The sequence below is a fragment of the Henckelia pumila genome, unplaced genomic scaffold (assembly GCF_033568475.1).
Source record: "Henckelia pumila isolate YLH828 unplaced genomic scaffold, ASM3356847v2 CTG_466, whole genome shotgun sequence".
Taxonomy (NCBI): domain Eukaryota; kingdom Viridiplantae; phylum Streptophyta; class Magnoliopsida; order Lamiales; family Gesneriaceae; genus Henckelia; species Henckelia pumila.
This window is the reverse complement of record NW_027331833.1, coordinates 6,555,179-6,627,267: the sequence shown is the minus strand read 5'-3', so window position 1 is coordinate 6,627,267 and position 72,089 is coordinate 6,555,179. Positions and strand designations below refer to the sequence as shown.

Here is a 72,089-nt window from a genome sequence, read left to right as displayed (position 1 = left end):
ACCCTCCAAATCCTGACGATAATGCCAACACCGGCGCAGAAGTCAACTGTCGTCGAAGCTCACAAAAATTTTCCTCACACTCGGAGGACCACTCGAAATCAACACCCTTGCGAGTAAGCTACGTCAATGGTCGAGCTAGCTGTGAGAAGTTCAAAATGAAGCGACGATAATATCCTGCTAGACCCAGAAAACTACGGATCTTAGCAACTGTCGTCGGACGCGACCAATTAATCACAGCCTCAATCTTGCTCGGATCAACAGAAATCCCCTTCCTGGATATGATATGGCCAAGAAAGACCACTCGATCCATCCAGAACTCACACTTGCTCAGTTTGGCGTACAACTTCTCATCCCGAAGAGTCTGCAGTACCAACCGCAAGTGAGAAACATGCTCGTCCGCATTACGCAAATACACCAGAATATCGTCAATTAAGACCACGACAAACTTGTACAAGTACTCCCTGAAGACACGGTTCATCAGATCCATAAACATAACCGGCGCAATAGTCAAACCAAATGGCATCACTAGAAACTCGTAATTCCCATAGCGCGTACGAAATGGAGTCTTGGCTACGTCTTGATCTCGGACTCTCATCTGATGATACCCAAACCGCAAGTCGATCTTGGAGTAAATCGAAGTACCCTGTAGTTGATCAAACAAGTCATCGATAGGAGGCAAAGGATACTTGTTCTTCAGAGTAACTCGGTTCAGCTGTCGATAGTCAATGCATAGTCGCATAGACCCATCCTTCTTTTTCACAAAGAGAACAGAAGCTCCCCAAAGGAGATACACTAGGAAGAATGTACCCCTTGTCCAAAAGATCCAGTAACTGATTCTTCAACTCTCGCATCTCTGACGGAGCCAGACGATGTGGTGCTCGAGAAATAGGAGAAGTACCCGTCATCAGTTCTATGCCAAACTCGACCTCCCTAGCAGGAGAAAAACCCGGAATCTCATCTGGAAATACATCTGGGAATTCATTCACAACCGGAATACTCTCTATCCCAACGCTCTCAGTGAACAAATCAACTGCATAGATGAGGTAACCTTCTCCGCCAAACTCTAGAGCTCGACAGGCTCTCAAAGCAGATACCAACGGCATCGGGGGTCGTGCTCCCTCACCATAGAAAAACCAGCTATCACTCCCATACGGATGAAAGCGTACTAATCTCTGATAGCAGTCCACTGAAGCTCGATAGATAGTCAGCATGTCTATCCCCAGAATACAATCGAAGTCATCCATCGCAAGAACCATGAGATTCGCTATCAGAATATCCCCTTCAAATAAAGGGCAACCCATCACTAGACTCTTAGCCAAAGCAGATTGACCCGTCGGAGTAGAAACAGAAACTACTACGTCTAGTGCAATGCATGGTAACTTATGCCTCTTAACAAAACGTGCAGAAATAAATGAATGAGATGCACCAGTGTCAATAAGTACAAAAGCAGGTATTCCATATAACAGAAATGTACCTGCGATGACCTTCTCGTTCTCCTTTACTGCCTGATCATGCCTCAAGGCAAACACCTGACCAAAAGCCCGCGACTTCAAGTGGGAACTCCCAGCAGACTATCCATGCGACCTCTGTTGAACGGTAGCCTGAGAACCTGATCCTGAACATGAACCAGAACCGCCTCCCCCAGCTAGTGGACAATCCCTCCGGAGATAACCGACCTCTCCACAATGGAAACATGCCCCAGAAGCTTTACGGCATCTGTCTGTCGGATGGTTCTTCCCGCAATGGTCGCACTTCTCCTTTTTTCCAAAATGAACAACACCACCGAAACCAGAGGAAGAAGAAGTAGATCCGGAATTCTTAAAAGACTGAGCACAAGGACCCAAGGAACTCGCAGGTCTAGACTGAGAGAAAGACATGTTACACCGAATGCTATCTTTCACCTGGTGACAACGCCTCACCAAACCCTCATAGGTCATATCATCACCGACCGCCACACGGTCATGAATCTCTGAGTTAAGACCCTGAAGGAACAGATTGTACTTTATCTCAAAGCTGTCAGAAATCTCAGGGCAATAGGATAACAGATCGAAGAACTTCATCTGATACTCGTCAATCATCATAGATCTCTGACGCAAACTCAATAACTCACCCGTCTTCGCCTGATGGAGTGCAGGAGGAAATTACAGCTTCTGAAAAGCCGTGTGGAACTCTGCCCAAGGAGCAACTCCTCTCGCCGCAACAAATGGTGCAGAAGTGAACCTCCACCACTTACGGGCTCGCCCATCCAGAAGATAACCAAGAGTCTCCATCTTCTGCTCCTCAGTATAGTGAAATGTTTGAAAACAAGTTTCCATGTGATCTAGACAATTCTCTGCATCCTCCGAAGTCTCGCCTTCAACCAAGGGCTTAGGCCCTATCTGTAAGAATCGGCGCATACGGTTCTCATCATGACGACGATGATGGCGTTCCCGACGATGATCACGATCATCATCTCCCCAGCATTCACCTCCACTACCATGGCTACTCTGGTCATCGTAATTTGTCATCTACAAAATTTACCTCATGGTTATCTTATCCAGAATCTAAATCCCAAGAATACTATGCATGCTCTGATACCATAAATGTAGTGACCCTTACCGAGATCACCTACTAATCAGAACTTAAGAATGCAATTAACTTAATTAAACAGTAAACCAAGAATTAAACTGCGGAAGCAATAAATATATATACAATCCCAAGGAAAGGAATTTGCAAATACCCAAATAGTTATACAACCAAATCGAATACTGTATCAACCCAATATAATAAAATAAAACCCTAGGCGAAGCTCCAGCTGGTCAATCCACTGCCTTGCCCCTCTTGGAACCACCCACCTCATCCAATCGCAAACCTGCCCCATGGAATAGGGTGTCCAGATACACAAAGTACGAGACGTGAGCATAAAATGCTCAGCACGAGAGTATGAGTATACATGAATGCAAGTGTACCGCCTACTGACTAGAGGCCAAGAATTAGATAACAAAGACAGACCGGGCCCTGGTATGTAGCACGTTGTGCCGTCGCTTCAGAAGGTGGCTCACATACCGAAAACCAGTGGATACTCCGGACCCAAATCGATGGAAGTTCATCCACTTACAGGATAGGGTAAAACCCTACTAACAGACATCTCAAAAGAGATAGCTCAAGATGCAAATGTATGCAGCATATAATCATGTCATATAAATTGTGCAGTCATATAATACATGCATACTCAGTCAGGATATCTCGAACAGTACTTTCGTACCTCAATTACTAGGCAAGCTATACCAGCTCTAGGTCCACGCCTATAATCCGCACTACACAGCGAAACAATACTAATATAATTAAAGTGCTCTAAAAGCCTTAACTAAGCTATTGCATACTTCTAAATATTTTAAGAAGCAAAAGCTATACCTACGTCCGTCGTTAGACCGATGCTGTCGATTGCCTCAAAACTAGGCCACAGCTCCGCTACGATGCCTGGATCGCTACGCCACTTCCGGATTCCCAATGGGACGCATAGAATTCCCTAGATATAAGCTAGAAGACTAAGGAATCGATAGAAGAGAGGTGATTGGTGCGTCTGAAAATGAATCTCGGAACCTCTATTTATAAACGGAGTTCGGGCCGTCCAAACCGGCTTTGGAGCGTCCAAACATAATCGGAGCGTCCGATCCGGACTTCAGGTCGTCCAAAGTCCTATCAATGCGCCAGCCATGATGTCACTTTACTGACGCAATCAATGACGTAATACTCGATCCCGATCGGGCCGTCCGAACCCGCCGACGGAGCGTCCGAACACGTTCGGAGCCTCCGATCCTGTCTTCGGATCGTCTGAACTTAGGATTTTTATTTGCGATTATTTTCCTTAATTACTTTACTTGGTTACGGGCTACTACATATGGTATACATTCTTTTACTTTATCTGTGAATTATTGTATCTCATATAGATTCATCCATAATGAATCTTTTGTATCAATACTACCTTGATGTTTTTGGAGGAGATAATCATCTCTAATGGTTTTATTGACCACACCATAAGCTGAGTGTTGGGAACCACATCATTCCAAATTAGTGCTGAAATGATGTTGATTTATACTTGATTTGGTTTACATAATATGAAAATTGTGTACATAATTACCATATTTGGGGACAAAAAAACTAGATGTTTTGGAGGTTTGTTGGCGCATCAATGGAGGCCCCAACCTCAGTACCCAACTTGGAAAATTCTCTGACTTCGTACAAAATTAATATATATTTATACCTAATTTTTGTGTATTGTCTCTAATAAAGTAAGATATACCTTGATCAACTATATAAATCAATATGTTGGGTTTTCTTTGCAATTAACATAATTTCACGATGTACAAACAAATAGACAATTTGGTAAAACCAAAAAAACAAACCAACAACAAGATCTTGTGCACCTTAGTTGTTTGTGTATATCACATCAAGTGATACTACTAAAAATAGTATATATTCTTCTACTCTACTTGTGAAGTGTTGTATCTCATATAGATCCATCTATATTGAAGTTGTCGTGCCAATAATATCTTGATGGTTTTTGAGATAATTATCTCTAATGAATTTATTGACCACACCATAAGATGAGTGTAATTGGGGACCACAACATACCAGCTCGATGCTGAAATGATGCTGATTTATGCTCGAGTTGGTTTACATAATACCAAAATCGTGTACATATATACTATTGTACTCCATCGGGTATTTTATGTACCTTTATATTGCCACACTATAATCTTAGTCAAAAAATTATTAGTATTTTCTGGTAAATGATTATATGACTTAATGTGCATAGTTATCTATTTCATATATATTGTACTCAATGCATGTGTAACGTGTGCTCGATTAGTAAACTATTTTACTCGATCAAGTATTTTATGTACCTCGATATTGCCACACTATAACCTCATCCAAAAAATTACAAGTGTTTCTTAGCATGAGTATATGACATATCGTGCATAGTGCTGTTATATTTCAGATATTTTATACTCGGTAGTGTTATAATTGACCTGTAGAAAGTGCTACATTAGTCTATTGATATGTTTCCCAATTTTGTATCTAATATTCTCGATAGTTGATTATTTGTACATAGATCTATTTTTTACATAGATTACTTACCAATTTAACAAAAATTAAGACATAACAACAACCATTTGTTCTTCTTCAATACATAATTTAAACCATAAAAGCGACATAGACTTGCAATATTCAAACTCTAGTACGACTATAACTTCTTAATTAACCATAAGCATAATGAAAATTTATTAATTACTCAAACCTATTTCTCAACAAGCCATTTTCATCGGATAATATTGTAGCTGCCACACGGACTCAATAAGTGTGTTCATCTTGACATCCTGTGCATAGTTCCAGACATCATCAGTGTCACGAGCTGGACACTCCAGTCACATGCATGTATAAACATCACAATCGAGGGTTGCATCTTGTTGATGACGACTTCCTCTTTGTACCAGCTCAATAACTATGTCGAATCCTGATAAGTGACGCATGGAACCAACCAAAAATTTTGTCAAAAAACAAATAATGCTTTCAAAATTAAATATTAAGTGGTATTTAAATATAATATGATCAAACTTACATAGAATTTTGTTGTTCCAACTGAAAATAAATCATGCATGGAGTTCTATAGTTTAAATATCACTTAAGTTCATTTTTAAACGAACAAAACCAATGCCACCTATTATTCATGGGGAAAATGATATATATATGCATCTTCTAAATAAATTTTCACTCAGCCTACAGTCTATCCATCATGAAAGATGTCATGTTTTCAAGAAAATCTCCATAATCATTCTGGCGTACCATCATGTTTCCCATATAGTTTCAATTTCGTAAGCACTTCTTTCGACTTATTTAAGACATCATGTACTTGTGTATCTTTATCCAATAAAACAAAAAAATAAAATAGTTAACGAAAAATTTGAACTGCTATGAGCCTACACAATTGTGTCCAAGCAATGAATTTCATATACTCCAAATTTTGATTTTGCATAACTCTCATGTAAATATCAATTATCTCATACTCAATAGGTTCAAAAAAAAAGAGGACAGGATATCGGTCCAATTAATCTCATACATTGATCTTACCAATCGAGTACAACAATTATCAAAAGTTCATTTCCATTACAAAAATTAGGACACGATATTGCAAAAAAAAAAAATCATGTGAAAGATCATCATACTCCAATTCCTTTCTAGCAAGAAAGTATGTCACCAATTTTCTTCATCAACCGTTTCTTCATGTCCACGGAAATCATATGTGTCTTTGAATTTATCCATGGAGACCTTCGTAGGAGTATTGCATGCCTTCTTATTATCTATAAAATTATATCTCAAAGTGGCAATATATTTACTAATATAACAAAAAATCCAAACATCATTAACAAAAATATAACTAAAAAAACTTTTAAACTTAAAAAATCAATATGAGATTAAAGTACGCTCCATCTACCTATTTGTATCCTTCCTTTTACGTTTTGATGTTGAGCTAGGTGGAGTCACATAAATGGAACATTTTTTTGTAGGGACCCGCTCCAGAATCACCTACTAAATATACTTAAGCATGCAGATAAATCTTAAAGCACAATAATCGATAAAACAGTGGAAAAATCAATTCTTACAATAAACCAGCTGATTAAGTACAACCGGCCCTAAACCAACAGTAAAACATTGTTTATACAACCCCATCAAAATAAAGTACTAAAAATAATATCCTCAAACCGAAAACCTGATACCGAAAGAAATTCCAACCACGAAACTGCCGCACTCTCAGAAACCGCTACCTCTTGGTATGTTCAACCTAAGCCCTGTCCCATGGAATGGGGTGTCCAAGACAAAAATAAGGACGTGAGCGATAACGCCTAGTACAGAAATATGAGTATACACATGTTATGAATGCTAATGTATATGAGCGCATACCGGAAACCTATCACGGTAAAAGCACTTGCTCAATCAAGTGGTGCCATGGTATGTAGCACATGTGTCGTCGCATCAGGAGGTAACTCACACACCAGAAATAAAATTGTGGATATCGATGACCTGATCCCAAAACCAATGAGTCCAACCATCCACTCAAGAACTCGAAGTTGAGCGACCCCACTACGGGATATATCAAAGTACAAGCTCAATATGATAATGTATGCATCATAATAATCGTGACATAATATATGCACATAAAACATGACATATAATCATGCAAACATAGAACATCCATACTCAACTAGGATATCTCGAATAATACGTCCATACCTCTACTCAAGCAACTCAAATCCAAGCCTATAAGAAAGTAATCACCGTATCAGTTGCGTACTAAAAAAGCTTTAACTAGACTAATAGCTAATCCCAAAAGCTAATCAGATTCTAGCATTATAATTGTGTCCGGCGTTAGTCCTTTGATGATGATGGCCCCAAACTCTTGGCACAACTCTGCTACGATCCTGGTTGCACCTCGCTATCGATCGGTCCTCGAATTGACGCCTAAAAACCCTCAAAATCCAACTAGAAATGAGAGAGAGGAAAAGGAAATGAGTATTTGGAAATGAATATCTTGTCCTCTATTTATAGGCATCGATCAAAACTTCCGATCCCTGGTTAGGAACTTTCAAACGCACTTTGGAACTTTCGATCTCTAGCCACCAAACACGTGTCCTGTGATCGGACAACTCATTGTTCTTACAGAGTTCGAACCTTCCGAATTTGGCTTTGGAGCTTCCAAACTCCCTCGAGTCAAATCACCAATCAGAAATCTCATAATTTCTTATCCAAAGGTGATCGGATCTTCCGATTTGCAGTTCAGAACTTTCGAACTGCTCGATACCTCCAATCTTCAACATTGTCATCCGAACCAGTTCAAAGCTTCCGAACTCATCCTTTGAATCCAAACTACAATCTTTCTTCCAAAGGGTTCGAAACCATTGATCCATACACGGTCTTGGTTTGGTTATTCCAAACTACTCAGAGCCCTGGGATATTCCAAACTCATTCTGAATATTTTGAATCCGATTTTCAACTCTTTAATCCCAAATGAAGATTCCTTGACCATATTTTGATCAATTAAACATTTTTAGGAAGTTGACTAACTTAATTAGGAATCGGGATACTGCATTTTCCCCACCTTAAGAGATTTTATCCTCAAAATCTGGACTCGGGAAAACAAATTTGAAATCACTGAAGACAAGATTTTTTACAACATTGTAGTTTACAAAAAAACTGAACTGATCAAAGGAAAATACAATCAAAATATCTCAAGATGCTCAGAACGCATCCGACTCTCCAATTCCCAAGTCTCTTCCTCAGTGCCTTGATGCTTCCATTGAACCATGACTAAGGGAATGCGCTTGTTTCGAAGAACCTTGTCTTTCCTATCAATAATCTTGAGCGGTTTCTACACGTATGACAAGTTGGGCTCTTAACTGAAATTCCATTGGATGTATAACGTGCGGCTCATCTGCCACATATTGATGGAGTAGAGACATGTGGAACGCATTGTGAATGCTGGAGAGATATGGTGTTAATGCCAAACGGTAAGCCACATCTCCAACTTTCTCTAGGATTTCAAACGGAGTAATGAATCTTGACACTAATTTTCCCTTGAGACCATACATCAGCACCTTCCGAAAAGGTGAAAATCACAAGAACACATGCTCTCCTAACTCAAAATGCAGAGGTCTGCGCCTGGTGTTGACATAACTGACCTGACTATCCTGTGCGGCTCTGACTGAGATTCTTGATCAATTCGTCTTTATCAACAATCTTGTGCGCTTGGTATTGCATGCCTTATTGTTATCTATAAATTTATTTTTCAAAGTGGCAATATATTTACTAATATAACAGGAAATCCAAACATCATTAACAATAATATAACTAAAAAACTTTTGAACTTAAAAAAAAAAATCAATACAAGATTGAAGTACGCTCCATTTACTTGTTTCTAACCATCCTCTTACGTTTTGGTGTTGAGCTAGGTAGAGTCACAAAAATGGATCCTTTTTTTTTCTTCACACGATTAGCATTAGTCCTGACATTATCCACAATTGAAGATTGAAAAACAGTATTCTTCTAGATTTCTGAAGTAGCTACAACACTACCACCACTTCTCTCACTACTTGATCTATTTCTGGATTCGCCTCCTGAAATATAATTGTTTTATTCTTTAAAACCATCAACACTATTATAAAACAATACATTATATTCAGTACCAATTTTCATCTCAGTAATTGAAGCAGTCAAAGAATGATATCCCTCTAATTCTTTATTTTCTTTACCCAATTCAGAAATGACATCATGTACCATTACGTCAAAAAAATAATCTAAGTTAGTGATTGCATCATGTACTAACTTGTTAACTGTGTTTCGTATGCATATATTTGGTGTTAGTTTTGCATGCATGCATTCATTTGTTTTTGTTGTTGTTTTATTTAGGTTTAGCATGTTTAATTCATGTATTTGCATAATACTCTTCTTGGTACGTTTTGTAGGGAAACTTGGCAAAATTTTTGTTTTTGGACAAAGCTTCACTCGCTCGAGCGAAGGGTTATTCTCGCTCGAGCGAGATTGAGATATCAAGTTTTTTCCAGAGGACTTCTCGTTCGAGCGAGAGGTGATGCTCGCTCGAGCAAGCTAGACGGGACACAAAATTTATCGAGACAGAAGACTGCTCGCTTGAGCGAGCGAGATGTGGAAATTTATCTTTCGGGCAGAAGATGGCTCGCTCGAGCGAGACCCTATGCTCGCTCGAGCAAGCGATGCGTACAGAGTTTTTTAAAAAGGAAATTCTTGCTCGAGAAGGATACTAACTTTTGAAGACTCTTGGGCATATAAATACCAATCTAATCATCAGAATAAGGGTTACACATCAGATTGGAAGGCAAGAGGCGGCTATCATCATCATCTCACTTCTATTCTTTTTCTATTATTTTTTATTTTCGGATTTTTTTCATGTTTGGAGTTAAAAACTTTTGTTCTTAAATTATGTTGAACCTTGTAGTTTTCTCTTTCGATCAAGGCCACGTGATTGGGCCAGACAATTTATGTATAAAACTTGATTTGTTTATTTGAGATTTTTAGACTTTATTTTATTTTATTGATCGTTGAATTCATATTTGTCTTGTAAATTTTCTGGCCAGTTATTTGCTTGCATGTTAATTGATTTCAATTCGACAGAGGAGGTTTCGATTTTGATCACTTCGATAATCAACATAGTGTAAAACTGACTAGAAATAGAATTCGGTTTCATTATGCGATTTAGGTGTTTACTGAGTTTTAATAGTTATTTATGCATTCAAATTTGATTAGAATTACAAAAGATTAGTTCATAAATATTTGAATAGGTTTGATTGTTCTAGAAATAGTCCTTCGAAAAAGTTAAGAAAATTCCCGTGAATTAAGATTAAGTCTGATGTCTTAGATCGACTGCTTGTTACATGAATTTTCTGGTATCTGCATGAGTCTTTGATCGAGCTTTTTCCAAATTTGATTTAAATCTAAATTTTCCAGCTGCGTTTTATTTAATTTAATTTTAATTGCAACTTTTTATTATTAGTTAAAATCTGAAATCGCTATTTTTTATTAGTCTAGATTAAGTAGAAATAAATATATTCTGGTAGTCATAATTATACAGTCCCAGTGGTTTCGACATTCGAATTTTATTCACTATCTATAATTTGACCTGGTACGCTTGTCAGTTGATTTTTAATCACACCGATTTTGCCGGTCAAGTTTTTGGCACCGTTGCCGGGGACTGTTTGATATCAGAATTTTTATTTCGCTTGAGATTAGACATTATTTATTTTCTTAAATTCTGACTATAATTTCTTGGTGATTTTTAGGTACCTTCTGTTGTGCATGCATAGCACTCGATCAAGGAAATTACTAGCACTTGATTTGGAGATTGAACGCACGCTTAGCAGGATCCGAAAAGCCAAGAAATCTATCAATCTTGAACTAGAGTCAAAATCTGAATCTGAAGTAGAGATGGCAGACAACCGTACTGTTTGGGATATTATCCGTCCGCCAACTGAAGTTTATGGATCTAGCATAGTTTGCCCCGCTGTTGAGGCGAACAATTTTGAGCTGAAATCCTCTACTATTCAGTTGATCCAATTGCAAGCTAGATTTGGGGGCACATCTATTGAAGACCCCTACGCTCATATGGAGCGTTTTCTGTCGATCTGCGACACGTTCAAGGTGAATGGGGTAACATCTGATGCAGTGCGACTACGGTTATTCTCATTCTCTCTACAAGGAGAAGCTGCTGAATGGCTAGATGATCTGTCTGCTGGGTCAATTACTACATGGGATCAACTTGTTCAAACCTTTCTGAATAAATATTTTCCTCCCATGAAGATGGAGAAACTGTTCTCCGATATCATCTCATTCAGGCAGAAGGAAGCTGAATCTTTACATGCTGCTTGGACTCGATTCAAAAAGATGTTGAGGATGTGTCCTCAACATAATCTTACTCAGAGCCAGCAGACTTAGACTTTCTACAATGGGGCTGGTCAATCCGTTCGATCCATGTTGGATGTCGCTGCTAACGGAAGCCTATTCAGGAAAACACCGGCAAATGCATGGGAAATCATTGGAAATATGGCTAAAATCAACATTGGATGGCCAGATGTTAAAAAGGAGAAAAAGGCTGAAGTTCTAGAAGTCGATGCACTAACAGCGCTGAATGCCAAGATCGATGCTCTTACTCATCAGATGGCAGTTATGCAGACATCTTCAGCCAATCAAGTGCAAGTTCAACAGTCTGACGAGCAGCAAGTATTTGAAGTTGATGCTGCGAATTTTTTGGGGAATCAAGGGAGACAACAGTACAATCCCTACAGCAATACTTACAATCCTAGCTGGAAGAACCATCCAAACTTCTCATGGAAAGCTGCAGATCCTACAGCTAATACATCAAAGCCAGTCGAAAAGAAACCCTCCTTTGAAGAAATCATGATGAAATGGCACTGAGACTCACCTACAAAATCAGGAGGCAATGTTTCAGAAGTTAGAAACACATATGAGCCAGATAGCAACGCAGATGTCAACTAGGCCAGCAGGATCGTTGCCTAGCAATACTGAGAGGAATCCAAAAGATGGAAATGTTATTCTGGCGGTGACTCGATTGCAAGCAGATACTGTGGAGAAAAATACTGAGGATGAGGAAGCAAGCGAGCTAAGCAAGGAAAAAGGGCTGGAGGAAGTGCCAAACCAGTCAGACTCGACGCCTACGGGCAAGAAAGGTAAGTCCTCTCACCCAATTATTAATGAGAAGATTGATTTGAGTAAATTTCCCTTCTCCCAAAGAGCAAAGCAACTGCAATTGGATAATCAATTTGCAAAATTCTTAGAGATTTTCAAAAAGCTTCATATTAATATTCCCTTTGCAGACTCTTTGGCTCAAATGCCCAGTTATGCAAAATTTTTGAAAGAGATTTTGTCTAACAAAAGAAAAATTGTGGATTTTGAAACTGTGAAGTTGTCGGAGGAATGTTCTGCTATTTTACAAAATAAACTCCCTTCGAAACTTAAGGATCCCGGTAGCTTTTCAATTTCATGCACTATTGGAAAATCATTTTTTAACAAGGCTTTATGTGATTTAGGTGCAAGTATTAATCTTATGCCTTATTCATGTTTTCAAAAGCTAGGAATTGGTTAAGTTAATCCAACTATAGCTGACAGATCTATAAAATATCCAAGGGGGATTGTAGAGGATGTGTTAGTTAAGGTTGATAAGTTTATATTTCCAGTGGACTTTGTTGTGCTTGATATGGAAAAGTATCGTGAGATCCCTCTTATTTTGGGTAGACCGTTCTTAGCCACTGGAAAAGTATTGATTGATGTGCATAAGGGAGAGTTTATGTTGCGTATGAATGACGAGAAAGTTATATTTAATATTTTTTAGGGCATTCGATATCCTGCAGACAATTCTGATTGTTTCAGAATTGATATTACTGATGATTTGGTTGAGTGTTCTCTGCAGGAACAGTTGTCTGTGGATCCATTAGAAATATGTTTGACAGGTACAACTGATGAAGAGCATGTTAGTAAGGAGGTTCATGAATTAGTACGGTATTTGGATTGGAGTCTACCCTTCGACAGACTCATCAATACCAAGATGGGGGAGCTTAACCATACTCCAAAACCACTAAAGCCATCCACCGAGGAGCCCCCTACTCTTGAACTAAAACCACTCCATTCTCATTTGAAATATTTGTATTTATTAAAGAATGACAAACTTCCAGTAATTTGTTCATCTTCTTTGACAGGTTGTGAGGAAAAAAAACTGTTGCGGGTGATTCGAGAACATATAAGAGCCATCGGATGGAGCTTGGCCGATATAAAGGGGATTAGTCCAACCATGTGCATGCACAAAATATTGATGTAAGCGGAGCACAATACATCTACTCAACCACAGAGGCGACTCTACCCGGCTATGCAAGAGGTAGTGAAAAAGAAGGTGATAAAACTCCTTGATGCAGGTATTATCTATCCTATATCTGATAGTGAATGGGTGAGTCCAATTCAAGTAGTGCCTAAAAAGGGGGGATGACTGTAATTGAAAATGCAAATAATGAATTAATTCCTACTAGAACTGGGTGGCGGGTTTGTATTGATTATAGGAAATTGAATGATGTCACCCGTAAGGATCACTTCCCCCTCCTCTTTATTGACCAGATGGTTGAGAGACTTGCAGGGCATGCGTTTTATTATTTTTTGGATGGTTATTTTGGATATATGCAAATTCCTATAGAACCTGAGGACCAACATAAAACCACTTTTACTTGTCCTTATGGTACTTTTTCGTATAAACGAATGTCGTTTGGTCTTTGTAATGCCCATGCCACTTTTCAGCGGTGTATGATGGCTATTTTTCATGATATGGTTGAAAAGTTTATAGAAGTGTTTATGGATGATCTCTCTGTGGTTGGATCGTTGTTTGATGCATGCTTATTTAATTTGAAAAAATTTTTGCAGAGATGTTAGGAGAGCAATCTTGTGTTGAATTGGGAAAAATGCCACTTCATGGTGAAAGAGGGCATTGTTTTAGGACATAAAGTGTCTGAGGTAGGTGTGGAGGTGGACAGAGCAAAACTTGAAGTAATTGAAAAACTTCCACCTCCCACGAATTTGAAAGGAATTCGGAGTTTTCTTGGGCATGCGGGTTTCTATAAGAGATTTATTAAATATTTTTCTTCTATTGCTAAATCCCTTATTAATTTGTTAATCAAAGAGGTGCCTTTTAATTTTTCTGTTGAGTGCTTGCAGGCCTTTCAGATTTTGAAGCAGAAATTAACAACTGCACCAGTGATAGTAGCGCCTGACTGGAATCTAGCGTTTGAGTTGATGTGTGACGTCAGTGACACTGCGTTGGGAGTCGTGCTTGGACAAAAGAGTGACAAAGTACTTCTTGTGATTTACTATGCCAGTATCACCCTGTCTGCCGACCAACTGAATTATGCAACTACCGAAAAATAATTTCTCGCAGTCGTGTTTGCCTTGGATAAATTTAGGTCTTATTTGGTGGGAAGCAAAGCCATCGTTCACACGGATCATTCGGCGTTGAAGTATTTGATGAGCAAAAATGATGCCAAACCCAGGTTAATTCGTTGGGTTTTATTATTGCAAGAGTTTGATTTAAAAATTATCGACAAAAAGGGCGCGGAGAATCAAGTTGCGGACCACCTTTCTCGTTTGGAATATCAAGGATCTGAAACGCAAGTGATTCATGATGATTTTCCTGATGAACAGCTGTTTGAGGTATCGAATTTACCATGGTATGCAGACATTGTTAACTACCTCTCAAGTAAGTTTCTTCCCTCGCATTTAACTTATCAACAGAAAAAAAAAATTTCTCAGAGTTGAAAATTTTTTTGTGGGAAGATCCTTTTCTATTTAAGATCTGTGCAGATGGTATCATTCGTAGGTGTATTCCAGCGGAAGAGGAAAGATCTATACTCTCACATTATCACACAGGTCTGACTGGAGGTCACTTCGGCGTGGGTCGTACCGCTGCTAAAGTACTTCAGTCGGGATTTTATTGGCCTTCATTGTTTAAGGATGCATTTGCCTATGTGATTACTTGTGATGCTTGTCAAAAAATTGGTAATATTTCTAGGAGACATGAGATGCCCCTCAATAATATTCTTGTTTGTGAAGTTTTTGATGTATGGGGTATAGATTTCATGGGACCGTTTCCTGCGTCTGAAGGGAACAAATATATCTTGGTTGCGGTCTATTATGTGTCTAAGTGAGTTGAAGCACTTGCATGTAGGACAAATGACTCTAGAGTGGTTGTTAAGTTTTTGAAAAAATTCATATTTTCTAGATATGGTACCCGTAGAGCCATAATTAGTGATGGAGGAACCCACTTTTGTAATCAGCAATTTGATACACTTTTGACAAAATATGGGGTCACTCACAAAGTGGCAACACCTTATCATCCCCAAACTAGTGGGCAAGTTGAGATTTTTAATAGGGAGTTGAAAAGAATTTTGGAAAAAACTGTGAATTCAAACAGGAAAGAGTGGTCGAATAAATTGGATGATGCGTTATGGGCATATCATACTGCTTTTAAAACACCTATAGGAACCTCTCCCTTTAGGTTATTATATGGCAAAGTGTGTCATCTTCCTGTTGAACTTGAGCATAAAGCACTATGGGCTACTAAAATTCTGAATTTTGATGTGCAGGATATAGGTGAAGAACGTTTGCTACAGTTGAATGAACTTGAGGAGCTTAGGTTGGATGCCTATGAAAATGCCAGAATTTACAAAGAAAAGACCAAGAAATGACATGATCAGCGCATTGTCTCACGTGAGTTTGAGGTAGGCCAAACTGTTTTATTATATAACTCACGTTTAAAGCTCATGCCAGGAAAGCTACGTTCAAGATGGTCCGGACCGTTTACTATCAAGCAAGTGATGTCGTATGGTACGGTAGAAATTTATAGTCCTGCCACAGGAGCATTCAAAGTTAACGGGAAAAAGATCAAAGTTTATCGAGGTGGTATCGTGGATCAAACACAGACCACCGTCGACTAGCAAGACCCGACAAATTAATAAGGGAGGTACAGTCGGGCTATAGACTATAAATTTAGCGCTGTCTGGGAGGCAACCCAGTATCCTTTTCCCTTTTCTTTTTGGTTTTGGATATTTTTATTGCTTTAAAGTAAATTTTTGAAGTTTTTGCGTTCTTCTCGGAAATTTTTGAAAAATAAAAATAATTTTTTTTCTTCTTTTTCTCGCTCGAGCGAGAGGCTCTCTCTTTAAGATTGTGTTTTTGCTTATTTTGGTCTCGCTCGAGCGAGAACCCTATCTCGCTCGAGCGAGCAACGCTCTGGCCCCAACTTTATTTTGGTCTCGCTCGAGCGAGCGGGTCTTATACGGAATAAGTCGGGCGCCTCTTTCTTCTTTCCCTCACTTCTCCTCTCAATTTCTTAGAACTCTAAAACCCCAAATCTCTCATATTGCGAAAATCTCTCTAATTTGCAGGCTAAGCAATCCCGGGGAATCTAACTACCACCTCCCCACCACACCAGTTCGCCGGAACCCTGCTACACCAGTGTTTCCTCCACGCACTCACAGCCCGTCACCTCTCTACACAGTTCGTCGGAAATCCGTACATCTCCGCCGTCTCTACACCGATCCAGCCGCACGCCTCCACATTCTTCACCGGACTTCATCTACCAATTCCGCCTCTACACCAGTTCTCCTCCACGCCTCCACACAGTCCGCACCTCTCTCCACCGATTCACCGGAAATCCGTTCCCATCACCGCTGACTCTCCAATCTCCTCGTCCTCACCAATTTGCCACACCTGTGGCACATACCTCTCGCCGGAATTTGCCCATTCTACTTTAAATTCGATGGGTCCTAAAAGAGCACGATTGGATGGCGCCTCTACCTCCCAGCGAGCTCCGGCGTCTTCATCTTCCGCGGGCATCGCCGGTAAATTTGTTAATGTCGCTGCAAAAGAAAGGTACGACCGAGCTAAATTGAATCGCACCCCTATTCCTGAGAGGGGGGTCGAATTAACTCATAGGGACAGTGCAGTTGCAATTTTTATTCATCATCGAAAATGGGATTTTTTCTGTCAGCAACCCAAGGCGGCGGTTGTACCGTTAGTTAGAGAGTTTTATGCTAATGTGGCTGAAAGAGAGGATGGTAAAGCCTATGTTAGAGAGAAATTAGTTTCTTTGATGAAAATGCATTGAATGCTTTACTTCAGACTCCTGCTGTTGATGATAGTTTGTATTAGAGTTTGAAGGTCGACCCCGACTATAACGAAATATTGTAGCAATTGTTCTATGAGGGGGCGGCTTGGCATTACCCGATTGCATTTTTACATTTTCCTGAAAAATATATGTTTTAGGATGAGTCCGCTTGGTTCGCATTTTTTGCTAAACTTTTAATGCCTATATCTCATACGAGCAGTGTGAACATGGCAACTGCCATTCTATTGTATGCCTTGAGTTTGGAGTGGCCGATCAATGTCGGCCAGATTATTCATAGTGAAATTCGTCGCTCCATCTATATGTCATCTCCCTTGGGCCTTTTCTTTCCCAGCATTATTCCAGCGTTATGCATTCAGGCTTGGGTCCAGGTTCGAGCCGACGAGGAATGGCAGCAGCCACGACAGCCCATTGATGCCGCACTTGTTGCGAAGAAGAAAGCGAAGAGGAAGAAGGACTTTCCTGGGGCAGGACAAGCGAGTTCTAGTTCTGTTCCTGAACCTCCACCCAAGCATCCCCGTCGTAGTCCATTTCCTGAGGCCATTCATGAGCTCACTGCTTTTGCTCATGTTCAGAATGATTTTATGGCAGCTGCGACCACGAATTTTCAGAGGATAGATGCTCTTCTCTCTGGCATTACTACACATTTGAGGCTCGACACCTCGTCTATTCCTGATGTTGTGCCATACCCGCCTCCGTTCCATTTTCAGTACGCTGCTCCAGCCCCATCATTTCAAGATCCACCATTCCAGCACCCGCCTGCAACTCAGGATGCTTATGTTCCACAGCCTCTTCCAGAACATGAGGAGGATCCCGATGCTTTAGCACCGCAGTAGACAAGGGGAGTTCTTTTTTATGTTTTGTGCATTGTGTTTTCAGTTTTCTACTTTGCATTTCTTTGTATGTTTGTTCTGAGTTTCTGAAGCATTGAGGTCAATGCTTTAGATAAGTATGGGGGTGTTTAGTTATAGGGTTTCGTGTTCATTCTGTTTGCATTCATTTTGTTTGTTAGTTGCATCGAGTATGTATTCATAGCATGTCATTGTGTTGTTTTTGTGTTGAGTCAAGAAAGAATTGGATAGCATGGACAATGATGAGATTTTCTTTGCTTTGTTGTGAAACTGTAATCCATGACCGTCTTCCTGTCTGACCAATTTGAACTGGTGAAACCAATTAGATGAATGATCTCTGATATACTATGTGACTTGTGCTAGAATCTGAGTTTGAAAAATGCAAACATAGAGATGATTGAGGCATTGTTGGAATTTTTGGGCCTAATTTTCTTTGAATTAATTATCTCTAGATGCCTTTTTGAGCCTACACTTATATGAGTACATGAGGTACATTTTCTGAAATTTGTTGATAATCATCATTCACTGTTGATGATTGTTTACTTCTGCACTGGTTGAAATTTGTATGATTTTATGGTGAATTGAAACGTGTCTAGAACTAGTTCGAACACTCTTCGAGGCGCAATACGGGCAAAACTATGATTAAGGATGATTTAGGCAATTTTTCTGTGAATCTTTTGAGCCTTTCAAGCTACCCATTGATACATTCTATCCCTAGTACCTTATTTGAGTTTTAATAAAATCGAATGGCATGCGTGAAAACGCGTGGTAAACCCCCATTCGGCATCTTTTCAAAATCCTACACTCACAACCTAATAATAGCTTAAACACTAATTCCCACCTTAAAAGGAGTAAGTTGAATTTGTGAATTGTATATCCTCCTGAATTTGAATTTGAAGAGTGGAATTGTGTGAAAAAGAAAAAAAAATAGAGAAAAAAGTAGTGGTGAAAAAGAAAAAAATTTGATAGAATGGGTTGAAAAGGAAAATCTAAAAAAAAAAAAAATGTTAATGGTTTGATGAAGTGATTTGGAATGAAACAAGAAGAAGGAGGTGAATAATAATGGTTAGTCATAATTTACTCCTTGCTTTGAACTGTTATCCTTCATTTGTAGCCATAAGACCGGCCTAACATTACAAGCTTATTAAGTCCTATTGACCGATTCACAGTTGCCCAATATACTAGTGAATAAGAGTTGTGAGAATTTAGCATATGGACTGTTGATAGACAATGTTGATGAATATTAATTTTTAATCAAAACACGCACGCACTATTTTTCTTGGTATTAAACTGATTGTGAGTGTGTTGATACCATCTATTTGATCCCTTTGTTACCTTAAAAAGTCCTCATGATATATGAATGTGTGGATTGGATTTGGATGAAGGTACTTTGAAATATGAGTTGAAGAGATTATAAGTTTATGCGGTGAACTAGTTTATTTATAAGCTTTTACGTGTTACACTACAAGAAAAATGGCCTACGACAATGCTTTTTCCGCGTTGTTAATGACCCCAAAAAAGCGTTGTCGTAGCCAGTGTTGTAAAAGACCACGCTCAAAGACAACGCGGAAAAAGCGTTGTGGTTTTCGAAAAACACAACGCTTAAAAAGCGTTGTGGTATTTAGATACAACAACGCTTAAAAAGCGTTGTCATATCTATTAAAAGCGTTGTGTTATTTTGATATTACAACGCTTTAGTACACTGAGGAAGCGTTGTAGTAGCTTCAATCCACAACGCTTTATATGCGTTGTGATTTCTACAAACAACAACGCTTTTGCAGCGTTGTCTTTTATACAATCTACAACGCTTAAAAAGCGTTGTAGATTGTATAAAAGACAACGCTGCAAAAGCGTTGTTGTTTGTAGAAATCACAACGCAGATAAAGCGTTGTGGTTTGAAGCTACGACAATGCTTTCTCCGTGTAAAAAAGCGTTGTGCTTGGCAGATATTGCTTAAAAAATCATTGTGCTACCAATAAAAAACATTTTTCAAATTTAAATTTCTATATAAATAACACTATTAAAATACATGAAATTGCAAATCTGTGGCAAAATATTCTCATAAAAAAGTATAGAGTCATTGTGCTGCAATATATTGAAATTGCAAGGTATCAACAAGCATTTAACGCTAGCTATCTCCACAAAGATGGTGCTGCAATATTGAAAGAAAATTGTTCCTAACAATGCAATTTTTCTGAATGCGACCACAGTTAGCGACGATCTCCGCCACCAGTAAGAACCAGACGATCTCCGCCACCAGTAAGAACCAGACTTCTGAAATACAACATTAGATAACACATGTTAAATATAACATCATATCAAACCATATAAATCTAACCATAAATTTATAAATGACAACACAGTGGAAGCATATCAAACATCATGAAACAGAAAATAGACTAACCACCATTTGACGTTAGATTTCACACCCAATGAGATAACATCGACACAATCGTAAAGTAACCACCGTTTGGCATTATATTTCATTCGATCTTCTGTGTTTGTATAAAGATTAAACTACTGTCGATTGATATTTTTTTCTTCTACCATGGTAAAAGCTTAATGCATTTTGATGATCTTCACCATATATCCTACAAGCAAGAAAGCTCAAAAGGAATTGGCAACAAGAATTGCCTGTCTGCAGCGTGCCTTAGCCTGTTGAATCCTCTCATTCAACATTATTGGACCCTTTAGTCAATCATGAAACAGAAAATAGACTAACAAATGTAAACCTCATAACATGGGCTGCTTTCATTTTTATTATTGGGAATATTATTGGACCCTTTAGTCAATCATGACCAAGAACAAGAAGAAAATCAATGATGATTCAAAAGATAAGATAAGCCTGCTGCAGGCCTCACCTACTGTCTGGAACATTAATTATATCATGCATGCGCAGCAACTAATTATATGAATTTTTACTTAATCGATCAAATGGATAGCAGGGGTTCTTGCTAATAGAACTGTTATGGCATTCAAGCAGTTGGAGGGGATCGAGCAAGGCGAGAAACAGTTCAGAATGGAGGTGGCGACGATCAGTAGCACCCACCAGTTGAATGTGATGAGATTGATAGGATTCTGATCAGAAGGGAGGCATAGGCTATTAGTATATGAGTTTATGAGAAAAAGTTCTTTAGACAAGTTTCTATTCACCTCTGAGGAGCAATCTGGGAAGCATTTGAATTGGGAGTATAGGTATAATATCACACTAGGAACCGCTAAGGGAATCACAGACGCAAAGGAAAAAGAAGCATGAAAATATGTAAACAACACACATTCGAACCAGTTTCAGAAGGCCTCGCCTACTGTCTGCTTGAAAAAAAAATATGGACAGTAGTTGCATGTGCCCAAACCACCAAATTCACGCATGTACTCCATGCACTCGAGGCTTTAATTAATTCAATGCATCCATGCATTATGATAGTTGTTGCATTATTCAAGACACAAAATACATGTGCATACCTATTCATAAACGTATTCTTGTATACATTCTGTCAATTCTGAAAGCACCTCTTTAATTTCTTCTAACGAGTACTCACCTTTTGAGAACTGTCACATATATTATGTTAATAAAAAATCATATAACAATAACTTTGCAAATTTAAAACAATTTAGTTGTAATTATTTGAGTTAAGAAAGATTACTATTGATCGTAGTGAAATGTTCTCGATATTCTCAACTTCTTGAATAATTTTTCTCATATATCTCATCACATAAAGACCACATTGTTTTGCATCTGACTGCCGAGGACCCTATGATAGTAGAGAAAAATTTTTGGTGACAAATTTAGATATTTAAACATAATATATTAAACATAAATTATGCATACATGTACTACTACCCACATAGCATTCTTTCTACCCTTCCTTCCTTTGTTTGAGTTAAACAATCGCAAGGCCCTTCAATATACTTGATATATGAGTTTTTGTATGAGTGAAATAAATATTTGATAAAAATAAATAAATATAAACTCACATATCCACTACATATTTCCAATCATCATCACGAATGCGGTGACTTAAGGAATCCAACACATAAATAACATCCTTGTATGGTTGAATAACAGTGAGAATCCAATGATAGCTACGCAAAAAAAACATAATTAGTGCTTCTAATTCAATAAATAATCGAAATAAAGCAACCAAATTGATATTTAAATTTTTACTTACCCGATATTACATGGCGCCAAAACTAGTTGATCAACCGATGCACCACTCAGTCTATCTGCTAAAGCACTCGCCCTTTGGTTCAACCTTTCAAGCTTACTCTTTTTGTCGTGTGTAGTTTCTCCCATATCCGAGATTCTGTGTGGATTCACAAATCTGAATTTTCCTTCCTTGTTATCTTCCAACATTGTTTTGTAAAGATACCTTTCATTGTAAATATAATAAAATAAAAATGAATGTAAGCAAAAATATGAAGTTGATGTATTACATAGCTTAAAACCCAAAAAACTTACCATATATAGGCAATTACACAATTACCTGATATTGGCCCAACATGATACAAACCATCAATGTCCTCACAGTGCAAAAGAATTACACAATCATCATCGAACACCTCACGATCTAAACGCAGTGATATAAATCTTCCTTCACCCAAAGCATGCTTGCTATAACAATACATCATATGTAGTGACAGTGGGACAGAAGGTGACACAACATGTTTCTCTTTGGGTGGTGCCAAATCCTTCTTTCGAGGCTTCTATTAATTATAAATACATACAAGTTAATGGAAAAGTTAATGTCAACCCATGCAAACAAAAAAAAATTATATGTTAATGGAAAAGAAATCATAATTTAAACCAACTTGAATCAAACCCACGACATTAAGTTAATCATCAAAATTGATTTCTAATGATGCTCCTTTAAATTTTAATCTCCATATGGAAATAAGAAACAGGACAATGGGAAATTAAGCGTGCTTCCTCAAAAGCAAAACAAGCATACCTGCTGGCCTCTATCAATGGAAGATGATCATTGTGTGGTTTTTCTATCACATTTTGTACCTGGAAATCCATAAATCATTGCATCATTATCATCTGTTGTACAAGTTTTCCTAGACCATCTTTCTAGGCACATAAACTCATGAAAGGGTGAAGAATCTGAGACATATGAAGGCATCTTAGAGCAGTAGATTGATATTTTGCATAGTGGGAACATATATTTTAAACAAAAATGTATATGAAACTTTAGCTACAGCAAACCTTGTGGTTTTGATAATTCCAATGACAATCAATCCTCAATTCTTACCAAAGAAAATGCAGATTCAGTAACTCTTGACTTTCTGGGGGTTGCTTTTTCAAATTCTGCGGCAATATGACAGTGAGCAGCTCTGGTTTTTTAGCACGAAGAGCTCCTCTGATTACGGCAATATTAGTACATGAAGCTCCTGATGTATAAATATGATTTTTCTGCAGAAAAAGAATATGGTTTTGAGACAAGAATTCATACAGAAAATCATGGATATAAATGAGTGGACATCATAAAGAAAAAGAATCAACAGTTAAAGTGATAAGTCAGATTGAAAAATTCCAAAAAGAAGTCACATTTATGTTTTCAATTTAAATAATTTATTTACGGTGACTTATTTGAGGAAACTAAGGTATGTCGTTGAAATGAGAGAGGATCAGGTGTAGGAGGATTTCAAGAGAGATCGGTAGGAGTTGATGTTCTTGTGAAGATTATTGTGCAGATTTTAGTCGATAATTTGGATTTCGTGTCGTTTAGAGATTGTGAAGAGGCTTTTGGCGTTCTTCATCAGTTCTGTTGTCGGAAGAAGATGAAAGAATTCCCCAGCTTCTAACGAAACCCAAATGCATGAAATCTATGGCGATCATGCTTCAAATGGGCAGCGAGGAAGTAAGATTCTGCGTGATTTCGACGTTTCAGAAGCTGGGAAGAGCTGAATATGAATGGAATTACGTAGTACAGGATCAGGGGTTGACTTTTTCAAGTCACTGTTAAGAGATTTTATCGGACGAGAACTGTACAACAACAAGTCCTTGTGCTCTGCAAGTGCTGCTTCAAGTGTTGGAAACTTCGAAAAAATCTTAGTTGAAAGCCATAAAATCTGGAGCAGTATGCACACTGATCGAGCTTCTCCCAGATTCAAGCCGATCAAAGTGCGATAAAATCATTAGGACCTCTCATATAACATCAAGTAAAAAGTGATTTTTCTTGACAATGAAAATCAAAGTTTTATCAATTTCAACACCTATATCTTAGGACAACCACTTTTCTATCGGATTTATGAGTTCTAAACATAAATTATACAAGACATAGACATGTTTTAACAAGTTCAACAGCTTGTGATACATAGGGTAGCATAGACTAATCCCCAAAATAACTTAGCATCGTAAAATGCAAGTTCAATCATATCTGATCATAACTTGGGATATGCCAATATGTAATACACTCATACCAAAGATGAAGTATATTAACCAATCTGAAAGGTTATAAGATCATATTATTATTCATAATATCATCCCAATTGGTGAAGATTAAAACTGAAAGAAAACAAGTTATTTCACAGCTCATAAATCACAAGAAATTCATGCATCATTCAGATGAAGAACTCCAGTAATTAAATTTACTACACAACATCACAAGTACAAATCCTTATGTAAATCACCAACCTAACCAAGAAGTGGAGTACTTTCCAAACTCTGTCGCTACTCTGCTATGGCATGGCTTTCTAATCCATTCACATTTACCACGAAATTGGCAGGAAGGGAATCAAAAAAATCTAGAGAATACTGCGAGGCCTCAAATCTATGTCGTTGGAATCATTTTCCTCTGCCCAGCTTGAGTTTCCTCTTCCTATTGGCATTTAAAGATCGACCTGAAAAAATAATGCCAGAGATCCTTAAAAGATTCCATAAAAGAACAGAAAAGTGGAAATGAAAAAAATTAAAAACACAGGCTTCCGCATACTTTGAGGAAACCAATTCTCCAAAGAGAAACAATGGCAAATAAACAAACAAACATACTCATTAAAATGCGACAAGAGTAAAATTCTCAAACAGATAGAAGGCATTCTACTCACCAAATTCTTGCCAGCACTTGCGTAGGATTCGCGACTCTTGGAGGTGAGTCCCGTGAGGGTATACGCATATAAACCCAAGTTGGAAGGAAATTAGCTAGAGCTCTTCCACTGGTGGTTGTTCCCTCAAGAAATAAAAGAAGCCGAGAAAATCGATTGCAAATTTAGAGCTCTTGGAGAAGGCTTGTCGGAGATCACTTCAAAATTCGTCTAAGAATCGAGCAAAAATTGACATGGGATTTTCAATTGAAAGAGAGAAAAGGAGAAAGGCTAGGGATCAGACGCGAGAAGAGAAGGAATCGGGAAGCTTTTGATTTGGGGATCGGATCTGGTTAATATTATTTATTTTATGATTTATTTTAAATAAAAATAATACATTTTCTACAACACTATTTAAAAAGGGTTGTTATACATGAAAAAAAAATGCTAATAGACAACGCTTTTAAAAGCGTTGTCTTTGACCCCAAAAAAATGCTATTCCACAACGCTTTGTAAATAAAGCGTTGTCTTTCTTAAATAAAAAACATATAACGACAACGCTTTTAGTAAAAAGCGTTGTCTTTCAAAAAATTACAACACTTTTCACTAAAAGCGTTGTCTTTTAGGGGTTGTGTTTGTGCATTTTTCTTGTAGTGTTAGTAGGTTTGATGTGATTGGATTTGAATTTTTTTGAAAAAATTTATTGCTGAGGCCATTGCTCCATAGTATTTCTTGATTCTTGTTTGTGTGTTTGTTAGTCTTGCTCGAGGGCGAGCAAAGTCTAAGTATGGGGGAGTTGTTAACTGTGTTTTGTATGCATATATTTGGTGTTAGTTTTGCATGCATTCATTTGTTTTTGTTGTTGTTTTATTTAGTTTTAGCATGTTTAATTCATGTATTTGCATAATACTCTTCCTGGTCCGTTTTGTAGGGAAACTTGGAAAAATTTTGGTTTTTGGACAGAGCTTCACTCGCTCGAGCGAAGGGTTATTCTCGCTCGAGCGAGAATAACCCTTCGCGAGATTGAGATATCAAGTTTTTTCCAGAGGACTTCTCGCTCGAGCGAGCTAGACGGGACACAAAATTTATCGAGACAGAAGACTGCTCGCTCGAGCGAGAGGCTATGCCCGCTCGAGTGAGCGAGATGTGGAAATTTATCTTTCGGGCAGAAGATGGCTCGCTCGACCGAGACCCTATGCTCGCTCGAGCGAGCGATGCGTACAGAGTTTTTTAAAAAGGAAATTCTTGCTCGGGAAGGATACTAACTTTTGAAGACCCTTGGGCATATAAATACCAATCTAATCATCAGAATAAGGGTTACACATCAGATTGGAAGGCAAGAGGCGGCTATCATCATCATCTCACTTCTATTCTTCTTCTATTATTTTTTATTTTCGGATTTTTTTGATGTTTGGAGTTAAAAAATTTTGTTCTTAAATTATGTTGAACCTTGAGTAGTTTTCTCTTTCGATCAAGGCCACGTGATTGGACCAGACAATTTATGTATAAAACTTGATTTGTTTATTTGAGATTTTCAGACTTTATTTTATTTTATTGATCGTTGAATTCATATTTGTCTTGTGAATTTCCTGGCCCGTTATTTGCTTGCATGTTAATTGATTCCAATTCGACAAAGGAGGTTTCGATTTTTATCACTTCGATAATCAACTTAGTGTAAAACTGACTAGAAATAGAATTCGGTTTCATTATGCGGTTTAGGTTTTTACTGAGTTTTCACAGTTATTTATGCATTCAAATTTGATTAGAATTACGAAAGATTAGTTCATCAATATTTGAATAGGTTTGATTGTTCTAGAAATAGTCCTTCGAACAAGTTAGGAAAATTCCCGTGAATTAAGCTTAAGTCTGATGTATTAGATCGACTGCTTGTTACATGAATTTTCTGGTACCTACGTGAGTCCTTGATCGAGCTTTTTCCAAATTTGATTTAAATCTAAATTTTCCAGCTGCGTTTTATTTAATTTAATTTTAATTGCAACTTTTTATTATTAGTTAAAATCTGAAATCGCTATTTTTTATTAGTCTAGATTAAGTAAAAATAAATATATTCTGGTAGTCATAATTATACAGTCCCTGTGGGTTCGACATTCAAATTTTATTCACTATCTATAATTTGACCTGGTACGCTTGCCAGTTGATTTTTAATCACACCGATTTAGCCGGTCATAACTCAAAAAAACTTCTTCCTTGGTTTTATCAATCTTCTACTCACCTTCAATAATATTGTACTATTTATCGATCACAAACTCATTTCTTTTTATTCTACGTCTCACATTTCTACCTCAAAATCAACACACCTTTTTTTCAATATCTTTATCTCATTCATTTTTTATGAAAATTTTCTCAAATCATTTTTCTTCATATGTACCCTCTTTTGACTTTAAAATGTTCTTTACGTCCAATAATTTATCCTCCTTACAAAATGGATATATAGAGATAACCTACTCACAATTTTAAAAAAAATGTCAAACCAACCAACAATGAATTTTACTCAACAATATTAATAAAATAAAATAATAAAAACTACATGTGTTGAACCTATGTGTTTCAATAATAATTCAGTGTCTCTTTAAAAAAATAATAATAATAATTCAGTGTCAACGACGTTCAGTGGGACTTTAATTCTCACCCACCCAAACAACTGAAAGTAAATATTTAAACCACGTCGTACTTCTAAAGTTGAGACAATTTTATGTAACAAACATAAGCCAATAAAATAAAATAAAAGTTACTAAAACATAATAAAATCATAATTATTAAAGTTACATACTGACCATCAATCCAAATGTGCATCCATTCAAATAAATTTTACTTTTGATTTGGCGTATTTTTCGGTACGAAAATCGGAAGGCGGCATTTCCCCAAGAATATTTAAAAAATAACGTAAGATCAACAAGATAAGCTGAGAATATAAAGTCAGGAGTCATATAATTACCTATAAGGATTATTATGTTGTTAAAAATGAACAAAATAAAATTCTAACAAAATAATCGATGTCACTCTCATCGTCACTTTTTGCAAGTAAAAGTAGTTTTTCATGAACAACTAATCGCTTGGCATTGGTGACCTTGCATTCAGAATGACTTATCAAAATATGGAGTCCAGTTTTAGGTTCAAGTCAACTGGTTGTCCATTATGATGCAAGCCGACGACAATAGAGAAATCTACTGATTTGAAAGGGGTGATAATTAATGTCATCACCAACGACAAAAAAACATGAATCAGCCTGCTTAGAAAATAATTAATAAGGGCACTAATAATTTAAGGATTGAAATATCAATCCATTTAACGAAAGTGAGTGTCATTTATCCGAATCCTCTGCTGCTCCCCTAGGATTGGTTTCAATTTTTCCATCACAATTTTAAATCTCATGAGTCATGACAATCAATAATTGGTTTATCTTCTACAACTATTTCTATATTAAAAATAAAAAAAAGTTATAAAAATAATTAGCATAAACACATTTGAAAAAAAAAAAAAAAAAAAAACCTAACTGTATATACGTGTAACAAAAATCAAGAACAATTGGATTGTACAAAACACCATAAATTAGGAATGTGAACGTGACTGTATATATATCGAAGAATTATATGTAAAAATTAGGAACTTAAAACTAGAAATTGAGAAAATGAACCTAATTGCATATGTAATTTTATTAAAAACTTGCAGAAAAATTTCAAAGAAATAATTAATAAAAATCCTTTCAATTTCGAACTCAGTGAGCTTCCTTTTTCTTTACTGCAAAATCCAGTAACAAAATCAACAATATACTTTTTTTTACCTTCCGTAACACCATAGCAATAGGTGCAAATATATATTCAAAAAAAATACTCATATAGAAACCAAATACAGAACAAAAAAAATGGAATAATTGCCTAAAATAAAGCACAACAACATAATTTCCGATTTCAAAAAATTTTCGAAAACTCGGTCCAATACAACTAAAAAAATTAGCTTAATAGCAGTTGTTAAGTAATTTAGTTTTGGTGATGATAAACAGTAGCAGTAGCCATTTTCAGTAGAAAATAATCAGTAGTAATAGAAAGCACACGAAAATCAGAAACCAGTAAGCTAAGTCCGTGAATCTAGCAAAATCAGGAACCAGTGGACATAGTCCGGAAAACTGATTTAAATAAGAAGACAGAATCAGTAGGCTGAAATCGAGTAAACTAAGTAAACTACTTTTCAGCAGTCACCTCATTTATTAGTCGCTCTGTCTTCATAGTACATTTTATTTAATGCATCGTACTAGCATTAATTATGAGGCATTTATTGCACATCCTTTTTGAGTATGAAAGATTTGACGTACTAAGAAAAACACATATCTTGTTACAGGTACAATAAATGAAAGAGTTAATAAAGTTGTTTCTTAATGTTGGATTAGTAGCTATAAAAGCTCATTGGCTCATTCGAGTAGAAAGACAAAGAAAATATGCGATCAAGTCTTAAATCAGTTATAAATTCTCTACACTCGAAAAAATATTCTCGTACACCCAAAGAGATATATCAGATATTCAGATCAGACTTGTGCCTTTGATTCATTGCAAAATTCTTATCAAAGCATATGCCTTGTAATCTTTTGAGAGAAGAGTCTTCTTTCAAAAGTGTGTTGAGAGTATTAGGAGTTTCAGTAGGCAGTAACAAATCTATTGTTACTGCTCTACTTACTCTTTGAGCTTCAGAAAAAACCTAGTAGTTCGTTTTCGCACTAATTTAGTAGACTGCTGTCTTGCCATCTAGAACGAGATTCGCCTGAATAAGTTGCTAGTACTTTCCAGGCCTTCAAGAAAAGAAAAATTCTCTACAACTAATTTAGTAGACTGCCGTCTTGCCATCTAGAACGAGATTCTTTGTTGTATTTCTTCTTATTTATAGTTGTATGAGATTTCATCTCCGTTGTAGTTTAAGCGGATTTGTCCTTCACTTTTTTTCCCCTATTTCATGCGTTTAGGGCGAAAATTTTTTGTATTCTTCCTTGCATCAATCTTTTTCCTTTAGTGGAAGTCACTGTATTAGTTGGGGAATGAAGGGAGGATGAGTGATAAATTAATATTATAATAATATATATTTGGCGGTATTAGTGAGTTTCAAAAAACTAAAAAAATAATTCAGTACTTTGAGCTTCATCAGAAAGTTAAAACATATAAATGAGTTCTGTCATAGAGTGATAATAAATTTATTATCATCTAAAGACGGGTAAATGAAATCCTAATGTGGGGTCTATTATTTTTTCAATGGATCTCGCATATATTAATAAATTTTCATCGTTAGATGCACTACCAAGACAATGCCTATACAGGTAGGGTGCAATCTTTCCTAAAGACGGATAGCAAAGTTCATAGGGTTAATTTTTGGACCATTACAATTTTTCTAAAGCAATATTCTATCCGTCAATTGAAAAAAAAAAAAAAAAAAAACAAAGAAAACCCAATGTTATTGATTATTTCGTTTGGCAAGATGGTTGCTTGGGAACTTTATGGAAACTCAAGTGTTGTCTTGTTAAAACCTTGTCAGTACAACCTAGTTGAACAAAAACCTGAGCGAAGGAAAAAGAATACAACAATTGATATTTCTTCTTGGATGTTTTTTGAAGACGGATGTGCCTTGTTAAAACCTTAGTAGTGAAAACCCAATGAGATAAAAATCTAGTGAAGAAAAAGAGTAAAACATCTTTTGCTTCTTGCTGACTGCCTCCTCAAAAACCTTGTTATGAAAGACCACTTAAGAAAAATCATAAACAAGTCATAAGAATTACTCCTCCTGTTGCAAGCATCAGTTGAAATCTTTAATTCGTTGCCTGATATTACATGCTAGTTTCTCAACGTTTGATATCGGCAATGCCCATATGAAAAGATTCACCACATTATCTTAAATTGATGCTTATATAAAGTACTTCGGGACTAAAGATCTTTTGATCATTTAAATGACCAAAAAACCATTAATGAATATAATATATCCATATAAATGTATTTTAGTACTTTGTTGTGTACTATGACTAATTAACATATATTTCTTTTGGGAAATATCGGATCTATGGCTCAAAAGAAAACTTCATATATTGCAAGTTTTCATCTCATGTTTATATTTCAAATACTTGACAACTTTAGTAAACTCTTCTGAAGTACTAAGCCGATTGTATCACATGTATCTGGATTATTATTATTTTTAATCCATTTATTGACTTATGTAGTTTTATCGAAAATATAGTCATGGAGGTTGAATCTAATTTGATTTGACACTTAAAATCTTTCAGAGATTTTTCGAATTGTATAAATTCTTCGACAACACACCCATGAAAATATAACTGGATTCTCATAGTCAACTTCAAGTATTTATGAAAAAATTCATGCTGCAAGAGAGATTTATATTTTATGATGTTCACATCCCTTTGTCGTATAAAAACTCATTTTTATTATACTGATATTTCATAAGCATTCTTTAAGAATAACGTTATCTTTATTTTATTTGATCGATCCTTTTTCAAATCAATTATTCTAGAGTTTTTTGATATTTTTGTTTCTTATATTTTTTTTCTCTCAAGATACAATATCTTTGAACTAATTGGTCGATCACACTTCTGGCTTATTTCACAGTTACTTGCAAGTGAGATGGTCCTACATGGACATTGATATCATAATTTTTAGATACCTAAACCTCTTCTGGGGTTTTACTATTATTTATGTCATGATCTCTTCAAGACGATCAGACTCATTAATTTTCACATTTTAGTTATTTTTTCATTCTTTTGAGTAGGGTTTATTGTTTTAGATTTAAAACCAATTAGAAAGTGAGAAAACAAAAATTGTTCAACTGAAACAATTACACTAGCTAATATATCTCATCTATAAACTCATCACATCAAACAATGTATTTAAAAACTAAACTTTGAACATCAGGTTCATTTTATAGTTTAAAGACAATATATTTTCATTGACATAAATTTAGTTTCTACGTTCCTCCCCTCAATGTTGGAAAACATTGTTTAACTTAAATAAAGATTGAGAAATTGCGTCATAAAAATCTCATTGTTATTGACTCGAAATACTGAATCATAAGAATCAAAGTATTTCCAAGATGTCTTCAGTCTCTTTGGAAGATTTCTTGTAATGAATTTAACGTACAATCAATAACTTTTAACCCATAAAACTTGGCTCAAAACCAAAATTTAATAATAATAATTAGTTGGCATAATATTTACAATATTTGTTGCATGCAACATATCACATCCCAAAATATGAAGCATTATTTTCAAAATCTATGGTCTATTTAGTTGATTGGAGGCATCTGATAATTAATCAACTAAAACATTTTTACTGATTGTATATTCTGAAAATTATTTTCAGTAAATATCTTCGCAAACATCAGGTAGCGAATCGTGGACACATGTTTATAATTACTTTCCATTCCATAAAATATAGGGATTCGGTCTCAATTGAAGTATTGATAGCTATATTATTAACACATAAGAATTCTTGAATTAATGTTAGAATCCTTTGATTCTTTGGTTCAAGAATCATCTTATTTATCAATCCAAAAACTTCTGGTTAATGGATGATAATAACATTATATACTATTAATTATTTATTATATGGGATGTCAAAACCAATCAAATATACCAAACTATGAAGTATTTGTATCAATAAGTTTTACAGGTATCTAAACTTCTATTTTGCGATACCAAATTTAAGTTTATGAAATCAACAAACTTTTATTTACAATATTAATAAACTACAGATTTACAATATCAGTAAATTACAATGACAATAAACTCTTGTTTTATTGTGATATCTATTTTGTCGTATTGAGATTGATACAATACTATTTTGCGAAATTGAGTTTGTGTACCGCTCAATTTTATTTTGATATCTGGTGGATCAATTATGTCGATAATATATTAATCTATGAGACACAAAAACAATATTCACTCTTAACAATAAAGTTATTGTTTTTTCTTCAAGAAAATTCATATTAACTATTATAGAGTACTAGAGCTCTTCCAGAGTAATTTTGTAATAACATACTATATTGAATGAATATTGTCATTGGATTCCAAAAACTCAAATACTATCAAACACATCATTTTTCATTGATAACCAAATGACCTTCTGGATCTTTAATACATCTGTGTTAAGTTACTTTAAAAATATAATTTGGGTAGTAATCAATTTCCTCCACAAATTATGTATCATGTTTGATAGAGATCTTTTTAATGTACTTCACGTACAATTTAGTAACTTCTTATGCCACACATGTCGAATATACATATCGAATCATTTAAGTCGTTATATCTTAATTCACTACGGGTGAAATGATTATTTCTTTGAAATGACAAAATCTTAATGATCTTTTGAATCATTTAATAAATCCATATTAAGTTACGATGTAAATATTATTTGGATATGTACCAATTGCCCCACAAATTTATTTCATTGAAACCTATAAAATCTTTTAACATACTTCAGGTATGTTATTCTGTAAATAGGGATATGAGAAATCAATGAACATCTAGTACAATATTTGATTACGATATTTTTTTATTAATTTATCGTACTACATGTATGAATATTTGTTTAGAATACTTGAAACATATAATTTCTAAATATCTATGACGATATTTTGTAATCTTTATATATTCCACTTCTAGTGAAATAAAATTCATATTCCTTGAAATTTAATCTACACATGACACAACATATAAACTATGTTCATTCACTTCACGGAATGAATCACATCAATCAGGAGACTTTCAATATTAATCTCTTTTTATTTATTAATCTATTGTTAATTATAGATCAATATTTTTCAAAAATATTGGCAAAATTTTGATCTCAAATCAATATTCTTCACGAATTTTGATAAATATATCGGGAGTATTAAGTTTAATAATCTTCGTGAATATTAACAAATTTTAGATCATTGATCAATATTCTTTCAAGTTACGGTCAAATCTTATATATTATATCAATATCATTCATGATATATATCAATACACTTTGTATATTAGGTCAATATTCTTCAAAAATATTGATAAAGTTTAAATCAATATTTTTGAGAATATTATGTATCTTCTATTTTGCATCAATATTCTTCAAGAAAATTGATATATACTAGATCTTGTATCAATATTCTGCAGAAATATTGATAAATCTTTAGATATTGATTAATATTGTTCAAGAAATATTGAAAAATCTTTAGAATTTATATCAATATTCTTCATGAATATATAGAGATATATCATATATTTTTATCGATATTATTCATGATTGTTGATAAACCTAATCAATAATTGTCAAAATTATTTTTTAGATTATTTATCTTATGTCAATATTTTTCATGAATATTGATAGATGTTATATCAAATTATACTTCTTTTGGAGCATAATTAAATATATAAATATATATATATATAATATTATATGCGTTCTTCGAGAAAATAACATAAATATATATTTATAATTTACAATAAATCATTATTCTTCGAGAATATTAACGGATTTATATTTTATTTTAATATTCTTCAAGAACATTAAAAAATCTTATACACTATATCAATAATTTTAAGAATATCGATAAATATTTTATTGTGCATCAATATCCTCCAGGAATATTTAAAATCAATCATTTTCAAGATATTGAGAATTTTAGATGATATATCATATCATTTATCGATACAAATCTTAGTCAATATTCTTTAGGATTGTGGCTAGATCTAAAATCAATATTTTTCAGGAAATTGATAATCTTTATATCAATATATATATATACATATATATTGATAGATTGTTTTTAGATATTTAAATTCTAGATCTAATATTTTTCAGGAATGTTGATAGATATAAAATTAATATTTTTCAGAAATATTGATAGATCTTCGATCTTTGATAAATATTCTTCACGAATACTATAGATCTCATATCAATAATCTTCTGAAATATTGACAGATCTTACGTACGTGTTAAGAGTAATATTTTTCAGAAATATTGGTAAATAATATATAATGCTTCTTCAAGAGTAGTAATCGAATGATCCATATCCAGAATTAACAATTAATGAGTAATTAATCGAGTGATCATGTTTATATTTAGTAAAACATGATTAAGGGTTTTCCAAAAGGATCTAAGGAGTTCAAAAATGGGTCCAGAACACTCGAAAATGGCCTGTAAGGTTCCGAGGGTTCGGAGGGATCGGAGGATCTGAACCTGGACCGGAGGATCCAAACCGGATCGGAGTATCTGAACCAGTTTGGAGGATCCAAAGCCGAGATCGGAGTCTCCGAACTCCGTCTATAAATAGGGGTGCCGAGGCCTCATTTCCACTCGCCCCTCTCCTATTTTCTCTCTCTCGTTCCTTAGCCTTCTAGTTTAGATCTAGGGAATTCTAGGCGTCCTTTTGGGATTCCAAAAGTAGCATAGCGATCCAGACGTCGTAGCAGAGCTGTAGCCTAGTTTTGAGGCAATTTTCATCAGCGGGCTGACGACGAACGCATGCATAGCTTTTGCTTCATAAAATTATTTGGGAGTATGAATAGCTTAGTTAAGGATTTTAGAGCATAATGAATGATGCATGTGTATTTGCATTGTAGAGTTGATGATAGGCTTGGATCCTAGAGTGGGACTGCTAGGATTACCTGTAATAAGGTACGTAAGTACTAACTGAGATAGCCAGCGGGTTTGCATGCTTATGTGTTGCATTGTGTGTCATATTATTTTTCAGCATGTGCATATCATATTATGCATGTCCATCTTTTGAGATGAGCCATGTCGGGCCGCTCAGCCCTGTTCGGACGGTTGATGTCCAGCGCCCCGCGACCGGCGGGTTAGCCGACACTGGCATCTGTAGGACACGTTCTACGTCCGGTAGGAATGAGCAGTGTACGCAGGGTTTGATTACCGAGTTGTACCATCCATGTCCTAGGCACCATTACTGAGCAGTTGTATACAGTTATCCCAGATATGGATACCCTGTCATATGCATGCATCATACTTGTATGTTTTACCCGTGATTTTGTATTGAGATTAGAGCTCACGTCCAGTCTTTTCTGTATATCTAGACACCCTATTCGACGGGACAGGTGTAGGTGCAGGATTGAGCACCAGGAACTTGGAGAGGCTAGTGACCTTCGGAAACAACAGGATTAACTGTAGGTCTTACCCTTGGGATTATTTGTAATTTGATTGGGTTGTATATTGATTTATTTAACCGGTTGTATTCTGCCGGTCTACATTTATTTAAGTCTTCCGCAGCGATTTATTTTATAAATGCTTAATTATTCTCTAAACTCTGATTAGGTAGCAGATCCGGGTTGGGTCGCTACATTTATTAGTATCAGAGCAGCATGCAAAGAGACTTGGGAGATAGTAATGAGTCTTTTGGGTTATCCTTGTAGGATTGTGAGACCTTTTTAAGAGGCGATGATGAGGCGATTAGGTTGCCCGAAGACTATCATCATCTGTAGGAATTTTAAAGATTTGGCTTATGGGATTCTAGCAAGTGCGGGCAGGAGTGATGGATCGTGTCCAAGCTTTCGTGACTTCTACTCATGTGGATCCTAAATTTGGATCGAGTACCAGATGTCAGAGGCAGTGGCAGAGGATTTTTTGGGACGCACTTGATGCTTTCATATGTACAGTCCTTACCATGAGAACACTACTCTGAGAATTCTCCAGCAGTAGTTAGAGAGATTTTCATAAAGACCTTCACCAGGGAATGCCTCAAGTGGCTAAGGAATGACTGGTTTGAGCATAAGGTCATTAAATTCATGCAGAACATGGTTTTGCCGGTATGCTTGTATCGATGCTTTTGGTAGGCATGCGGGAAACTTCATGTTCAAGAGTATACTTGCATTGATGCAGAGCATAGCTGGTTAGCAAGCTCGAGTTATTTCTTCGTAAGTCTTGGCAGGACGAGATACCGAGAGATTTGGGCAAGAGTATACTTGCATTGATGCGTGTGTCTATTAAAAGCTTCATGCTCAAAAAATCAAAGACGACTACGATGATTTTAAATACTGTATTGTTGTAATTGTAAATAGTATTTTAGTTGTAATGAATCATCAGACTCCGGTTGTATCATTTCAAGTTAATGATTGTACATTTTCATTGTATTTTGAATATTGTATGTATTACATGGGATTGTCATAAAAAAATTGTACATAACTTGAAGTAATGATACGTGTATTATTTATCCAGCAAATCGTGAATGATTGCAAGTAATTTTGCTAAGATTGGCATTGTTATAGTTGATTAGTGTTCAACTATTGTAACTTTGGGGGGGGGGGGGGGGGTTGAGTAAGCCGATTGTAACTACTTGGTATGTGGTTAGTCGAGTTGTTTCCTATGATTGACCTAGTTAGTCAGTGGACTAAGTTAGTGCCAGCGATTAATTGATTCATCAGTGGGCATGAGTTTTGTTCTAGGTTGTTTTCTTAGAACAGTAGTATGATGACCTTCGTAGGTTGAGACTTCGTGATGATGGGTTTTCATCGGGATTACAGGTCGAGCATATGCCAAAGGTTGTGGACTATGACCATGATTTGACGTGGGGAGGCGCGACCCTATGCCGACGTACTTGGGAGCCTTTGTGCTTCAAGAGGTGGCGGTGGGAAGGCTACTCAGTCTAGAGTTTTGGTAACAGTGAAGACATGATATGACCTTGGATTAGATATCAGGTTTGATATCAATGGTTAGATATCGTCTGGTGTGTCATAGATATTAATTGGAGTGTTCTGTTGTGAGGACCAGTCATTGGAGGGATTTCCTTGACGAGCGTGTACTCTGAGTAGATAGTTTTAGTCTATGAGATACTACTTGATGGATCGATCTAGTAGGTATACGGATTTCTATAAGGATGACTGGGGATGTCATCAGAGTTGCAATTGGGATTCCTGGTGGTAGGATTTATCCAGGTTATCGGATTTTAACCAGCTTTGGGATAGGAATTGCTCTATGATGGTAGATATCATCAGTGGTAGATTACGTCAAGGGCTAAGGACTTCATCGGATTATTCGAGATGAGAGGGAAGCGTGACTTATGTCAGTGTACACTTGATGTTGATTCCAAGTGGACATTGTGGTGGGCTACCCCAGTCTTGAATTATTGCACAGTCTTAGCAAGGGATATAATCAGGAGCGTGTATAGAGGTAGTGAAGATCCTTGGGATTAATTATACCATTTTGAATTTGACGAGCCTTGGCATTTATTTTGAATGAACGAGGTAAGGTAGGATAAGTCCAATGATAGCGCTAAGTACCATATGATGTTTTTAGAGGTTGAGCGTAGGATTTTTCCATGGGATGGGAATGATCTAGGTTGATAGATCACGAGCATTTCCTTGGGTTTAGTGCATCTTAATATTTCGATTCCAGTGTATGAGGTGGCTGTCAGTAGTAAGGAGCGAGATGGTGTCAATAGACTACTAATAGCTATTGTCTGGCTATCGAGTATATGTGTGTTGAAACCAGAGCGATTTGGGTATTCCAAGTTTTGGGAATAGTAGACTTGTGGAAGCCGAGTCAAGATTATTGATCGAGCAACGTAGGTAGCCTGATTTGAGCTTCACTATTGAGCTAAGTGCGAGTCACAGTAGAATCGACGAGGTCGATTAGTTGAGCCCAATCTGTGATGATTAGGGTATAGCAATTAAGAAATACTTGGGATAGTATTTTGTCGTGTAGTGCTTAAGGAGATTTGTATTTGGTACAATCTCAGAGCAGTTGGCGATTTGGGTAATTTAGAATCTCTAGAGTTGCCAGAGATGAATAATTTGGGATTGTTGTAATCGAAGACAATTGAAATTGGATTAATATGGTCAAGTTAGGTGATAACTTAACAGTAAAGTCAAGCAGGAGAATTGGTAATTCCCAAGATAGTGCCTTCTTGTTAAGAAGAAGCCGGAATTGATCTAAGCAATTGCTTCGTGTTAAGCAAAAGTGTACTCGGGTTGAGTAACGGAAGAGATCAAGATTTCTGCTTCGTGTGAGACTTGTCCACTAACAAGATATTAAGGGTGTCAACAGAACATTTTGACGGAGTGTTCTTGTGTTGAACCGTTATGTTGAATCCGACGAGTGTTGGAAAAGCTAATGGACATTAGCAAGGGTACATCAGTTTTTTGATCGTGATATATGACATTAGCTAGAATCTAATTCTCAAGATCTAGCAGGATATGCCACTAGTTTCCAGCATAAGGTGTGTGTTTCTGTTGAGATAGTCGATGATCGACTTAGTAGCCAACGATATTTGCCTTTGGAATCGAAGACTTCACAATATCGGGATGGATCTAATTCGTTCTTTCCAGTCAGCAGGTCGCATTCGTGCGGACTGTTTGTCAAGATATTGCGTTTTGGCAATGGACAATGGTCGGATGCATGATAGGTATCTAGTGATGATGGTGTCATCAGAGACTCCAAGGTGAGTTATACCAGGTGAAATGACTATCAAGTTTCGAGATAGAATAGGAAGCGTTTCCATATGTCCGTGCACTGTGGAATGTCCCAGTCGAGCATATTGGTGGAAGCTTTCCTTAGTCTTGATGTGTGTACAGTAATTGCAACTATTTATAACTATCAGGGGGATGTCCATCGATTGGAATTCATAAGTGAGTAACATGTGGTTGAGATGATATAGATCATTGGAGATGCGATGATTCCCGTTGTGGCGTATGCGTATGACTTCGGAGACCAACGGTTCAAGAAAGGATTTTGTGACATGATTGTCATGTGATGATAGTTCCTTTATGACACAGTGTTGAGTTATACTAAAAAATGTGAACTGTGATTCGCACTGGACATGGTGGACTGAATTCCCAGTATTTCTTGAAAAGCTTGTTCGCTTCAGTAGATCATGGGAAGGATAACCAGTCTGGAAATCGTGTTAAGCAGTTATGTTGGAGCATAGCTTTGTGTCAACTAGATTCTCTTGAAGAAAGATTCATGATAGGATGTCTCACCACAGTGTTGGGATTGGTGTTTCCTAACTATAGATGCTATGCACCGAGAGCTTTTGGAACCATTAGATGGTTAGATTCAGTTAGTGACTTGACGAATGTCGTAAGCCAGTCAGGGTATGGCTTTGTCTTCGTTGGTCTAAGATTTTTCCTTGGGACGATGATCTCGATCGAGCGGGTGTTTGTAACCTTTGTGATCAGGGAGATCTTGGTCAGGATGGAAGATGTATCAGTGTTGTGATACATTAGTGCCAGAGAAGTTTGACTGTCGTCAAGTGCGCAGTAGTTTCAGTCGGGAGAATGCTAATGTTGTTCAGCATTAATGGAACTTTCAGGAATTTAGACAAGAGTTTGAGTGTGTCGAAAGCTATTCGACCAGACGCGCAAGTAACGATCTTTAATCTATTCTTGGGATGTCCCTAGATTTCGGGGGTGAAATATTTTAAGGGGTGGAGAATGTAGTGACCCATATCTAGAATTAACGATTAATGAGTAATTAATCGAGTGATCATGTTTAGATTTAGTAAAACATGATTAAGAGGTTTCCAAAAGGATTAAGGAGTTCAAAAATGGGCCAGAACACTCGAAAATGGCCGGGAAGGTTCCGAGGGTTCAGAGGGATCAGAGGATCCGAACCAGTTCAAAGGATCCGAAGCCAAGATCGGAGGCTCCGAACTCCGTCTATAAATATGGATGCCTAGGCCTCATTTCAACTCACCCCTCTCCTCTTTTCTCTCTCGTTCCTTAGCCTTCTAGCTTAGATCTAGGGAATTCTAGGCGTCCTTTTAGGATTCTGAAAGTGGCATAGCGATCCAGGCATCGTAGCGGAGCTGTGGCCAAGTTTTGAGGCAATTGTCATCAGCGGGCTGACGACAGACGCAGGTATAGCTTTTCTTTCTAAAATTATTTGGGAGTATGCAATAGCTTAGTTAAGGATTTTAGAGCATAATGAATGATGCATGAAATTTGCATTGTAGAGTTGATGATAGGCTTGGATCCTAGAGTGGGACTGCTAGGACTACCTGTAATAAGGTACGTAAGTACTGACTGAGATAGCCAGCGGGTTTGCATGCTTATGTGTTGCATTGTGTGTCTTATTATTTTGCAGCATGTGCATATCATATTGTGCATGTTCATCTTTTGAGATGAGCCATGTAGGGCCGCTCAGCCATGTTCGGATGGTTAATGTCGAGCTCCCCGCAACCGACGGGTTAGCCGGCACTGGCATCAGTAGGACATGGTCTACGTCCGATAGGAATGAGCAGTGTACGCAGGGTTTGATTCCCAGGTTATACCACTCATGTCCTAGGCGCCATTACTGAGCAGTTGTTTACAGTTATCCCATATATGGATACCCTGTCATATGCATGCATCATATTTGTATGTTTTACACGTGCTTTCGTATTGAGTTTAAAGCTCACGTCTAGTCTATTTTGTGTATCTGGACACCCCATTCGACGGGGCAGGTGTATGTGCAGGATTGAGCACCAGGAGCTTGGAGAGGCCAGTGACCTTCGGAAACAACAGGATTAGCTGTAGGTCTTACCCTTAGGATTATTTGTAATTCGATTGGGTTGTATATTGATTTATTTAATCGGTTGTATTCTGCCGATCTACATTTATTTAAGTCTTTCGCAGCGATTTATTTTATGCATGCTTAATTATGCTCTAAACTCTGATTAGGTAACGGATCCGGGTTGGGTCGCTACATTTATCATATTTGATATTCATATTTTTCAAGAAAAAATTATCATCATCTTAAATCAATATTCTTCAAGAATATTGAGTTATATTTCAGATCTTAAATCATAGATTTGGCTAGATAATCAATACAACATGAAGCTAAAAGATGCTTGAAATAATGCTTGAAATATAAATATATAAATGACACTTAAATTTTCGCATGACTCTAACGTGCATAAGGATTTGAAACAAAAGATGCAACCCTACAGACAATGACCGGTACATATACGGGCACGCCAAAATCTACTACTTACATTGAAAACCTGAATTGTCAATTAAAATCTTGGAAAAGTAAACGAAACATTAGTTTCGATAAAATAAACTTAGTGCGGAAAGATACTTGTTAAAAATATTCGTGAAAACCATGCATAAACTATCATAAAGAAATAAACAACATAAAAGATAAAACTTAAAATCAATAAAACTCGTCGTCACGAGACCGTAATTGAAAATACTAAAATCTAAATTTTTTTTTAACACTGACTCTTAACGATCGTGCATCAAATAATTTAATAACGTAAGAACAATAAACATATGAAAAAATTCTTTCTTTAAAATGTGAGAGCTTCAAAAACTGTCGTGACATGCAATGTATTCGCCTCTTGGACTCTTCAGTCTTTCTACCAAGCTTTTTAATTTATTACATCTCAAATCCAACTGCCCCAATCAAGTATAGTGAGTCTAAAAAGTCAACAACCATATACATACATATATCATATATGAAACATAAACTTAATGCAATGACATAACATAAACATAACATAAAACTTGTTATTAAGGGGTGATGAGATATGTGTTTTGTGGCAACCTTCATAAAGCACATCATTGGTTCTCGTGATCACGGTCATTGTACAACAAGCATATGGCTTCCGCCCTTAAACTTTTATTCTTTGGAAAGGCCCCTCCGAAGCTCATCCTAGAGTACCAGTCCCGTATAATTCTATCCCGTGATCCATATATAGTTTGGAAAGGCCCCTCCGGAGCTCATCACGGAGTATATTGCCACCACAAAACACATATGACATCAAACATCTTTCATGCATATCATAAAATTCATCATATCATATTATATCATCGTCATTCTTCTTCGTCATAACATCGTCGTAAAATTTTCTTCATAAACTTTATTAAACTTCATAAACTTTCATCATAAAACTTATTATCTTTCATGAGACATACTTAAAAATATCTTAAAATCATCATGTCATCATGAACCTTATAAATAACTTGAAACTCAACATATCATGCTCGTAAAAATACTTTCATACTTGAAAATCATGCGTGCTAATTAAGTAAAAATGAGTACATCGTCTTTACATTTTTTAAATTTCATGCTTTCATAATGAACATAACTTTCGTGAGAACATACTAGCATATAATGCATCACATAACTAAACCGATCAATGTGAGTCGTTTTTTTCGTTTTTAACATTAAAACTTGAAACTTTTTGCATAGGACATCTTAAAAACACTTAAAACACCTTAAAATATCACAAGCATGAATTTAGGACTTAAAAACACATAACAAATTCTCGGGGCAGAACATTTTCCGCCTAGGCGCCAGCCAGGGTTCTGGGATGGCCGTTTTTACGCGCAAGATCGCGGATTTTTTTGTGTATAACGTTATTTTGCGTCCCGAATTAGGAAAAATGATAAACATAAAAGTTGTAGCTCTATGTCTAGGCTTTCAAATGGCGTTGGCTTCACTCTAATTGGATATTTAAATAAAACTTTATGGTCATTCTACCACGATGTATAAATGCAGAAAATTACAGTACGCCCGACACACTTCGGGGTGATTTTGGCTATTCTTCCAAAAAGATTTGGACAAAACTCAAAACATAAAAATTGTAGTTATATGAATCAGATTTCTAATAAAATAGACCTCATATCAATTGGATTAGTGCATCAGGATTGATCCTCAATATCGTAACTGATATCGCTAACCGGTGTAACCCAACACATGTAAAATCTTTAAAGCTTTGGATCAAAAACACCACAACCTCCAAAGTTTCAAACTAAAAACACATACATCATACTCACACAAAAAATCTGAGATTTAAATATCTTTGAATCATTTTCTCATCAAAATCTTTCTCATGAACATAAAAAACGATTCACATTTTACAGTTCTACATCATGCTTATAAAAAAAACTCATAAAATCAATGCAATATATATAAATTACACATCAACATACATATTTTCATATCAAAATACTTATATTCTAGATTGGTGGTTTCAAAAAGATTTAAAACTTGTCTTTCTTCTTGTAGGAAGTAATTGGTGCCTCAGGAGCTTGACCTAGCCTTGCCACGAATGGATCATCGAACGATCTTTCACTAAAACACCACAGGTGCAGCTTTTGAAAATTGGGGGAGAAGAGGGATGGGGTTGGCGGCTAGGAGGGGAGAATATTTCTCCTCAACTGAACGCACCCCTAATTAATAAATCTAATGGGCTGGACTGACCCATTAAATAAAAAATACTGATTTTTATAATTTCTCCCTTAAATATTTTAAAACTTGGCTACCAAGCCCAACTCTAAATATATAATTTGAACGAAAAACCAATTTAACTTTAAACTTTAAATAAACAATCATTTTTAATTGAAATATGCATACTGGTCATTTATGTCTTTAAAATCCTTTAAATCTCGTTCGTATGCTAGTCTCGATCCTTCTTCACCGAAATTAAACTCATACCTGAAACACATTAAAAGTTAACTTGCCACCACTAAACTTTAAGCAAATACATAACATCAAATTATTTAACACAATATTTAAAACATATATTTTAAGAATTAAAATCTCAACTTTGAAATATAAATCTCACGCAATATAAATAGAATGAAATCTTTTAAATCTAATATTTTAAATAATGAATATATCACAATAAAATTATTTAATTAAATATTAACCTTTAAATCATAAATAAATAAAATAAAATAACTTAAAATTCATTTAAAATTCCTTTAATACTCGTGAGTGGATTTATGGATTTTCCGCGCATTACATCTATATATCATAAATATGATATTTTCAATAATATGTTGTGCTCTTCAGGAGAACAACTTAAAATATAAAACATTCGTGCTGATAACGTTTTATAAATTTAATGAGAAAAAAGAGAGGAGAAGAGAGAAAAGTGAGTTCCGAGAGTAACTCAGAACTGTTTCATTCATAACTGAGAACGCCTATTTATAAAATATAATTACAAGATAAAAATATGTACATAGATAAGATTAAGATATCTATCCTAACCAAAAATTTATATTGATAATCATCTATATTCAAAATCATATCATAACAAAAATTTTCCCATAAAAATAAGAATAATGCCAGAGGTACAACATATATCGTGTACAACGATATTTACAACAAATATATCGTGAGATTTTGATAAATGAAATTTTTGTATTGAATTTTTTTGTGTCGTACAAATTGATGTACAAATTTGATTGGAAATATAGCATTTCTCAATAAAATCTTTTAATAATTTAATGTGGGCCGTAGTGAGGACCTTTTTTTTAACGTTAAATATGTAAAGATCAAAAGATACGTTACTCTTTCGCAAGTGTCCCCTTCAGCTCTGCATAAGGAGCCTTCACGAGTTCAAAAATTCTCTGCAGAATTTAAGGGAATTTTAATCCCTATATTTTTCTTTTTCTAAAAAAAAAAGATTTGTGAGCTGATCATAAGAGATTAAACAAAGGTAATGAATTTTGGGTGTCATTTCGTGATTTCGAATTCCATTTCATATATCGGATTGATTCTTGGTCCGGAAATTTTCGTTTCTTATGGTTAATAAATTCATGTTTTCTTTCTCGAGTGCATCATTTTTTTATGGCGATTTCTTGGTGAAGAACTATTTGATTATGTAATGTGACATTTTCTTGGACTCTAATTTGGGTGGAAAAGTGTGGATCGTGCTGTGCTATAAGTGCGATGAATGATTTTGCGGGTACGGATTCGATTAAGGCTCTATCGTTTCTTATGATCGATCACATTTTCATTTCTATTTTTCTTGAAGCATTTCTTTATTTTTTGCACGTTTTATTTGATTAGTGGATAGTGTCCGGTTAACGAAACAAATTTAGGTTTTTGGTGATGGGGCATTATCATTTTTTTTCTTTTTTACTTTCTGGGCATTCAAGAACTTGGCGAGTGATATTTTATTTTAGCTAATTGATTTTTTAAAGATTATTATATTTGATTGGATTTTAAAATTCTAAAGCATGAACATTTGGTGTTATAGGTAGAAGGGTTTGATCTTCTTAGGCTGCAATGTCTATTGCCACTGTTGCACTCAGTCCAGTTCATGAAGATTATTCCTGTTTCTTAAGATGTGTGTCGGCTCAGAATGGCCCCTGGTTGAATGACTCAATCTTAATTTACCTAACTGTTCATGGTTCCTTGTTTCCCATTCGAGTTTTGGAATCGGATTCCATTGCTTCTGTGAAACTTAGAATTCAGAAATGCAAAGGGTTCTTTGCAAAGAAGCAGAGACTTGTTTTTGATGGGAAAGAATTAGCACGGAGCAACTGTCGGGTTGGGGACTATGGCGTGACAGATGGGAATGTATTACATTTGGTCCTACAGTTCTCTGACCTCCAAGCCATCACTGTTCTGACAGTTTCTGGTAAGGAGTTTGAATTCCACATTCCAAGGAAAAGGAATGTGGGCTATGTGAAACAGAAGATTGCTGAGAGGGAAGGTTTTTTTGATCTCCATGATCAGGGATTGTTCTTTGATGGTGAGGAGCTTGAAGATCAGAGAACCGTAGATGATGTATGCAGGAAAAATGGTGCCGTAATTCATTTTCTGGTTAAAAAATCAGCGAAACTTAGGGCTTTGCCGGTTGAAAATGAGTTTGAGGTTTCAATAATTGCATCAGATGTGGAAGAAAAGGTAGCTTATGATTCTGAGGTTTCAAAACTTCCACATGTCGCTGTAAATTCTTTTAGAGATGATCTTGTCCTAGAACCCCTGGGTATCAATCCTAAGATTGGTTTGTCGCCAGTGATTAAAAAACTACTTGATGCCACTTTTGATGGGCTAGAGATGGGTAACCAACCTATTCTGTCTTCTGAGGGATCCGGAGGTACTTATTTCATGCAAGATTCATCAGATCAGAACTATATTTCTGTTTTCAAGCCAATAGACGAGGAGCCTATGGCTGTTAATAATCCACGGGGACTACCCTTGTCTTCCGATGGTGAAGGGCTGAAGAAGGGCACACGAGTGGGTGAAGGGGCTCTGAGGGAAGTTGCAGCTTATATTTTGGATCATCCTATAGGAGGTCCGCGAAATATCTGTGGTGATGAGAAAGGCTTTGCTGGGGTCCCACCAACAGTTATGGTGAAATGTCGGCATACAGCATTCAATTATTCAAAAGGTACACAAACATGCGATAAGTTTGGGTCATTGCAGATGTTCGTAAAGAACTGTGGTAGTTGTGAGGACATGGGTCCTCGTTCTTTCCCTGTGGAGGAGGTGCACAAGATTTGTGTACTGGATATAAGGTTAGCAAACGTAGACAGGCATGCTGGGAACATTTTGGTTCAGAAAAGAGGTGATAAAGGTCAAATTGTTCTCATCCCTATTGATCATGGTTACTGCTTGCCCCAAAGTGTATGCACTTTTTTCCCTCTTTTTATTTGAATATTTTATTGCGAGCTTTCATTATCCAAATTTCCTACATATACTTCTTGAGCACTGATTATTTTATCCCAGCACATAAGTAATAGTGGAACTCATTGTGGAAATAATTCTGAGTCAGGGTTCTTGCTATATCTCATGTTAGATTTTACTTCTAATTAAGTTCCTGAAACTGCCGCGAATCCTTTCTATCATGAAATAGAATAATCCTAGCTAGTGATGGTACTTTATTAATAAGGTAGCTTATGCTGTATCAGTTGCTTTCCTGCATTGTCTGTTCATGGCTAGCTTATTCAAATTAGATAGATGTATTCATTGCAATCATGTACAACTTCACGTGTTCGTTGTGCCTCACCGTATGTTTCTTCATCTGTGTGCCTTATACACCATGTTCTCTTTGGTGCAGTTTGACGATTGCACTTTTGAGTGGCTATACTGGCCTCAAGCTCGAAAGCCTTTTTCTCCTTCGACAATTGCCTACATAAACTCCTTAGATACCGAAAAAGATATTGAACTCCTGAAGTTTCATGGATGGGACCTTCCACATGAATGTGCACGTGTCTTTCGGGTTTCCACCCTGCTTCTGAAGAAAGGTGCGGAGAGAGGGCTCTCCCCCTTTGGTATTGGAAGCATAATGTGCAGAGAAACTGTAAAGAAAGGATCTGTCATTGAGAGAATGGTTCAAGAAGCTCAGGAGTCTGTGCTTCCTGGGATGAGCGAATCAGCATTTCTCGAGTCCATTTCAATGATCATGGACCGTTATTTTGACATGCTTTCAACCTCGGATCAACAGGGACTTTAACAAATGTAAAGAAAATGTGATAAATAAAAATGGTGCTCCGTTGCGCTTGTTGGACTACGAGTTTTAAGGGACGTGCAACTGTGTTCGGAGCTCAGGAATGGAACATTGATCTGTGTGGTAAATTGTATTAAGTTTGTGTTTGATAAATTGTACGAACGTAATAATCATCTGCTTTGGTTTTATGTATGTTTTCGTGTAAGTTTGCGATGCCACTTGTTTCTTGGCTTTCTGATGTGCACTTTCTTAATACATTGTGGTACGGCATGAACTATGCATCTATATATATATATATATACACACATACACACATATACATATATGTATATGTATGTATAGAGTCCCTGTTGAAAATTTGATTTCATTTTATTCAATTATAGAAGAAGATACTACATAATTTATACATCATGAAAAGAATAACGGGAGAGAAGACTTTTCTTTACACAAATCAAAGGCAGATGCAAATTGAAGCCAAGAGCCCATTTCTTTACACAAATCAGAGGCAGGTGCGTGCAGATTTTAAACCGAAAGCCCTTCCGCAAAAGAAACTCCGGTGGATGGCAACCACGCCGAACCATAGATGAACTGCCCCACCGTGAACTTACTAGCTTCCGCGGAGGATGTGATCACATGATACCCGGGCCATTTAACTCGTTGCCCCGTCGCCCCGCCTGGGCCATAGTTCATGTACTCACCATAATGCAGAGTGTCTAGAGCAAATGTGGAGCTCCACTCTAACCATCCTTTAGGGTGGATGTGATCACCCATGTAGGACAACATGTACACCACTCGAGAGTAGAGCTTCCACGGCCGTCCCAGGTACGTAGGGTACGAGCCTTTGTCACTCTGGAGATCGGGTTCTGCCACGAGCCTGCAGGCATGGAACGACATACCCGTGTTCTGGTTAGGATCCTGACGATTCTGGGCAGTGATGGTGATCTTCTGAAGGGGTAAGGGCTTTCGAGCATGGATGTTACAGTTCTGGAAAACGACTGCGGCGTTTCCGAATATGAAATCGACCGTGCCATGAATGTCGCAGTCACGGTAGAATTGTCTCTGGGAATACACGTAAAGAGTGTCTTGATAACCTATGATGCTGCACCTAAATATCACGGCGTGATCCGCGCCAACTCGAAGGGCGACTGCTTGATGCTTGCTCGGACCCGCGTTGTTCTCAAATGTGATGTCCCTTGCAATGAAACCATCTCCAGTCGCAGCTGTATGCAAATTCAAGCATTGCATCATTATGCCAAATGGGAAAAAAAAAAAAAAAAAAAGCTAGACTCATTAATCATAAACACGTATTTTTAAAGATTGCAAACACTACACTCCACACTACATGCATTCATAAAAAAAGATCCTCTCATTTAATAATCACTTGTACCACTACTTGCCTCCAATTTAATGGACAAGACAAATGAATACACTTTGATACAAAATCTTCTCAGCCATTACAACCAACTACTCTATTATTTCCCTTTTTCTCGTGTCATATTAATTGAAGGCATCACGACTCTGATGCTTAATTTTGGCTATAGCCTATAATATATGAAAATTTTGTATCAGGAAAAACATACGTATTGTTGTTTCTGATATAATATATGAAAATTTTGTATCATATAAAATTGATAAATTTGTTATTTTAAAATTAAAAAAAAAAAAAAAAAACAGCGCAGTTGTGATAATATTTATAATTATAATTTAAATGACTTAAGAGGGAAATGGAAAAAGGACAAGAATGTGAAGAGAGATTAAAAGTTAAAAGGGTGAAATTGGAAATATTTACCGAAAGTGGCGGAACGGAACGTGGTTACGCCCTGTTGTATATTTCTTTCACCTGAAATGACTGTCCTGCCCTTCCCGTCTCCAATTAACATTATGTTCGTCTTTTTCCTCCCGACCGTCAGTATACTCTCCTCGTACCTAAACAAGTAAAACCATTTATTTTTAAATAATAAATTTGTGGTTACTAAAGAAAATCCAATTTATATATTATTTTAAAATTTTGAAAATAAAAAATTAAGTACTTATATGATTATTCAAAGTTAACGTTTCTTAAAAAATAAATTGAAATAAATATAATTTAAACTCATGTTGAGTCAAACGTACGTTGACCAAAGGATGAGAGCTAAATTGATTGGCTTATCATTTTCGAGTCAACATCTTAATTAATAACACCAAATAACATGTGAATATTTACTACGTAAAAAAGTTTTGTTTTATTAAAATATTTATTTTATGACGAAACGAAGCTTTTAAATCGATCTATATATGAAACTTACCGTCCAGCTTTAACGTAGATAATAAACCGCCGTCCGCTGTTCTCCGGCGCCCTTTTGATAGCCTCGGCGATGGTTTCACAAGTGCCGCTGCCGTCTTTCGACACTACTATATGGGCGTTGATCCCCTCCGCCGGCGAATCCAGCAGCTTTCGGTCCCTCCGAGATAACCACTGCGGAAAATTTTTGTGCACATCAATGACGACGGAGTTCAATAGCTTCCGGCGGCGGTTTTGTATCGGTATGCCGTAGAACTCGTCGCCTCCAGCGGCGGAGTAAATGGCAAGACAATTGCTGACGAGACCCGATAAATCCTTAAGCATGTCAAACATGACGTGCTTCACGTCGCCGGTCAATTCGCTGAATCCTTCGGTGCAAGTGTCGTGGTTCGTCAAGGCGGCGCTGAGCCAGGTTAACACGTCTTGCGTTGAGCCGACGGAGGATAGCGAATTCGAGAGATGAGACACTGAATCTTCCAGGAGCTCAACGCAATCCTCGTAAGCCGACCTGAAGCATTAGCAGCATTTTCAGTTAACTTTTTATCCATTACTATGGGTTATTTTGTATTTTTTTTTTCCTTTTTCTCGAGTTTTTGAGCGTCAAATCCAATGGCAGAGCCAAAACTATCAATTTATGTGGCCTAAAATTTTAAACCTTCAAATACTTTAATTTTTTAAATCAATTTATTCGGGCTAATATCAAATTAATCAAAACTAGCTTATTCAAAATTATTATATAAAAAAATTTAAGCCACCCGAGTGACAATATATATAGCTCCGCCCTTGGTCACATCACATGTTGCTGATGTCACGTCGGATAAATGAGAAAATGTAAAATCAAAAGATTAAAATTTGACTAATTACTTAAACAAAATCAAAATTATATCAATTTTTAAGATAAAATATATAATGAGTTTTACTATATTGCTCACCTATCATGTCCACCAATGATATGACATTATTCTATTAGAGCTATAATTTATCAAATCTTTATCACATCCAATAAAATAGTGTCACATCATTGGTGAGCATGATAGGTGGAGAGTGTATTAAAACTCAAAATATATATATATGCATTAACTTAAAATTAATAAAGTTTAGCTAGCAGACCTGACGGGAGAGTCCATGAGAAGATTGGAAATGTTGGAAGCCAAATAAATGGCGCGATGGAATCTCTGGAGTGTGACATTCATGGAAATATGAACGAGCTCTTTGTCGGAAGCGTCGGGGAACTCAATGAGCGAATCGACGCAGAGAGTTGGGTATCGAGTGGTGTTGCATGTTCGCGAAATGGCCTGAGATGGCCGCTTGATTTTCAGCCTCTCGGCGGCGCTGCTATTTTGGTTGCTGCGGATCACCACCGCCAGGGCGGCGGAGATGGCGGAAGCCACCATGAGCGTGGAGGCGAGGATGAACAGAAGCTTCACTTTGGATTTCTTATTCTTTGGTGTGGCGCTGGGTCCGGCGGGTAGGCTTCTGTTTGAGGAGCCAAGAGGATCGGATTTTCCGAGCCTTACTTGTTCCATTTTGCGGAAGCTGTGGAGAGGGAGAGAAGAAGGCTTGGTTAGGCTCGGATAGCTGATGGATTATGGAAGAAGGTACGGAGTGTGCTTGTATTTATAGGTGTGGTGGACTGCCTACACGTACGTAATTTGTATATTGAATTCATGAATTTCATATTTTATTTTTTTGAAAAAATAGAATTGAATTTATATTTTAAAAAATGTATATATATAAATTGAATATTTTTTTATTTTTGGTGTTAAATAAATTCATTTGTCGTTTGTGTGCCTAAAGTGATGGGCAAAATGAAATTAATATGCGCGCATATAATTGAAAAATATTTGGAAAAAATAAATGTAAAATCGATCATTTTAATCAATCTATATAGTATGAAAGACATCGATCATTTTCTTATCTATTTATAATTAAATAATTATAGACACACACGAGTTTATGTGATTTAATTTTACTATTTTATATATTTCAAATGAAATATTCAATCTATTCTAAAGAAGTATTTTGAATAAAAATTTTATAAATAAAAAAATCATAACAAATATTTGTTCAAAAATTCATTGCATCTTTTATTTGGAATTATGATGAAATTGGAAAAATAAGACAATGTTGTGTAACATAGTGCAATTATAGGTTTGTGGAAATATACATAATTTATATAGATAATTTATATATTCTCTAAAAAATATACATAATTTATAGACACACGCGCATAATGTTTTGTCTATTGCCACGTGTTCCTTAATCACATTTATGTTTTATCTCGATTTTATTTTAGATAGAAGTAGACTTGATTGAATGTCCTGATGTTGTCCCCACTCAAGGTTTAACAATTATACACACCCGTAGTAAAAAAAAGAAAAAAAGACACTTGTAATTTTGATCTTCAGTTTTATTTTTATTTTCTGTGATTTAATTTGATGAAATTGTAAAAAACTAGATAATGTTTATGTAACAAATGGTGCAATTATAGTTTTTTGGAATACACAAAACGTTGCATTCACAAAGAGAAATTAACACACGTAATTTTTTGTCTATTGCCACGTCTTCCTTACTCTCATGTATGTTTCATCTCGAATTTATTTTAGATAGATGTAGAATTTACCGAATGTCCAACATCGAATTTATTTTAGATAGATGTAGAATTACCGAATGTCCAAATGTAGTCCCCACTCAATGTTTTATACTACACATGCCAAGAAAGGAAATTAAAAACAAAACTTTTAATTTTGATCTTGAATTTTTATTTCATTTTTTGTGATTTAATTTACTCTTTTATGTTTTTAAATTTCAATCTAAATCCATTTTTTTATTTTTACAATTTAGTCATTTTTTGTCGTGACATTGATGTAGTGTCGACATGATACTAATAATACGTTGATATGTGTAATGCCACTAGCACTCCAAGATATATAAATAACTAAAATTGTCAAAAGTTGCAAAATACTGGATCGAAATTACAATTTTTCGGAATAGAAAATGAATGACGAAATTATCATACAATGTTCATTAATTTAAAATAACCATAATTGCTCGTAGATATACTTGTACGGAGCTGAGTTAGACAACAATTTGAGTACGTAGGTCTATTGTGAGATTGTATCTCATATTTCTATTTGTGAGATATTCGTGAGATAGATCGACTCGATGTGTATTATTTGTATTGAATACTTATATTTTTGACAAAAAAAATATTATTTTTCCTCGAGTCGGATTGAAGATTATTCTCATAAAATTTACTAATAAGATGATCTCATAAGAGTTTTGGCGTAAGAATTTACTTGCATAGACCAAACTTAAAGCTAAGTCTTATAGATAAAATATGAAAAATTATTTTTTTTTGGTCTTATAAGTTTGTCTATTTGCTATTTCGCTTGTTTACGTTGTCAAATTCCAATTTTAGTACGTCATCTTTGTTTGTTTTTTTTTTCGAAAATTTTGGTTTTTTTTTTTGAGTTGGAACTGATATGTCAACAATACAATTCTGATGTGACGTTGATGTGTATAGTGACGCATTTACAATTCAAATAAAAAATGAATAAAATTACAAAAAATAAAAAAATTTGGTAAAACTGAAATTTGATAACATAAAATATAAAAATCATAGAGTAACAAAATTATAAGATAAAAAAGTAGTATTTCTAGATAAAATATTAATAGGCTTCATATCTACACACACAAAATAAAACCACTTGGCGTGCATTAAAGGTTATTATGTATTTTGCTTTTCATAAAAATAAAGACATTATTAACAGAGGTACTTTGAAATGTTTTTGAATATTTTTAAATTCAAAAGTCGGATTAACTAGAAGATTTTTCATTCTATAAACCTTTTGTCAACTGCATGTGACCCAAATTAAAGGATAAAGTTCATTAATTCCTAGTTGAATTTTGGTTAAAGTTGCAACTTTGACGGCGGAAAAAGAGACGGTGAGTCAGCGAGTCTAGAGAATAGAGATAAATCCATACTCGATATATTTATATCTAATAATATATCTTATACTATATATTAATATAAAATTGAGCTCAATAAATACGAAATAGTATTAATATCTGTTTTTTACCATGATAAAAATACCCTAATCTTATAACAACACTCCCCAAACATCCAATTATTTATCCATTATTAGAATCACGTCAATCACATGAACAATTATGATATTTAATTACTTATCCTTAATTAGAATAAAATTTAAATTTATATGAATTTTAAAAAAAATAGAAAATTTAAATTTGATTTTTAATTCTTTCAAATTTAAATTTTTAATTTTTTAACAAAGATACTTATAAAAAAAAAGACTATATATATATGCAAACACACATCGCGTACAGAATGACACTATTTCACACTATTATATAATTATTCTTTTATGATTCTTGAAGTTTTTGATAATGAGTGAAATCATAAGTAATATATCCTATATTCACAATTTAGTAATTTGTATAATTTGAAAAATTAGAATATAAGATATATGATGCGATTATGATAAAATGGATACCTGAGGGCGGGTAAATTCTCGGGCAAAGTAGCAGGCGAGTTCCTTGTCTGTTTGGAGATGGAGCCTACACCCTGAAAAACAAGAAAACTCGTAAGTGGGAAGCCGGAATGATTCTCGGCGTCGCCACTCCGATGCTTAAGTCAGACTAAGATGTATGAAGTGGGCTTATGATATTTAAGAAAGTGAGTGTGTGCGGAAAATGATAATGATAAGTGAGAGATTAGATACCTAAATCCCGCATAGGATCCGGGTATTTATACTCGTCAACTCGAGTTACCAATGATTACTGGGTATGGACTGACTGACAGCTTTTAATGCGATGGGATGGTTACCACATGTGATTTAGACACCCCGCATTTTCAAGAAAGAACCCATACTGCTTGAAACATGATTAGTAATGATTTGGTCTGTGATAAGAGCCTGAGATACTCCAAGTAGACGTGGCCGCTTCCTGGCCTTGAGAATAGAAAAATCGGGTCCCACAAGTTTTTCTTCTCTTCATTACCTTTCGAAAGCTTGCTCTTAGATGCCCGACTCTCATACTTTCACTCGGGATCCTCTTGGTCTCCCGGGATCCCTAAGCCTCCCTGGGTCCTTGGGATCCGGGTATCCTTCCCGACTACTTTGCCACCCGGGTATTCCTTACCACCCGGGATATCCACTCACCCGGGTTATCTCACCAGGATATCACCACACTTCCTAAAGATATTCGGGCTAGGACCTGCTCCGTTGTCCCGAGAAATCAATGTCATTGTTCCTTACTTGCCCGGGCTCTTAAACCTTTCGGGTTTTTCTTACCACCCGGGTCATCTTACCACAAGCCTGACGTCAGCCCTAACAGATTCATAGTGCATGTGTCAGAGTTTTGCCAGAGGTCGCTTAAACTTCTTGAGCACGCTTCGCGCATTGCGGCCGTTTATTTCGAAATATACGGCCCAGATTGTTTGGCTCGTACTAGTATTTTAACCTTCGAGACCTTTCATCTTCTTTTCACCGTCTTCTCTCAGCGCAATTGTGTTCTGTTTTCTTGAAATTTCCCTCAAGCACCCGTCGCACCTTCCTTGCATTCCTTATCTCGCTCTTCATCCTGTAAGTTCTTCCTCTTTTCATTTCTACAGGTACATCATCTACCTCTGGGGCGAATTCCAAAGGCTCGCCTAGAGACGAGGAGGCAAGTGGTAGCTCGAGCGATGCTCGCTCCGCCTCTGCTATCCCTTCCCGCCCCCGTCTTTCTAAGAAAACCTCTCGCCCTAGAACCAAAACTTCTGCAGCGTCGTCCTCTCATCTTAAGGGAAAAGGGAAAAAGAAAGTGAAGAACCCTAATCCCCTTGCGTCTGCCCCGCATGCCCTGGGATGGTACACTTACCTCCCTTGCACCTTGTCTCAAGGGGCTACGGAGGAACTGCGCCACTCAGGAGAAATTCCCCCATCTTACTCCTTATTCCGTCCCCTTCCCGGGAGTACTCCCGATACTCCTCTAGCCGACTGTTATACCTTTTTCCGAGACCAAATTCGCGGCGGTCTTCGATTTCCCATTTCCCCTTTTTATTTAGCAGTTGCCGAATTTTTTGGAGTCCCTGTGAACCAATTCCACCCAAACTCTTTCCGCATTATGGCATCAACTTATATTCTTTTCAAAATGCATAACTTAGTCATTAATCCTCTTATTCTTCATTATTTTTTTACTTTTCGGTTCAATGAAGGGGCTTTCTCTTTAGCCGCCCGGCTGAACGCCCGTTTCCTTTCCGATATCCCTTCTTCTTTAAAAGGATGGAAGGAAATATATTTCTTTATCCGACCCCCCACTCCTTTCACTTTTAGGACTGGGTTCATATCTAGCCTCCCTCCTCAACTTGAGCTTCCTGACCATTATAAGGTTAAGGAGCCTTATACTCGCAGGTTAGCCTTAGTAAAAAGCAAAAAATTTTCTTCTCCCGTCCTCCTAACAAATGAGAACATGATTTCTTACGGGTTGGGTACCCGGGTGGAAGATCCCCTTAACCAGGTGATCGATGCATACGGTGCCCCGGGGGCTCAACCTGGTAACAATTTTGGTCTTTTTCCTCTATTCTTCCTTGATTATTTTTAGGCATTAGTACTCATGCACTACTTTCGTGCAGATTCGTCGGATATGATGAGGGAAGAATTTGCCCGACGGGAAGCGGAGAGGAGGGCTGTCAGAGAAAAAGCTCAAGCTTTGGCCGAGAGGAAGAAAAAGGCCAGGCTGGAGGAGGAGGAGAACCGTATTTCCCCAAAAAATCCTATATCCCCACCACCAGCCTCGGCGCCTCCTTCTAGCCAGCCAACACCTCTTGCTCTTCTGCCTCTACCAGTAAGTGCCGAAATCCCGGGGACTCGGGTTATGGCATTGGCTCCACCCCAGCTGGAATCCCAGGCCCAATTGTCTCTGTCGGCAGAGGACTTAGAGGATGAGGTACCACTTTCCTATCGCAAAAGGAAAGCTGTCCAGGCACCCGAGATGATCTACCTGAGTGATTCGGAGGACATCCTACCTAAACAAATCCTGACTCCAGTCGCCCCTCCTGCTTCCATGGTCCTTCAAGCGCCAGGTTGGGAGGTGCCCGCTCCCAGTGGTGAGCAAGCCAACCGCGCCTGGGGTAGACAGGTGGATGCTATTGCCTAGGGTTCTCGATTCCCTCTCTTTCTGTCAGGGACAACCTCTTCCAAGGTGGCCCGCATCCAGAGCCTGCTTTCTCCCAAGGATCATTCCCTGTTGTCGGCCCGCGGTGTGACCTCCAAACTCTCCGAGGGTATCTCTCATGCTTATACGGTACATTCCTACCTCTTGTACTATACAAAGGAGAATCTTATCATCTGTGCTTTACGTTTTGTTATTCTTCGAATGCAGGGCTTATGCATGCTGGCTAATGCCCTGGACGAGACCAACTCTAGCCTTGTCAGAGAGAATTATAGGTGTGGCTCTTTTGAGGAGTGCATCGCCCAACTCCGCACACAGGCGGCTAGAATGGAGGAAGCTCACGAGGCAGAGGTTCAGTCTCTTCGGGGAACCCTAGAGAGTTCTGAAAGAGTGGGTGACCGGTGAGCCAACTTGTGGCTAAGGGCTTTTATGACTCTATGTATAAACAATCTTTTGTTTAATATAATTTACACTTTTATAATGGCGTTTACTTTATCTTTTATCATATTATTATGTTGTGACATACTATAAGATGTTTAGATGAAGATCTTGAATATACTATAGTGTATGTAAGATGTGGTGGCACATGGGGATGGCTATCATGAAACACATCTTATAGTCACTGTATATTCTAAACAGTTCCTAGTCGATTGAGCCGTCTGTTAATAAGGATAAGGATCGCTCGAGATTGAGACTAGCATTTGCGATGCCGAGTACCACGTTTCATTGGTATGGAACATAGAGATGTTCAAAGCATGCAAATGGATATTCATACGATGAATGATCGAACTACCCTATCCGGACTTTCCAAGTGGTTATCACTTATCGAGTGGATAAAGTCCGCGGTTTTGGTTGTACACCATTAGTCCTTACTACTTGAAACATCATTGAGACTCTATATGCTAGTACTGTACTTTGACTCATTTACCGACTCTATTGGGGTCATCAGGTGTCGGGATTGGGTACAGTTACGACACATATAGGAGTCGATGCTTTGTTGTCAAGGATTCACCACATACTTGCTAGTGTGGATATCCTATGCAATCTGAGGAGATATTAGTGTGACGAATCTCTGGCCAGAGTACATGATGTGTTTTAAGAAATGGTTTTTTAGTAGCACATGCGATGTCACTATTTGATCTTCAAGATGCATTACATAGTTATCGAATCTCGAACGACTCTCGATTTACCAATAGTCGTTGATTCGATCGGGATATATGGATGAAGGGACCGTACTGTACGCTAACCAAAATCTATTGGTTTTTGCAGGCACTATCAGTGATACCTAGGGAATCATGGGGCGATGTTGCTAGGCGCTCTTACCATGATTCGATGGGTAAGTCGGAAATTGTTGTTCCGAGTCACAAGGAATTGTGAGCCCACGGCTAGCTGTATCCCTGAACCATTGAGGGTCATACAAGTAATGGATTTCTAATCCCCGTTGAGATATTTAAATTTAAAGAGTTAAATTTAGTGAATAAAGAAGTGGGACTTCTTATATCAGAGTAGAAGAGTAAGATTTCCTAAAATGACATAGGGATGGGCATTTTTGGATATCACTGAATTCGGATTCAGAAAATTTATCTTGACTCTAAAAGATGCAGAAATGGTTTCTGTGCACATTGGTGAAATTGGTTTATCAATCTGAGTCACGATGAATTTTATATTAATTTCTGAACATGCGGGCTTTGCTTGTCAGGCTTGAACTTATGACTAATGGGCCCTAAGCTGTTAGCAGCCCACATTATAAATAAGTTATTGCAGTACAGAAATTATACAACAGAGGTCATAATTTTCGAACACTAGGGTTTTGAGACCTAGAGTGGCCGCCCCCTCTCTGTGATTTTCTCTCTGAAATCCAGTCTGTGAATTTCGAATTTGCAGTCTGGTTTAACGGATCAAATTCGTTAATTCTCTTCGTAGAAACTTCTGATAGATTTTCTAGTGCAATCTATCAGAGGGATTCGAATTCTGTTCGTGGACCTGATTGAAGAATTGTTCGTCCATCAGTTCCTGGGATATACAACAAGAGCAGAGTTATCTGTTGGTGTCCATAATCTCGTTTCGAGATTTCAAGGTAAAAATTTAATTGTTATTTAATTTTTACACGCACAATTTAATCGTAAAGTTTTGATACCCATGATATGGAATCGTTCCATATAAAATTTTAAAACTTCCGCTGCACCGGGTATCAATTCTGATTGATCTGATTACCGTTTTCCAACAGTGGTATCAGAGACAGGTTGCTCAGATCAAACGATTAAATTAATCGATTGTACAAAATTTTTTGGCCTCGGGTTTTTGAAACAAAATATATTTTTAAAAAAATCAAAAATTTTATTTTTCTGACGGGCAAGAAAAGGGCAGCGATTGGATCGCTGCCCTCGGCAGCGATCGTCGCTGCGCAGGGCAGCGATCGTTGCTGCCCAATGGGCAGCGGCGGGCTGCCCAGCCCGCGCCCGGTCAAGGCACGGGCTGCCCGGGATTGTCCCGGGCAGCCCGGAAAAATTAAAAATTGATTTTTGAAAATTTTGAATTTTTGAAATTCTAGTGTTTGATCCGATCGAAAAATGTTTTTGATAAGATCACGAGGCATCGGATCGAATTGTTCGAGTCCGAAAATTTTAAAATTGATTTTTGGATAAATTTGAATTTTTGGAAAATTTATAGATTTTATCCGTTAAATCAGATTTTATGAAATTAATTATTTTTGGTACAATTGATGATAAGATATGATCTTATGGAAATATTGAGTAAAATATGATTTTATGTATAAAATTGGATTTTATATGTAAAATATGATTTTATTTGATAAAAAGGTAAAATATGATTTTGTATGTAAAATAAGATTTTATATATGGAATATGATTTTATCCTTTTTAATTTAATTGTCATTGCATGTTATCCAATAAATTAATTTTGAATTAAATATTATTAGATAAGAATGATCGATTACCATGACCAATTTTGTATGTGTATGTTAGGGAATTTACATTTGTTTTTATTGTTGTTGGATTTATTAATGGGCCTGGTTTATGGCCCAATATGAATTGTCATATGTAATAAAAGTGGGCCTGGTTTATGGCCCGTTCCCACCCCTTAAAATGTATCCCCTACTTGTCATAGTTATTTATTGTAAATACATTATACTTAGTGGGAGATGAAGATTTGAAGACGGAGGTGGGCCCAGCAGAAAATAAAGACTGAAAAAATGTAAATTGGAAGCACAATGTAATAGGATTGCATTGCATACTTGCATATCACCTAGGATTGGACTTAGACTCGTGATTGGCAACCACGGGTCGATTAGTAATGGAATCGATCATCCTAAAATATAATATATGATATTATCGTTGTATGCATGTTTAGACTAAATTGTATGAATCCCGCAAGCATACAAATTTTAAATGATGAGACAAATTTTCAAAATTCAAATCCCTCATTTTAAATATGATTTAAAATTGATATCAAGATAAATAAAGAAAATTTAAATATTGTTTAAATGTTCCTACCTTCCATCAACGATCAATGTATGAGATGCTACTCGCGGATACGGTCCGGCTCATATTATTGGGGGGGCCCGTTTGTCGGAAAGCTGTACATTGGATCGACACATGTTGTAAGTTGGGTGGAACTCCCATGGGATTTGCTCATATTATTGGGGATCCACATGGCGACCGTCCATCACAACTTAATATTGATGGGTCATCTTGACGTGTCACAATAAACGGCGTTATATTATTGGGCCCTTATTGGACATGAGGTAAAAACGTGGAGGTTGCTTTGGAAGCAATTGGGCTCTACCTTTTGAAAATTATGGTTGGCTGATATTATTCGGGACCATAGTTTGTCAATTGGACTCCATGTTCCCACTAAGAAAAACAGTTTCCCGTTTTCACTAGAGGGTAGTGAAATCGTTAAAATAGTGGGAGTGAGATTCATAAAATAAATTTCGCCTATTTTATGTCTTAGTAAATTAATTAAACAATCACTGATTATTGTCTGTTTCTTTTCAGTATTTCATTAAGATGAATTCGCGCAATCCACTATTCTCTATTCTCGAACAAAATAAACTGACTGGCGCAAACTATACGGAATGGTTCCGTAAGTTGAAGATTGTCTTGACCTCGGAGAAGATGTTCTACGTGTTAGAAAAATCTCCTCCGAAGGAAACACCAGCTGATATAAGTCCGGAAGAGTTGGCCAAACTTGATAAATGGTGGGACCATGATATCAAGGCCAAATGCTATATGCAAGCTTCGATGTCTGATGAACTCCAGAGGCGATTTGAGGATACCGTGAATGCTGCTGACATTCACGTACAACTCAAGGAACTTTTTGGGGCTCAATCGAGAGCTGAAAGGTTCGCTACTGTAAAAGAGTCAATGACGTGTCGCATGCGTGAAGGGACTTTGGTCCGTGATCATGGGGTACGCGTGATTTGGCTCATTCAGAAGTTGGTAACGCTTGATTTGGTATTGGAGCATGAACTCAATGTGGACTTATTACTTCTCTGTCTTCCTTCATCGTTTGACGATTTTGTGGTGAATTTCAATATGAACAAGATAGAGGCCTCCCTTGAAGAGATGGTCAATATGCTTGTAACTTATGAAGCCACTTTAAAGAAGGATAAACCGATTCTCTTGGTGGGCTCCTCTTCTTCTGCTAAGAAGGGGCCAAGTACAAAGGGTAAGAAACGTTCTGCCCCATCCAAAAAAACCGGACCCGAGAAGAAGAACAAGACAAAGGCTTCAAACATGGAAAAGTCCAAGGATGTTTGCCATCACTGCAAGAAACCCGGTCATTGGAAACGTAACTGCAAGGAATATCTAGAGCAGTTGCGAACTGCGAAGGGTATGTTTTATATTGAAATAAATGTTTCACTTAATACTACTTCTTGGGTATTGGATACCGGATGTGGATCTCACATTTGCAATGATTTGCAGGTGATGACAAGAAGTCGCAAGCTTAGAATGGGTGAGACCCAGCTGAGGCTCGGAAATGGTTCTAGAGTTGAAGCCAAAGCTGTGGGAGACGTTTATTTAATTTTGCAGAACGATTTTAAGTTACTTTTGAGAGATGTTTTATTTGTTCCAGACTTGATTAAAAACATTATTTCTGTTTCTATGCTTGATAGAGATGGTTTTTCTTGCAATTTTGTGAATGAGATTTGAAATATTTACAAGAATGAATGTTTGATTGGAAATGGACAACTTGAAAACGATCTATATAACTTAAAATTAAAAGACGTTCCAATAAATTATGTTGATAAACCGGTAACAACGAACAAAAGAAAAATCGATTGTCAAAACCCGGCAAACCTTTGGCATGCTAGGCTAGGTCATATTTCATCAAGGAGGATGAACAAGCTAGTGGGAGAGGGCATGTTTGATATGTCTGATATTAACTCTCTACCTACTTGTGAGTCCTGCCTGAAAGGAAAAATGACTAAATCTCCTTTCAAAGGAAAACCTAAGCGTAGTCAAAATCTATTGGATTTGATCCATACGGATGTTTGTGGACCATTTAGTATTGGTACAAAATTTGGTCACACCTACTTCATTACCTTTACTGATGATTATTCAAGATATGGGTATTTATATTTAATGAAATATAAGTCTGAAGCATTTGAAAAGTTCAAAGAATTCAAGGCTGAAGTAGAAAACAAGCTAGGTAAAAGTATTAAAGCACTTCGACCGGATCGAGGTGGAGAATACTTAAGTACCGAGTTTTTGGACTATCTGAAAGAGAATGGGATTCTCTCTCAGTGGGCTCCTCCTATGACACCTCAGCTTAATGGTGTTTCGGAGCGTCGCAATCGAACTTTGTTGGACATGATTCGATCTATGATAAGCTTCACTGAGCTCCCACCTTCGTTTTGGGGCTATGCTCTTGAAACGGCGGTATTGTTGTTGAACAACGTCCACACTAAAGCAGTGAACAAAACACCATATGAGTTATGGAATGGCAAAGCTCCTAAGTATTCGTACTTGAGGATTTGGGGATGTCCTTCTTACGTGAAGCAGACAGTGGGAGATAAGTTGGATAGTCGATCCACCTTATGTTATTTTGTAGGGTATCCGAAGAATTCAATCGGATATTATTTCTATCATCCTACTGAAACAAAAGTGTTTGTTTCATGAAATGCCACCTTCTTGGAGAAGGAGTTCTTATTGGATAAGAAAGGCGAGATGATGGAACTCGAAGAAATTCGAGAAGAACCCAAAATACAAAATAATGATCTCATACCTCAAGAATCTTCAGAGGACACTCCTATACCTAGAAGATCCGAGAGGACTTCTAGACTTCCTATTCGATATGGTCTTCTTCTTGAAGGGGATCAAGATGAACCCGACGTTGGATGTTATCCAAGAAACTTCAAGGAAGCAATTTCTGATGCTGATTCAAATTTATGGCTTGAAGCTATGCAGTCGGAAATAGATTCGATGCATACAAACCAAGTTTGGTCTTTAGTAGATCCTCCCGATGGAATTGTTCCAATAGGGTGTAAATGGATCTACAAGAGAAAGCTTGGGCCTGATGGTAAGGTATTGACCTACAAGGCACGATTGGTGGTGAAAGGTTATACTCAAAGACAAGGAGTTGACTATGATAAAACCTTTTCACCAGTTGCAATGTTCAAGTCCATAAGAATCCTTATTGCCATAGCTGCTTGGTATGACTATGAGATATGGCAAATGGATGTGAAGACTGCATTTCTTAATGGAAACATTAAGGAAGAGATCTACATGACGCAGCCTGAGGGATACACATCCATGGAAAGCGAGCATAAGGTATGCAAGCTTCAGAGATCAATCTATGGTCTCAAACAAGCATCAAGAAGTTGGAACCAGAAATTTGATGAAACAATAAAGGATTTTGGTTTCATCAAGAACCCGGAGGAACCGTGCGTGTACAAGAAAGTAGTTAAGGATGCTGTGACATTCTTAGTACTTTATATTGATGACATCTTACTCATTGGGAATGATGTAGGGATGTTGCAGTCAACAAAGATATGGTTATCAGGTAGATTCTTGATGAAGGATTTGGGTGAGACATCCTATATTCTAGGGATACAGATCTATAGAGATAGATCTAAGAGAATGATAGGACTCACTCAAGCAACCTACATCGACACAATATTGAAAAGGTTTTCAATGGATGGGTCCAAGAGAGGACATCTACCTATGTGTCATGGAGTTTCTCTATCCAAGTCCATGTGTCCCAAGACTGATGACGAGATAGAGAAAATGACACATGTACCATATGCGTCAGCCATAGGTAGTATCATGTATGGGATGATATCTACTAGACCGGATGTAGCATTTTCTCTGAGTGTCACGAGCAGATATCAAGCCAATCCCGGTCAAATGCATTGGAAAGCCGTGAAGGACATTCTTAAGTACTTACGAAGGACTAAGAATATGTTCATGGTATATGGAGGAAGAGAATTGAAATTGGAAGGCTATACCGACTCTAGCTTCCAAAGTGACGTGGATGACTCGAAGTCAACCTCTGGATTTGTGTTCATGCTCAATGGCGGTGCTGTCTCTTGGAAGAGTTCCAAGTAGGACACCACAGCGGATTCCACCACTGAGGCAGAATACATTGCGGCATCAGCTGCTGCTAAAGAGGCCGTTTGGATGAGAAATTTCGTCCAAGAGTTGGGCGTTATTCCTGAAGTTGTTGGTCCAGTCCTGGTGTACTGTGACAACACGGGTGCCGTTGCTCAGGCAAAGGAACCAAGGTCTCATCAAAGATCCAAACACGTACTGAGGAAATACCACATCATCCAGGAGATCGTGGAAAGAGGAGACATCACTGTCGAGAGAGTGGCCTCTGCAGACAATATCGCTGATCCACTTACTAAGCCCTTGCCAGGACCATTATTTGACAAACATCGCGAAGCAATGGGACTGCGTAGTATGACTAGTTGGCTTTAGGGCAAGTGGGAGATTGAAAGAGTGGGTGCCCGGTGAGCCAACTTGTGGCTAAGGGCTTTTATGACTCTATGTATAAACAATCTTTTGTTTAATATAATTTACACTTTTATAATGGCGTTTACTTTATCTTTTATCATATTATTATGTTGTGACATACTATAAGATGTTTAGATGAAGACCTTGAATATACTATAGTGTATGTAAGATATGGTGGCACATGGGGATGACTATCATGAAACACATCTTATAGTCACTGTATATTCTAAACAGTTCCTAGTCGATTGAGCCGTCCGTTAATAAGGATAAGGATCGCTCGAGATTGAGACTAGCATTTGCGATGCCGAGTACCACGTTTCATTGGTATGGAACATAGAGATGTTCAAAGCATGCAAATGGATATTCATACGATGAATGATCGAACTACCCTATCCGGACTTTCCAAGTGGTTATCACTTATCGAGTGGATAAAGTCCGCGGTTTTGGTTGTACACCATTAGTCCTTACTACTTGAAACATCATTGAGACTCTATATGCTAGTACTGTACTTTGACTCGTTTACCGACTCTATTGGGGTCATCAGGTGTCGGGATTGGGTACATTTATGACACATATAGGATTCGATGCTTTGTTGTCAAGGATTCACCACATACTTGCTAGTGTGGATATCCTATGCAATCTGAGGAGATATTAGTGTGACGAATCTCTGGCCAGAGTACATGATGTGTTTTAAGAAATGGTTTCTTCGTAGCACATGCGATGTCACTATTTGATCTTCAAGATGCATTGCATAGTTATCGAATCTCGAACGACTCTCGATTTACCAATAGTCGTTGATTCGATCGGGATATATGGATGAAGGGACCGTACTGTACGCTAACCAAAATCTATTGGTTCTTGCAGGCACTATCAGTGATACCTAGGGAATCATGGGGCGATGTTGCTAGGCGCTCTTACCATGATTCGATGGGCAAGTCAGAAATTGTTGTTCCGAGTCACAAGGAGTTGTGAGCCCACGGCTAGCTGTATCCCTGAACCATTGAGGGTCATACAAGTAATGGATTTCTAATCCCCGTTGAGATAATTAAATTTAAAGAGTTAAATTTAGTGAATAAAGAAGTGGGACTTCTTATATCAGAGTAGAAGAGTAAGATTTCCTAAAATGACATAGGGATGGACATTTTTGGAAATCACTGAATTCGGATTCAGAAAATTTATCTTGACTCTAAAAGATGCAGAAATGGTTTCTGTGCACATTGGTGAAATTGGTTTATCAATCTGAGTCACGATGAATTTTATATTAATTTCTGAACATGCGGGCTTTGCTTGTCAGGCTTGAACTTATGACTAATGGGCCCTAAGCTGTTAGCAGCCCACATTATAAATAAGTTATTGCAGTACAGAAATTATACAACAGAGGTCATAATTTTCGAACACTAGGGTTTTGAGACCTAGAGTGGCCGCCCCCTCTCTGTGATTTTCTCTCTGAAATCCAGTCTGTGAATTTCGAATTTGCAGTCTGGTTTAACGGATCAAATTTGTTAATTCTCTTCGTAGAAACTTCTGATAGATTTTCTAGTGCAATCTATCAGAGGGATTCGAATTCTGTTCGTGGACCTGATTGAAGAATTGTTCGTCCATCAGTTCCTGGGATATACAACAAGAGCAGAGTTATCTGTTGGTGTCCATAATCTCATTTCGAGATTTCAAGGTAAAAATTTAATTGTTATTTAATTTTTACACGCACAATTTAATCGTAAAGTTTTGATACCCATGATATGGAATCGTTCCATATAAAATTTTAAAACTTTCGCTGCACCGGGTATCAATTCTGATTGATCTGATTACCGTTTTCCAACAAGTTCCCGAGCGAATATGGCCCGAGTAGAAGAGGGTTGGAGACGGAAACTAGCTGAGTCCCAAGACCGTCGCTCAAGTGAAATTCAAGCCTTCCGGGCTCAGCTAGAGAAGATTACAGGGGAGCTCCATCTGGTCCAAGAAGAGAAGTACTTGGCTCAAAAGGAGGTGGGGAAACTTCAAGCCACTGCGAAGATAATGCAGGACAAGTTGATAGTGGCTCGCACGGAGGCGGACCTGTATCATTCTCTGGCTATGGATACTACCCAAGACTTGGAGGAGTGCTCGGGCTCTGAAGCTGAGTGGAAGGAGTCTTTCCTATCTTCCAAGGAGTTTGAGAAGACGGTGATAGAGAGGTCCTTCGAATTTTGCTCAGGGTTTCGACCTTTGTTCTGCTCAATATGAAGCAGCCGATCTAACACAGGAAGGTGTTCCGGATTTCAACCAGGCCATTGCTTCTCTGCCTTCCGGGCCTATGGACGAGGAGGGAAAACCCAAGAAAAGGGCAAACCTGTCAGTGCCTCATGCTTAAACTCTTTATTTTTTAGAAGATAGGCGGCTTTCTTATAGTACTTTTTAGGCTGCTTCCAGTATTTGTAAATATTGTGACTCTTTTATCAATGAACAACAAACTTTTTTATGGGTTTTTGTTTTGCATTCTTCCTTGTCATTTGATTATTATAACAATATCTTGTAAGACAAATGTCCGTATAACCACCCGGGAAGAGTACATGCTTAAAATGGTCTGGAATTATCGCGGTCTTGAAGTACCAGGATGGTATACCACCTGGGTTTTAAAGGGCTAGGGTGGTGGATCACCTGGACTTATATTACTCGTGAATTACCACGGGCCTTGAGTACCAGGGTGGTGGATCACCTGGGTTTTAAGGGGCCAGGGTGGTGGATCACGTGGAATTATATTTCTCGTGAATTACAACGGGCCTTGAGTACCAGGGTGGTAGATCACCTGGATTTTAAGGGGCCAGGGTGGTGGATCACCTGGACTTATATTGCTCGTGAATTACCACGGGCCTTGAGTACCAAGGTGGTAGATCACTTGGGTTGTAAGGGGCCAGGGTGGTGGATCACCTGGACTTATATTGCTCGTGAATTACCACGGGCCTTGAGTAACAGGGTGGTAGATCACCTGGGTTTTAAGGGGCCAGGGTGGTGGATCACCTGGACTTATATTGCTTATGAATTACCACGGGCCTTGCGTGCCATGGGACTGTCATGGGCTTAAAGTAATAATAATAGACCAAAATGTATTTTTATTTACATAACATGAAAAGACATAATTTACATAGGAGCCGGTGCTTTAAGAATAGTAAGACTTAAGGTGTACTGTGTTTCAGGGCCTCTGTAGGACCATACACCTGCTGTCTTCCAGATACTAGGCGTTGCTTCCTATCCTCCGAACGATTTTTTAGGGCCCTTACCATTTTTCTTCCAGCTTTTTTACTTCTCCTGCCGGGTTAACCTTTTTCAACACCAGGTCTCCTATCTGGAATTCTCGGGGCTTGACCCTTTGGCTGAAAGCTTTTATTATCCTGCCCCGGTAGGCTTCCATTCGTATAGCGGCCCTTTACCTTTTTTCTTCAATCAAGTCTAGCTCCTATGTCCGGACCACGGTTTCTCCTTCCTGGCAGGCTTTTACCCGCGAGGATATTTGCCCAATCTCTACTGGCAACACGGCCTCGGACCCATACACCAAGCTGAAAGGTGTTTCTCATGTGGCTGTCCTTGGGGTAGTACGATAAGCCCATAGTACACCAAGAATTTCTTCCACCCAAGATTGGATGATTGTCCTGTTGGTTACTTCAGTTTGCCCGTTGCATTGGGGGTAGGCCACTGAAATGAATGCATGTTTTATCCTCATCTCGGCGCACCAATCTTTTATTCTCCATCCCTAGAACTGCCTCCCATTGTCTGAGACAAGCTTCCAGGGTAAACCAAATTGGCAAACAATGTTTTTCCAAATAAACACCAACACAACTCCTTCAGTGATTTTTGCCAAAGGATCAGCTTCCACCCATTTAGAAAAATAATCCACTGCAACTAGTAAGAACTTCTTTTGCCCGAGGCCCATAGGGAAAGACCCCACGATGTCTAGACCCCACTAATCAAAAGGGCAAGACGCTCATACCGCCTGTAATTCTGCCGCTGATTTGTGGGAAAAGTTTCCAAATCTTTGACACCCTTCACACGTTCTGACTGTCTGTCGGGCATCCTGCTGTAGAGTAGGCCACCAGTATCCTGCCAAAAAAGTACGCCGGGCTAAACTCAGAGCCCCTCCATGATCTCCACAGCACCCTTCATGTACTTCCTGAAATACATAACCCACTTCCTCCTTGGACAGACATCTAAATAAAGGGCCCTGAAAAGATCGTCGATATAATTTTCCATTGATCAGGGTAAATCGAGTTACCTGTCTTTTGAGCTTTCGGGCCTGCACTTCTTCTTCTTCAGGAAGGATCCCTGTTTGCAGAAAACCGATGAGGGGAGTCATCCATGATCCTTCCAAGGCTTCTTCTACTCCTTATCTTATGGCCATAACTGACCCCGAGTGTTGTATCATTTCCCGGATATCAATACTAGTCAGAGATGCTGCCATTTTGGTTAGGGTGTCTGCCTCAGAATTATGCTCCCGGGGGATTTGCTCTATGCTCCAGCTAGAAAATTCCCCTCCCTGTCGCCTGACAAGCCCTGCATACTCCTGCAATCTTCTTTCCCTGATGCTAAAGGTCCTTGGACTTGCTGTACTACCAACTGGGAATCAGAATACACAATTACATGCCCGACTCCTGCCACTCGGGCCAATTTTAAACCTGTGATTACTGCCTCATACTCTGCTTCATTGTTATATTTAGAAGGTGGTAACCTTACTGCCACCTTGGTTTTCTCCTGGGTGGGAGAAATTAGGATCACTCCTACCTCGCTTCCTTCCAAACTTTTGGCCCCATCTACAAAAATTCTCCACACCTCCTCCTGGCCAAAGGTGATAACCTCGGTCAAGAAGTCAGATAAAGCTTGCGCCTTGATAGCTGCCCGAGGCTTGTATTCTACGTCGTATTCTCCCAACTCCACCGCCCACTTGACCAAACGGCCCGAAGCATCCGGATGAGTCATCACCCGGCCCAAAGGGCTATTGGTTAAGACCGTGATCGGGTGAGATATGAAGTAAGGTCTGAGCTTCCGAGCTATCAAGATGAGGGCCAGGGCCATCTTTTCCATTTCACTGTATCGGATCTCTGGTCCCTTCAGAGCATGACTCACATAATAAACTGGTTTTTGGTATCCTCCCTCTTCCTTTATCAACACCATGCTCACGACATACTCTGTTGTGGAAATATAAACCCATAACCTCTCTCTGGGCTTGGGTTTAACCAGGATGGGCAGATTTTCCAGATGCTCCTTCAACTCCTGGAAAGCTCGTTCACATTCCTCACTCAATCCAAACCTTTGAGCCTTCCTCAACACCTGAAAAAAGGGTTGACTTCGATGGGCAGACCGAGCAATGAAATGAGACAAGGCGGTGATTTTTCCGGTCAACCAATGCACCTCCCTGACGGCTGAGGGTGATGGCATCTCCCTCAAGATCTTTACTTTCTCCGGGTTTACCTCTATCCCTCTCTCGGTTACTACAAATCCCAAAAACTTCCCACTCTTAACACCGAACACACATTTGGCCGGGTTAAGCTTCACCACGTACCTTCGCAAGGTACCAAAAGTTTCTTCCAAGTCAGAGATAAAATTGTCCTGGGTCCGGGACTTCACCAAAATATCGTCCACATATACCTCCACATTTCTGCCCAACTGGCTTTGGAAAACTTTGTCCATCATCCTTTGATATGTGGCTCCTGCATTTTTTAACCCGAAAGGCATAACCACATAACAAAACGTTCCTCCCGATGTAAAAAAACTGATCTTATCTTGATCTTCCCGAGCTAAAGGGATCTGATAATATCACTGATAAGCATCCATAAAGCAAAACAGCTCGAAACCGGAAGTAAAATCCAACAATTGATCAATCCGGGGCAGAGGATAGCAGTCCTTGGGGTAGGCCTTGTTCAAGTTGCGGAAATCAATACACATTCTCCACTTCCCTGTATTTTTGGGTACCAACACCACATTAGATAACAAAGTAGGAAATTGTACCTATTTGACATGTCTTGCTTCTAGCAGTTCCCGGACTTGACCGACAATGACCTTATCCTTCTCTGCCCCAAAGTGTCTTTTCTTTTGCTTATTAGGTCGGGATCCCGGGAGGATATTTAGCTTATGCTCAGCCAAGTGAGCCGGGATTCCAATCAGCTCTTTGGGAGACCAGGAAAACACATCCATGTTCTGAGCCAGGAAAGCTTTTAACTGCTTAGCCAAAGTGGACTCCAAACCCTGAGCAATCCTGGCAATCCTCCCTGACTATCCAGGTACTAACTCCACCTCCTCATATTCTTCTTTTGCTTCTCCTACTGTGCATACCTCCTCCCGCCTGGAACCGTCCCTTCCTTCCTTTCCCCGGGCTTTCTTATTGTCCACTCGGATGGTATCCG

General features: G+C 37.5%; 2 protein-coding genes across 3 annotated transcripts; one reads left to right on the top strand and one right to left on the bottom strand.

Moving 5' to 3' along the window:
- Positions 1-45,404: 45,404 nt before the first annotated feature.
- LOC140872567 (phosphatidylinositol 4-kinase gamma 4-like) lies at positions 45,405-48,526 on the top strand. 2 transcript variants are annotated; one of them, XM_073275436.1, is made up of 3 exons: positions 45,405-45,540; positions 46,084-47,459; positions 47,893-48,526. In XM_073275436.1, exons 2-3 carry the CDS (start codon positions 46,113-46,115, stop codon positions 48,286-48,288), a joined length of 1,743 nt encoding a protein of 580 aa, XP_073131537.1. In that variant the 5' UTR covers positions 45,405-45,540; positions 46,084-46,112; the 3' UTR covers positions 48,289-48,526. The 2 variants fall into 2 exon arrangements, with proteins under 2 accessions (XP_073131537.1, XP_073131538.1); XM_073275437.1 differs by lacking the exon at positions 45,405-45,540 and adding an exon at positions 45,665-45,789.
- Positions 48,527-48,773: 247 nt separating this feature from the next.
- On the bottom strand, positions 48,774-52,089 carry LOC140872544 (probable pectinesterase/pectinesterase inhibitor 61). The gene is made up of 4 exons (XM_073275413.1): positions 51,674-52,089; positions 50,568-51,071; positions 50,072-50,208; positions 48,774-49,502 (listed from the first exon to the last, which is right to left on the bottom strand). Exons 1-4 carry the CDS (start codon positions 52,087-52,089, stop codon positions 48,805-48,807), a joined length of 1,755 nt encoding a protein of 584 aa, XP_073131514.1. The 3' UTR covers positions 48,774-48,804.
- Positions 52,090-72,089: the final 20,000 nt, after the last annotated feature.

Bases quoted from the DNA above. Each gene is read 5' to 3' on its own strand.
- LOC140872567 (XM_073275436.1), top strand. From the start codon at position 46,113: ATGTCTATTGCCACTGTTGCACTCAGTCCAGTTCATGAAGATTATTCC. The intron at 47,460-47,892 runs GTATGCACTTTT...TCTTTGGTGCAG, and splicing joins GTTACTGCTTGCCCCAAAGT to TTTGACGATTGCACTTTTGA.
- LOC140872544 (XM_073275413.1), bottom strand. From the start codon at position 52,089: ATGGAACAAGTAAGGCTCGGAAAATCCGATCCTCTTGGCTCCTCAAAC. The intron at 51,072-51,673 runs GTCTGCTAGCTA...CTAATGCTTCAG, and splicing joins CTCATGGACTCTCCCGTCAG to GTCGGCTTACGAGGATTGCG. The intron at 49,503-50,071 runs GTAAATATTTCC...ATTTGCATACAG, and splicing joins GTTCCGTTCCGCCACTTTCG to CTGCGACTGGAGATGGTTTC.